Raw genomic sequence first — 72,089 nt, forward strand, 5'->3', positions numbered from 1 at the left:
CTTGCAAAATCTCGTCCCAACGTGATCTTGCGAGCCCACGCTCCACGGGGAGAATGTTGGCAAGAGTGGAGGAAGGCTGGCAGAGCGCCAGACAGGTCGAGCTGGAGAGCGCTGCTCCTGATAAGGAGCCCAGTTACATGAGGCTCACATGAGCCTACACAGACACCTTCCAGGGCATAAATCCAATGCCATAGGAGGCCTCATGGGGGCCCTTGAAGTTTACAGCATGCAGTCCAACTGCACACCTTGCCCCAGTGAAGTAACTGGGAGGCCCAGCCTGACACTGTGAGTAGATGCCACTGCTCAGCCCATGGACCATTGAACACACCTGATGATATATAATAAAGGCAGTTAGAATCACTCCAGGCGTAGTACGAGATAGCCACCCTTTACTGTCAAAGTTATACCAATGTACTTATGTTGAGCATAAGAAAGTGCACACGTCAGTGCTCTTCTGCCACCTTCGTTTGAATGTAACCACTTGTATACTTTTGCACCTTGCCGGCCTGTTTCGCCATTGTGTGTGATATGCCCCATAAAGCCTGTACTATATAATTGTCCTGTTTGCACGACCCGCACCTCTTTTTAACCAGTGCCCGTCCCGGTTTCCATGCACCAGCCCTAAGCCACTCTGCCTCTGCCAACGACCACTCGCTGTAAACACTTGTGTACAAGCGCGATAGAAACAAAATATCAATCAATCAATCAATTCCTACCAAGGCTACCGTGAGCATCCTTGGCTGCGCTACATTGCTGTGTTTTTTAGCGTCTGAAAAGTAGAAGCAGCTGTTCTGTCAATGCGCATATCCTAGCCTACACTACATGGTGTCGCACCAGCCTCACTCAGTTAACTCGAAAAAGCCCAGTTGTTTAATGCATTACCTTAATCTGCCCTGTCATTTCGAAACATCCCATTTTAACAATGTACTCATCAGATCTGCTGTTTAGCTGAAATAGTGTACTCTATTAAAGGGTTTACTGGTCCTGTTCTGCTAAGTCGAAATAGCCTAGTTCTTCAATACATTTATCAGATCTGTTCTGCAAATTCGTAACAGCTCACTCTACCTACTTGGCTTCCAGTCCTTGCATTGAAAAGCCGAACTAGCCCAAACTGCCATTGCACACTCTGGCTATGCCAGCACAGCTGCTCACTCTGAATCAGCCCATTACTGTAATGCCAGTCTACGCTATGGATAGAACTGCTAGAATTGTCCTACTGTCCAAACTCTAGAGCTCCTGTGCTTTAGCGCTCTCAATTCCTATTTAGCTATTGCCTCCCAGCATTCACTCCTAGCAGATTAATTCTGTTCTTGCTTACCTGGACCATCACCTAACAATACATGACTGGAGTCATTGTCTTATTATATAACCAGTTAATTCCTGTATCCATTCAGGCTAAACCAACCCTTCCTCTTCCCATTCACAACTACTTCTAAATCATGCTAGTATGGTCAACCGTCATCATGTTCCCTTTTTGCCTTATCTGACACTACACTCCTTGCAGTGGAAGTCCCTATAATGTACACATAAATGGCTCGTGCCTCACCAAAACAGCCTGCCCAAGGCACCATCCCATCCCTTGTCCTACTCCGTTCTTGCCTTGTACAGCACCATTCCCACCTACTACTAATATCAGTATACTCGAAAAATCTAAAGCGAACACACAGACCCCCATATTCATGACACTTCCGACACATAACACCCTAAGTTAAGGTGGAACTACAGTAACCCTGCAAACAGCCAGTCAATACCTGCCAATATCATCCCACCATCTAAACCTCTAACTAATGTTTCCCAAAGGACTCTCCATAATACATCCCAAACTAACCCCAAACCAAGCACTAACGCTAGACCAACGACTGCTAACACAGCAAACTCTACACCAAAACCGCCTTCCACCCTCAAATATGCCCTCATAAATGCCCGCTCCATAGGAGCCCATGCTACAGAAATACATGACCTCATCACAGAATCCCAACTCGACATCTTAGTTGTTACAGAATCTTGGCTACACCAAGCATCTGGCCCTATCAATCTTTGTCATTTGCAGATTCCCAAACCCAAATAACTAGTGAGAGATTGATATACTACTACTATTAGCGCCCCTCATCAAACCTAACACAAAATATATCCTCCTGGGAGACATGAACATAGGTTTTAACGACAGCCACAACCATAAAGCAGAAGCTTTGCACTCCTCCCTGAAAGACATGAGCTTTACTCAGCTAGTGAACTCCCCCACCCACACTAAAGGTCAAATTATTGACTGGGTCCTCACGCTCAACATGGATGTCTCTATTAACGCCATAAACCCACTTGACTGGTCACACCATCACAGCATCATGTTCACCATTAATACTTTTGAATCCCCGGCACCCACACCCAAAATCCCAATCTCGTTTGAAACTAGAAACCTGCACAAACTCACACCAGAAAATGTAGAACCTCTCCTGTCCAAGGTGTTAAACACACTGTCGATCAATAATGACAGTCCTAACATAATAGCAGATGCCTACCACAACTGTCTTATGGCCACCATAAATGCAGTAGCCCCAATCATCACAAAAACTAAACGCTCAGAAAAATGTTTGTGCTTCTGGTTCAGTGAGGAACTCGTTGCACTTAGGAGATCTAAACACGCCTGTAAACATACCCATAAGAAACACCCCTCAACAGAAACTGAGACAGCCTACCAGATAGCCAATCGATCGTACAAGAAAGCTATCATTACCCACAAAGCTAATGCCTTTAATGCTCGAATCAGTAGCGCCACATCCGATTCTAAAGAACTTTTCTCAATCCTAAAAGAACTGGAAAATCCAACAACAATTACCAACTGTACCAATTCCAGTAAAGAATGGTGTAATACCATCAATGATGCCCTTGCTGCTAAGTTGAATCTTCTACAAAATAAAATTGTAGCTAAAAAACAACTTCTAGGGGACAAACGGGCCACAAATAATCATATACCTACCCTCAATCAAAATGCCAATCTACTTTCCAGTTCACCCCAGTCTCACAAGAACTAGTGTTCAATACTATATCCAAACTCAAAGCTTCAAACTATAAGGGAGACTCAGTCCATGCAAAAGTTGTGAAATCCTGCGCACATACTCTAACACCAATCATAACCAAATTCATAAATGCCTCCTTCGACAAAAACATGGTGCCAGCTAGTATTAAGGAAGCTTGGGTCACCACGTTACTAAAAAAACCTAACCTTGACCCCCACTGTGCCCACTAACTACAGACCCATACCTTCGGTCCAATTCCTATTGAAAATTCTTGACAAAATAGCATTTAACCAAGTCCAAGCACACCTGGAACAGAGTCAACTCCTTGGCACCAGACAATCGGGTTCCCCCCCAACCATAGCACGGAAACAGCCCTACTGGATCTTAAAATCCAAATGGACACTATCAGACATTCTGGAAAACTATGCATTCTACTCATACTAGACCTGTCTGCAGCGTTCGACTTGGTGGACCATGATAAACTCTGTGGAACACTAGCCAAAGATTTCAATTTTTCCAAAAATGCCACCTTGTGGATCAAATCTTTCCCGGCTGATCGTACCTCAAGAGTGTCCATAGTCAAAGAAGCTGCTGATCCCATACCGGTCCCCATACGCATCCCACAAGGATCCTGTCTATCACCCACTCTCTATAACACCTACACTTAGCATTGTACAATATGGGTGTCATCTACACTAACTTTGCCGATGACACCAGATCCTCATACCACTCTAAGGGAACTACGTCCAAGATACATTGACTATAAACAAAATCTACTCCATAATCCAAAACTGGATGGCTCTAAACAGTCTTTGCCTTAACGACGACAAGAGAGATAAACTCATTGTGGGCTCTCAGTCTAAAATAAACGCTCTTCATCCTAACTACTCTGCCATCATTATAGACGGCAACACCATTCCAGTACTCAAACACGTTAAAATGTTAGGAGTATACCTGGATTCTAACCTCTCCCTAACCAAACACATCAGCACACTCTCCTCATACACCTCCTACACATCAAAACTCATCTCCCTTAGCCGCCAATTCTTGACACCCACCAACTGCAACACACTAGCCAGGGCCTTGATTCCATCAAGACTTGACTATTCCAATGTATTACTCCTAGGCACCGCCACCACTAACCTCAACAAATTGCAGCTGATACAAAAAAAAGCATTGAGGGCTGCCTTGGAATAAGAAAATCAGATCACATATCCAAAACCATAAGAGAACACCACTGGCTACCCATCAAAGCCAGAGTCATATTTAAATCATTATGCATCACCTTTAAATGCCTCCATGAAAATGCTAATATCTACTTTAACCAGGTAATATCCAGAAAAGCGAATACCAGACTCCTAAGATCCAATAACCAATCACTACTAGTCCTGCCACGATTCAACAAGACTGGAGCAGGGGGCTCTAGTTTCCAACACTTAGCCCCTAAACATTGGAATATTCTCCCACTCACAATCAAAAATCAGGAAACCTTATTGGGCTTCAAAAAGTTGTGAAAACGTTGTGAAAACGTTATTTAACCAATACCAATAACAAAACTAGTGCAACACCTTGAAACTTGTATCATTATTTTGCTTTGCTTTTTTTGCCATTGTACTTTTATTCTTTTTATTGTTACACATGCCACTGTGTTTTATATCATGTATCTATTGTCAATATAACCGCGCCACACGGGCCCAATCATATTATGCATTCTTTAAGCTGTCTGTAACCTCGACGTGATACCTAAGGGTCTGGGCGAGTAACAAATGTAATAAATAAATAAATAAATACACCCATCATGGGAAATGACCACACAATTCAAAACAAATCATCTTAATTGGGACACACAAACAATTGAACAATGAATTTTCCAGAAGCACCAGGTTTAGCACTGTACATGAATAGACACGTGTATGTTGTATTTCTACAGCTAAGACTCATATAGCATACATTTTGATTCCATTTGAAAAGCAGACACAACTTTTTTACACTGGATACCCGTTTATGTTATATTATGCAATATTGCCACCTGCGAAGTAACGACTTTAGATGCCTTTCTAATGCAAGCAATTAATGTGTCAAGTGCAGGGGAAGAGGTGGTATATTCTCATCTTTTAGCTACGTAGTATTTTTCTAAAATCTTTTAAAAATACATGCCACGTCACTTTTTTGTCTTAATTTGCATATGCGTCTTGTTTTTTCATCTACGCTAACGAGCTATTGTTTCCTCTAGAGTTTACTTTTAACAGTAGCATGTTTATACAGGAAGGTGTATTCCAAATGCAATCAAGCGATAGTTACTGTGACATTAATATTTCATTCGCCCCATGGTGCAGATTACACGCTGCTTGCCTGATCTTGAATTGACTCCTCCCTATTAGAGTAGTTTTCTTTATAAACAGTGTCAAACTTAGTTCTCTAGGGCAGACATGATTATCAGACACTTCAATGTGATGACATTTTTTCCGTACACTTGAATATTTGGATGCTCAAAGCCACCCATTTATAATACATTATACAATCTGCATGGCACCAGTACATTGCTGCTTTCGTCAGTTTGTACAGATGAATGCTTTTCAACAGTATTACTTGAATGTCTGAAACTATTGCGTATCCATGTATGTCGTTTGTTTACACTACAAACATGGGCCCGATTGATGGAATTATCTGTGCAAAAAACAGGGTACTTGTGTGGTACTTTTCCTGGACTTGCGTGAAATTTGCACTGGCTCGGGACGTCTGTGCGAGCCGTCGAGGGCCTTGCGCTAGACTCCAAGCAGAGCATGGGCGTAGCATGCGCAGAGGGCTGGGAAGGGGGTGGAACACCAAAAATGGAGAAGAACTTGCATAAAAGTGGGCGTTCCAAGGGACGGCCTGCAGGCAGGCCCTCGCACACCCACTATTGCATGGTACGAGACGTATACATGGATTCTAGTGTGCAACGTCCACGGCTGGGAAATGGTGACGCAAGTCCTTCATACGATCCGCCACCCAAAGACAGCCATAAGTATACTTGCCCGTAAGATTTGCAGATCAGTTGGGGTTCCAATGTAACTTAGGCGTGCACATAAGCAGTGAAGATGAAAAGGGGTGTAGGAAAGTTTTAGGGGGTTCGCTTGCAGATTTCCCAAGTTATTGCAGAGTTATGACTTTTTATACGCATGTTGTCGTGGTGCCGGATAGTTACGGAGGACCGTGTTCAGGGTCCCTGAGTCGCAGGCCTGCTTACGGGGGAGCCTACGCACTGTTTGAAATGTGCGTGTTTTCACTCATGGGGTAGTGCGCAAAGGTAGCTGTTCTGGCTGTTCATGATTTGCGTATGGGTTTGTCGGGGACATTGAGGGTATGACTTGCGAATACGGTTACTTTGAGCAGTGAATTCCATGAATACGCGGGGCATATATTTCTTTCTGTGCACAGGCTCGCGCAGTGTCATTCTCAACATTCAGTGTACCAATGTACCGTGTTCAGCTAGCACAATTTACTGGTGACTCAATTTAGCCGTATAGATAGAGGGGGATCATTATTTCTGGATAATGAAAACCCTTCTTCCCACAAGTTAATTTCTGGCATTGAGTTGGTGAAGGAGCATTGACTCAAGTGTTAATGACCGCTCCTGAGGCATATGTGGCTGCTAGTACATATTCCTAATAGCAACACAGTTTTTCGGGATATGGGAATTAAACAACGTGTTTTAATAGTGAGTAGTGCAAATAAGAATATGTGTTATTAAATCAAATGGGGTTTTATTTAATAATACATACATAACAATGGTTTCTATATAATGTTAGTATTTCAAATGGAACAGTTTTAGCATGTACAACTGAAGGTTTTCTCCATTTGAAATAGAAAACGTTGTTCTTATTAAGAGTTCACTTTGATGCATACATTGGAGGATATCTGCCACGTTGAAGGTTCATTGAAAAAAGATCCTCACAGTGGGTGAGCGTTTTGTTGAAAGAAAGCATGCTGTTACATGTCCTTGCTGTTTCCTAATGCATACAAATGCACTTTGTTTCCTTGTCTGCTTTTGAAGTATGAATCTTTGGAATATAGTCAATACCAGTAGTTGTTGACTGCATCCTTATTGTTCTCATTGGATGGGAGGAGGTCAGTAATGGCCTCCATATACTTCCATATCCTACTACCCTTGGCACAGTGTGTATGTCTTTTAAAAAACAAAAGGTGTTCGTTCATCATCATAGAAAAATATTTGTAAACTGTTCCCGTAAAGGCAAATACAACTATGGTGCCACGTGCCTTCATTTATGAATCACTAGCCTTTCACACAACATGTATTATTGAGCGAAGCATGGAAATCACAAAAATATGTCATAGAGATTTGGGACACTCATTCTATTGAGAGAGTGTGAACAATGTACACATAATGGGCCTCATTATGACCCTGGCTCCCACGTAATGAAGGGTGCCCGTACGGGACCGGCATCCTTCATTACGTGAGCGCCGATTACGAGGTTCCCTTTGCGGGACCCAGACCAGACATCTGGTAAAACCAGACGTCCATTCCGGGTCCCGCGAGGGGAAGAGGGAGGTAATAACGGGCCATTCGTAATGTGACCATCTGCCCCCAGGGGGGTGGCAAAATCAAAATGTACTGCCCCAGGGTTGGGGGCGGGGTGGCTCTGCCAATATTTGCAGTGGCCTCTCCCCTTACTGCAAATAGAAATAGAAATCTGCCACCAGGGAGGGCTACATAAGGTGCCCCCATCCACTTAGGGTGGGGAGATGGCCACTCCACTTTCAAACACAAAAAATCCTGGTAGTCTAGTGGCCCCACGACCCCCACCCCAAACAAGTTATAATATATATATATTTCTTTTGCCCTTCCCTAGGGGCAGATGGGCACATATGTGTGGCCATCTGCCCCGGGGGGGTCAAAACATACTGCCCCAGGCTTGGGAGGGGGTGGCTCTGCCAATATTTGCAGTGGCCTCTCCCCCCACCCCAAATGGATGGAGGGCATCTCATGTACCCCTTCCTAGGGGCAGAAATCTGCCCCCAGGGAGGGCTACATAAGGTGCCCCCCATCCACTTAGGGTGCATCCACAATGTGGGGGCCGGTGAAGCAGGGCACTTTCCAACGTCTGACAAAATTTCGTAGGAGCACCCTGTTGCCCACTCAAATAGGTGCTTCTTTCTCTGTGTCCGCATTGCTGGTGTCCTCTGGCATGTCGCCTTCTCGCTTTCCTTTTTTCTGTTGTATCTGGTGAGAGATGAAAGAAATGCTAGAAACAAGTGGTTACGTATTCAGATAGTTCTTGTCCCAACACCTCTGCTGGGTTTTGGCAATGCCTCAGAGTCTTTGTGGATGGAGCTAGCAGGAGATGCATTCTACGTCCTGTGGAGTGTTAATTGGTTGTCGGACCCTGGCTTTTTTCATAATTCGAACAAGGCAAGAGGTAGACAGTAAAGCCAGTTCTTATTTGTGCTCTGCTGAGGTTTTACAATACACTCTTTCAGGAGACCATTGAGGCGTCCCCCCCGGCCCCCATTTGCTTGCGGGTGGTACGCACAGGCGAATGTGTGTTTTATTCCTAGCAGGGGTAGTAATATGTTGGAACAGATCATTGGGGAAGTGAGGTACGTTGTCAGACCGTAGGACCTCACAAACACCCCATCTTGGGAATACTTCTCAGACTAGGAATTTTTGCTGCTCTGAGGGCTTCAGCATGGAACAGAGGCCAGTCTCTACCCACCTGGAGAAGGGAAAGACCATCACAATCCTGTAGCGGTATCCTTGACATACCTCGATCATGTCCACATAGTCAACATGGAGGTGCAGGAACGGGCCTTTGGGTCTGGTTATGGTTCTTGTTATTACTCTCATTGTGTGGCCACCAGTAAATTGCTGGAAAGTCAGGCAATCACAAATAAAGTTTTCTACATGGCTGTTTAGATCAGGGTAGAACCATGATTCTCTGATGCGTGCTGCAATTAACTCTTTCCCTGTGTGTGCAGGATAATGCAATTGCTTTAATGCTGTTTGTCACAGTGCAAGTGACATGACCACTTTCCGAGTGGTGTTTTGCCACCATAGGGCATTGAGCACCATCTATTTACCTTAAGTTCCTTCTGATCTCTTGATGCCTGCAATTCCATTATCTGTTTTTCTGGAAAGTGGGTGTATCCATCCTTCAATAACATCTGTCTCACCCCTTCTCTTTGCTTTTGCTCCTCCTTCAAGTCCCGTAATTCTCTGAAATATGATGCATGTTTTGCCTGATATTCTGCTGCGTCATTTTCTCTTGATATTGGATCTTCTCCATTTGTGTGTGCTTGGCACTTCACTATTGCTACTTCCTCTGGGTATGTTATAACATTTATCAATTCTCCTAGGAGCAGGGCATGCTGAACCGGAGTCCCATCTGCCCTTCTGAATCCCCTTCTAAGCCACCTTTCGAAACCAGAATGTACTGTGGAGGTGACATATGCACTATCTGAATAAATTGTCACTCTTTTCCCTACACTATTTTGTAATGGCAAAATTAATGCCACTAATTCTGCAACTTGTGCTGAGTAATTAGGGGGTAACTGAACACTATCTACTACTTCACTTGTCCAGTCTCCCGTCAGCTTTACCACTGCATCCCCAGTTCTCCAGATCCCGTCTGTTTGGTCAATTGTTGAGGATCCATCAATGTACAGCACCTCTCCCCCCTCAAGTGCATCTTCCTCTACGTGTTTCAGTGAAGAACTCAATATTTGGTGTATAATCATGAGCCCAATCATTATTTTGTACCCTGTTGCTCTTTGGGTTGTTAGTGTGCACTTTGGTTTAGGCAGTATTGCAAAGAGGGCATGCTCCACGTAAAGCGCTGTTGCACATCACATAGTTATTGATGAAGCCTTTTCTACTGTGAATGCTGCAGCAGCCAAATGTTTTTCGCACAGGAAGTGTCCTTTCATCACTGGGTCCAATTGTGAACTGTAATATGCAAACGGCTTTTGGGCCATACTTGTCTTCCTGGTCAGCACTGCTTTCATAACCAAGCCATCAGTGTGTGAAAACAGGAAAAAATATTTTGTGTAATCTGGGGTTGCTAACACCAATGCTATGCTTATTTCTTCCTTCAATTTGTTTAAGGCATCTGTCATTTCTCTTGTCCATCTCAGTGGCATTGCCTATCACTGTGCTTCCTTGAGGGTCGTTAGAAGTGGACATGTATAAGAGCTGTAGCTAAAGACTCATGCTCTACAGTAGTTACATAATCTGAGGAACTGCTGCAGCTCCCTTACTGTTTTAGGTTGAGGAGTGTCCCCCAGTGTCAACAAGAAACGGAAATGTTTTGTCACCTATCGTCACCCTTATGCAAGGTTCCTCCACATGATTAGGTGTGACTGACAGGATGGCACACAGCAAGTTCGTCTGTGGGCTGTCCTATTGGGGAAATAGGGATAGTCCTTTCTCTGTGTAGGGGTTGTTTCCGACTATAGTGACCCCTCACATTTTCTGTATTGGCACCATTGCTGTTGTATTCATGGGCTCCGGGGAGCTATTGTGCTGCCGGTAGATATTGTGGCTGCGGTACTGTCACCTGAGGCATTGTCATCTGGGGTGGGGGTGCTTGTTGGTGTTGTACCTGTGGGGGCAACGGTATCTGCTGCTGAGGAGCCTATATCTGTCCATGTGGTTGTACATCTGGGACGTAGTAGTCATTCTGTACTCCTTGGTAACCCTGTTCCCCCCCTCCCTGGTTGTGCCCCCCCTGTTCCTGCAAGCTCAGGAAATGTGCCCTAGCTGTCCACAGGACCAGCAGTGGGGTGGCTCCCTTGCCTGCCATGTGAATCCTCCCTCTCTCTTTTCTTGTCCCTGTGACATTTGCTGTGTTTAGCCAAGAACCCCCCTGTATGTTGGTTTGATAGTGGCCCAAAACCCACCCTCTCTGGAAGACTCCCCTTCCTCTGAAGCTCTGTGGCTTGACGCTTCTCCCCATGTATCCTCCTCCCATGGGTAGTGCGTATGGTGCTAGGGTGTTATATGGCTGTTGTGGTTGGTGCTGAGGTTGTAGTTGAGGGATCGCTGTTTGTGCTTGGGGGCAGGGCTCATTATTAATGCTGCCTCTAATGCATGCTTTGACATTTCTTTCTGTACTAACTTTGTTTCATCTACCTTCCTCTCTTCTGCTGTTTGCTTCATCTTTTGTTGCCACAGCCTACAAAGATGCACTATGGTGAGTTGTATTTCTGGCCAGGCCTTTGCCTCCATCCTTACTCATTTTTATAAATGTTTCTGTACTGGCTCTGGTAACCCTTGCACCAAGATATGATAGAATATAGCTATCATTTTGTCCCACGGCTCTCGAGTTTCGAGGTGCCAAAATTGTAGAATCTCTTGAATGTAATTAACAGGATCTTCATCGTCACCCATCTTGCGTGATGTGATTACCCCTATGTCTAACGTGTTGGGGAATTGTGTTTGCAGTGCCTACCATACCACTGCTCTACAGTTTGCAAAAGGTTCTCAGTTGTGTGCTGTGTTCTGAATGGTCACCCCGGGAAACCCGCCCTCATCCAGATGTCATCAGCCGCGTCAATCAGTATGGAAACCAGCAGCCCCTTAACATCACCCACTGCTAGCCTGTGTCCTGCCATTCATTTTTCCATTTCATAAATCCATTTCCCCGCCCTTCCCCTTAGTAAGTGTAATCTGGACTTGATGTTCTCCTTGTCTGTATGCTTCCAGGGCACGTACTGTTGTTTTGTACATCCCCTCTCTAATAGCGGCATCTGTGAATATGTGGTCCTCTCCTCCAGTGTTCGTCTATACTGCCTTTCCTTCAAGTTCTGCACCCGTGTCTACGGGTTCTATGGCATGTTTCTGTGGTGGGATAATGTGCACCCCTGACGCTTGGCCTCTGGGACATGGAAGTCCCCTTGATTGCGTGATTATTGCCTCTTCTTTTCTGCACCCTGGGAGGTCCTAGATTATGCTGCTGTACAGTGCCTGGGGGGCTCCATCGTCTGCTGTGTCTTGTGTATGCCTGTCATGATGTTTGCCCCTCTGCTCATGTGTCCTACACTCCCAAGAGGTTCCTCCACTAGTCCTTGTGAGGTAGAGTTTGTTAGGCCCCTCCCTCTTCTTATCACTGTGGTCATCGTCGTTGTCAGATTTGTCATCCATGTTACTACAAAAGTTGGTTGAGAAGTTCAGTTTTTGTGTTACTAGGTTAGGGTTGTGCGGTACATTAAGATTGATGTCTGATAATTTACATATGTTCTCCTCCTCCCGCACTCCCAAACATGCCGTGCCGTGTCCACTTTGCTCTCTGTTGTTATCACTTGTCTTCTCATCTTTCCTTTGTTTGTTCTCCTCTTATCTTATCCTCACTAGTTCTATTTTAATTTGGTCACTTACCTTCTGTAATACCCATACATCTTCTTTCTTCCTACTTTGTCCCCTTGCCCACCTTTTTATCCTCAACTGCTTCAGTCGCTTCTCCTCGTACTTATATGGTTTCTGTAATAATATTTTCTTCCTACACAACTCCATCTCTATCTCCTTTTCCTCCTCCAATATTTTCTCTACTTCTTTGCTCTTCCTTTCCATATCCTCCTATTGTCTTTCTTCCTTCACCTCCCTCTCCACTATGTCCTTTTCTTCCTTTTCTAATAGTGCCAAATATGCTCTCCGACTTTGCTCCCGCAACTCCAGCTCCTTTGCCAATTCTAGCTTCTGCACTTTATCTTCCCTTCCTAGTCTTGCTTCTTCACCTTCTTGAGATTGTTCATTTCCCTCCTCCCCTGACCTATCTACCTTTCCGTGGCACCCGTGTCCCAGTTTGAAACTTTCTATTGCACCCTCAACTTCCCCCATGGTGGCCCCCTTTAATTTTAATAGTATCTGTACAGCTATCCACTCTTCTGGTCCTACACCTGCATACTTGTTTTTTGTTATCTCAGCCCCTTCTCGTCCGGGTCGCGCCGGGTCTGTTGGCCTCCTGCCCTATCCCTCTTGGTTGCTCAGTTTGGGCTTATGGGGGCGGTTTATACGTGGGATTTGAGTAACCCTCTGCTGCGTTTAGTTCTCTTAATGGATATAAAGCTCAGCGGATTGAGCGCTCGCTGCTGCGATCTGTGCGTGATCTTGAGGTCACAGGTTCAATTCCCGGCAAGGCCAACTCAGCCTTTCATCCTTCCGAGGTCTATAAATGAGTACCAATTTCGGTTGGGTGATAATGTATGTAACCATGTCCTCTGTAAAGTGCTTTGGATTAAGGCACTATATAAATAACACATCATTATCATATAAGGCCTGTTCCTGCTCCGCGTCATCAGATATTACACTCGGCGGTGCGGGAGGTGGAGCGGATGGAACCAATCCCTCCTCTTTCATCTCCCGTAAACTGATCATCCATGGACTGTCCTCAGACAGCAACATACGCCACAGTACAAATATTTCTATGTGTTCAGCTAACTTTTTCCCTTTATGCGTACCGTGTAAATGGGTCAAAAGTGATTGCAGCACGTCTTTGGAGAAACTGCCATGGCCTTTCTAATTTTCCTTCTGTGCGTTTAGACCACCGTATACTGTATATGACTATCTTATCTTTATATGGGGGCTAGGGTCTTACAGAGATGCTGTATGAGGACTACTGCTTTGCTATACATGGTCCCCGTCCCACCATATGATTACATAGCAACCCTTTTAACTGACCTCTAGTCGAGGTTTTCAATGTCCATTGTCACAAGAGGAACAAAGATTATAGTAAATAGCTTTTCACTACTTTTCACTACAACCCTCTGCGGCTCTGCACCTTATCCAGTGGGCTCCGAAAGTCAGCCCCACCTTCACCAGCACTGCCGCTGTCCAGCACACCACCTCAACCGTGCACAGGTACCTTCCATGCACTGCCACTTGCGCTTGTTCACCTGTCCTCCAATTCCAATTTCACAACACCAGCTCCCCTCCTTCCCAACACACCGACCTAACACCTACCTATGGGTGACGTCACCAAGCTAAATTTCATACAATTGAAGAGACAATTGTGTGCACAAAATAAATGCCAGTTTTCCCCACTCCCCGCAAATATGCTCCAACCCCAAAATAACCCTACAGCTGTCCTCTCACCTCTCCGGCGGTGGAGTATTCTCTTTATTTTGCACGTTTTTCTGCAACTGACGCATCCTCTGACAGCTGAAACACCTCTCTCTGGGAGGCTTCACCAGATAAAGCACCTTCCGCAATCTAGGATGGCCCCAACTAGACCTTACGAGGATCCGTCATCTATGCCCCGAACTAAAATGTCCAACACATAGGAATACCATGTATATACATGTTTTCACAGTCCGAGCCTACTAAGTCTACAACCCTTGCTCATCACCAGCCCTTCGCCACGGTACTCGAACAAACACAGACAAGGGACTTCTAAGACCGCTCAGGTCCCTATCACCATGCATGTGTCAAAACCACTCCAGCGCCAACATTAATCGCAAATCACACCTTCCTGCTCTCGCATATATGAACCCCACCCACACAACACGTTTCCTGTTGTGTAACCACACTTATGTTCTTTTGAGTTCTTCGACGCTGCTCGGCCGCTGGCTCCCTGTTAACTGCTCATCTCGTCTCTCTGAACTGTGTGGACAGCTCGCCGACTGCGGGCGGGCTAGATTTCTCAAGGAGGCTCCTAACGGCCTATCTCCGGTTGTGCTGTCCAGCTATCTTGCAATTCCTGTGAGGGTCCTGCAGCCTTCTGGGTCCGACGGCTATGGAGGCAGCTTCCGGCCGGGCTGGCACCACACCTGATCTTGCTGAGACCTCAAACTTGTTAGGGGCAGGCCCCCTGGTCCGGCCTAGTGACACTGGGGGACCGCAGGTGTGAGTCCATGGTAGGCCTAACTCCTTCCCTTTGTCCTAATCAAGAATGCCAGGTCCACACAAGAGGCAAGAAATTACTGCATTTTATTATAATGAACACACCACAGGGATCACATACATGGAAGAAATTCCACGCATCTCTCAATGACCCGTGGCTCGCAGGCCAGTTTTGATACTATCTGACATCACGGCTGTCATAATTTTTGGGAACATCTCAAAAACCTACCTTCACTCAGGATAGGTCATTGACTAGTAGGTCCCATATAAGAGCCTATAGGTGCGTGGTGTTATTGGATGTAACAAGTTGTTACTTGAAATGTGCTACAGTAAGCCAGCCAAGTGATTGGTCAGTGACCCCCACTGTCCACCCCTAGAGGCCATGGGTATGATTCGAGGAGCCACGAGCCCCGTAGCCAGGACTATGTTCCCAGCCCGCGGATCACCTGTGAATACTGCCTTGTGCAATTATTTATCTGCAAGGTGTAACTATGTGTCAGTGTCATAACAGTGTGTAGCCCACAGCTGCAATGAGCACACCCTGGTTCCCAGCGCAGAACTGTAATGTGATTGTAAAAACTTTGTTGCAGCTATTGTCTGAGCGGCGAGACAGGTTGCTCTTCCCAGACACCAATCTTGGCAGACCCTCAGCTCAGCCAGATCACGTGCTTGGAGACATGGTCTGTGAGCGCAGAAGCTTGAATTATTCTGTATTTTGTCAGAGAACGCACCTCTCCTGCTGCCAGTGTTACTTTGGTTCATGGTGAGGAATGTCATTTGCCGTGTGTGTGTGTCCAGGGTTTGCGCATAGCACCCTGTGCTTCATGTCTAACGTAGCCAAAACGTCATGGTGTCTCTAACCACAAATGGCTTGGTTTCTTAGTGCTTAGTCAAGTCTATCCATGTAACCGTTTATAGCTCTGTCTTGTATCTACTCGTTCACTCGGGGTAAGATTCACACTACTGCTGGAATGTAGGGTCTGCTTGGAGGGTATCTCTCTTGATACATATCCATCGTGGGAGCAGTGGGAATGGGTGTAAGATCATACGAACGGTGGCCATATTGTCGCAGGTGCTTCTTCCTGTTAGAGGATCTATCTTCCCTCCTCTGATCTTCCCTCCTCACACTACCACCCCAGGAAATTAGCTGGTACCTACAGGGGTTCCTTCAAATCCAATTAACAAGTTTTGGTTTAAGTGCAGACAGTGCTAAGACCTTGGTCCATGAGCAGTCACCCCCACTTCTAATTTGGGAAAGTTAGGGGATAGAGCTCTCCTCTGCCATCTTTCTTCACCTTTTAGGCAAAGGACTTTGGAACAGATTGCACTTCCAAAAGAGGTCCAAACATGTATCCTTCTTTTTCTCTTGATGTCCCAAAAATGAATCCAGGAAGGAGTGGGTTAGCCCTTCCTTTTAAAGGGAAAATGTCATTGGGGCATCGACAAAAACAAGCTTGATGTAAGCGTCCAATCCCTGTTGCCGTAAAAAGTGATCCTTGTCTTCTTGCATCATACCCACAGTTCCTTGTTCCGCAGGAAATGGAGGGTACATGAAGAAAAGATCCACACAGAAAAGCAGGATGGGGAGCACTTCCAAGATCTACTTTTCTCTGACTGGCTTTTATAACTCTGCCCCTTTTCCCAGAGGCCCTTTAGTGTGCAACACCGTGTTGCAAGGCTGGCCTTTGTGTTATGTGAGTGCAACATTGAAGCAGGGCTCGGAGGAGATTTCCTGCTGAGAGCTTCTGTGGCCTGAGTGGAGGTGTTCCCTTCCTCCTGGAGAGTGAAAAGGAATGCAGCGTCCTGGCTATAGTCTTACTGGGGGCAGTGGAGACAGCCAGGATACCCATGAACACACACTGCCCTCACGTGACTGGCCTAAGCTAACAGAGCTGCTACTTGTATAACATAATAATTGTGTGGTTTTAATAACTGTGTGCTCTTATCAGTCACCATACCATAACCAGGTATGGCTTCTTTTTTCATAGATGAACCTACCACTTGACTGGTAAAACAACTATCAGTTAATTTTGAATCAGCGGAGTGAAAGCTAAAATGTTATCTCTTGCAGCCATCAGGAATGCACTTGTGATCATTGAACACATCTTGTGCCACTGCAGAGCAGGTGCTGCAGTTGTCAGACAACTGGTGTATCAAGTGCACATGTTTGCACCCAGAGTGCTGCTGTTAAAAACTGCAACCCCCATGGGATGATGTGCAATCCTCCAAACATGTCAACTCTGTATACAGAACATGTCACTTCTGCATCATAAAACACATCTTTTCCTACCTCTCCTACCCCCAAAAAGTCTCTGCAATACTGTCCATCATCATCTCTCACCTAAACTACGCCAACTCCCTCTATCTCTGTATGCTCAGAAACTTCAACAAATCCAAAACGCAGCAGCCAGCCTGCCCTTTGCCCTCTCACCCAGAGAACACATCACCCCCGCACTGGCTCCCTGTTAGCCTAAGAGCAACCTTCAAAGCCATGTGCAACACACACCAAGCCCTTCATAATACAGGACCAGAGTTCCTTCAGAACAAAATTCTCCACCACCAACACCCCTCAGCTCTCAGGCTCAGCTCTCCTCTTGGCTATTCCCCTTTCCTCCCTAGCAGAGTTGGTGGCTCGGATTTCTCTATCTTAGCTCCCACCATCTGGAACACTCTTCCTCTACACATCTGCTGCATCGAAAACTACCCTTCCCTCAAAAAAGTCATCTAAACATGGCTATTTGCCACCCTATCCTGACACCCCCCCTTAAAACTTCCAATTCCAATATGAACTTAGAAACAATCAACGGCAGGTGGCTCAGGCTGCATTCGCGATGACCCCGACCTCTCAGCTCCTGGTGGTGCCGGCTGCATTCGCAGAGGCCTGGACCACACACACTATCATACACCAATCATTACCCTGGTTTCCCATAAGCACCACTAGCTAAATCACAGCCCACATACATGAAATGTTACAGGATTGATGAATCCCTGCACCTGGCATGTACGGGAAAACAGGAAAATCACACTCAAATTAGTAGAATCTCAGTCTTGTGATAGAATCACTGCCATCGCAATCGAACAGATTTGGATGCACTATTGCTGATTGTCATGGGAGGATGTACCGCCATGGCCATGTCTCGAGCAAGTAGGCCAGGTATGGGGTCCTCCATGCAATACTGCAGGAGGGTAATAACGAATCAGCCACAGAGTCGCTCTAAAGGGAATAGGATGATGGCCAGGTATTGCGTAAGTATGAACTATAGGATGGGCTGCCCATGGGAAAGGTGATAACTGTAAAGGTTCTGTAAGCGCTCGATATCTAGGTAGACTTGCCACACCATCTGACTAGAAGACCCTGGAAGTGCAACCTGTGCTCCGATTGTTGCAAGTAGTTGGAGCATAGAATGCTGCTGTCGGTAGCTGTTTTATTCCAGCTGCAAGAATCGACAGAGGAAGCCAACACCTGAGGTACGCCCAGGCAACAAATTACCAATGAATTAATGTGCCCTTGGAAAGAGCTTTACTCACATTTAATATGGTGCAATATCCTCAGCTGTGGATGCCCAAATCTGACATGGCCATTGACCTCAAGTAGTGAAATGAGTACTGGGTACAAATTGTCAGTGATGTTATTGCAGTGCTTTTTCATGAAACAACATAATCACTCTCCATGGGATGAAGTCACAACAACGTACACAAATACATATTACATTAAGGTAAATCAAGAACACCATATACAAACTTGAAAGCATGGAGAAACACAATTCAATAACCATAAATACAATTAATAATGTATCACAGTAGAAATAAGATAACAAAAAACCCTTATCAATTATTTCTAGCATGAATATTATATTACAAAGATAGACAGTGTGCAAAGATTGTTGAAAGTGCTTGTACATAAAACTAACATTACAGATGCTCCAAACACAATGGTGTGTGCAAAGAAACCGGATTGCATGACTACTGATTGCCATTCTGCCCATGGCTTTTTAACAATCACCGGCATAACTTGCTGCTAGTCTTTGCCCACTCTATCCTAAATACCTCATGGCTCAATTGCTGCTTGCCAGTAGGCTCAATTGTTGCTCGTCAGTAGGCCCAATATGAATTAAGCGCAACATAGTCACATCTCATAAACTTGGGGTTACGAGACCTACAGAATTTTGACCCCTGACATTTTTAACTGACTCCGCTTTAAGCGTACCTCAGTACCTTGTTGATTGCCTCTCTGATTCTAAGTATTCCACTGCTTCAGCGCCAATCACCCTTCCGCTCAGAGCAACCGCTATACTATCGCACACTAAACCATGATCTTCCTCCAGATCATTAACACCTTCCTCCACATTGGCTAATAGAGAGACTAAGGGCCCACATGTACTTCCTTCTGACAACATGAGGACCATGCTTAACATGTCCACTAGTATGCTAACTACACAGACGAGGCTACCTACTCTGACAGACATACATCCAACCCCTTTCCTACCTCAGTGCCTACTAACAGCATCAAAGCCTACATCTATTGCATCAGAGGGCCTCATCAATCCTTACCTAAATGCAATTTACCTTTGGATTCAACACTGCGCGAAAAAATCAACACCTAACCAACCATGTGCTCCCAAAATAAGAAATGAAAGATTAGGTTCAAGACTTTTGCCTTCTGTTCCCTCACTTAAAACAAGAAATGAAAGATCAGGCTCAGGACATTCGGCATCACCGTCTTCACTGAAAAACCACAACTCCTTGCCCGGACCTTGCAGCATCTCCGCAGCCAATTGTATCTCTAGTCTTCCCACAACATCAATTAAGGGCGCTTTGATCAATGCTAGATCCTTGCCAGCCCATGCCACTGACATCGCCGACACCATAACCTCGCTCGACCTTGACTTCCTAGCAGTCACTGAGACTTAGCTCCATGCTGCTGCAGGGCCTTCACTCTCACTTGCCATCTCAGACAAATACTCTATCAGTAGAATTGATAGAGACACTAACCAAACCAAAGGTGGAGGTATCGCCTTCATTTATAAAAGTGTGCTAGGTCTCAGTCCCATTACCAACCAAACACTCCCCTCAGCCGAACTGCTATCCGTCAAACTAAACACCTCAGCCTCCCACACCACCACCATTCACCTGGTCTACGGACCACCAGGGCCCATATCTTCTTTAAAAGAAGATATCCCTCTTCTTTTGTCCAACAACACCAAACTATTCTACTAGGTGATCTTAACGTGGGTTCCAAGATCCCAAAGACACCAAAGCCTCTTCTTTCGCGAGTTCTTTCTCTGAATTAGGTTTCACGCACCGAATCCCCAAGCCTACCCACAGCCAAGGCAAGATCTTAGACTGGCTAGTCAACCTCAATTGCAACATAGACATCCTGGCCAACACACCATGCGCCTGGACGGACCATCACCTGATAGCCTTCATTATCAAGGACGCAGGCATCCAGCACAACTCCTCCAACCTCACCCAACCTATTCAAAGTAGGAACCCCTGCAACATACCAATGGTAAAGCTTCTTCCCTCACTGCAACCAATTATTAATGCTACAAACACAAAACACTCAGACCCTATGGTATTAGTAGACCTTTTTAACCAAACAGTACTTAACGCCATAAACACTGTTGCCCCTCTCAAACTGTACAAAGCCAAACAACTTGCCCATCTAAACTTGTCATTCACCCAACACCTTAGAGCTCTGCGCAAAGCCAAAAAAAATGCGGAAACACTCTGGAAGAGGCTTTCCACAGCCTCCAATAAAGAGAACCTCCTTTTGGCCTCTCTTACCTACAAGGAAGCTATTTTACAAGCTAAAAAAGAAACCTACAAGACCTGCATTATGCAAGCTAAATCAAATACAAAGGACTCTTTAACGTATGCAGGGAATTTGAATCACTGGCACCTCCTCCAGTTACATGTATCAAAGATGCCTCATGGTGTGCCAACATTCAGGCAGCACTACTAAATAAAATCACTGTGCTGCAAAATAAAATAGATTCCAAAAAATTTCTAATCCTAGACTCCACTCTCAAACCTGTGACATTGACACCCATTACTAGATCCTGTAATCCCTTTAACTTCTCCCCTCTCACCACTAGAAAGGTAGAGGATATGATCTCCAAGCTAAAACCCTCTAGATACCAGGGGGATATCTGCCAGGCACCCATCATCAAGGAGGCTGCTAAAGAACTTGCGCCCTTCATCACAGCCCTCATCAACATGTCCTCCGAATCAGGCATAGTGCCTAATAATCTCAAAAACGAATGGGTCCCCCCGTTACTCAAAAAAACAACACTAGACCCAGCTATAGCCACGAACTACAGACCTGGAACAAGGCTAGAAACCATCAAGCACATCTATTCAAGAAAATTGTTTTGGTTGATTAAAAGATGTTCTTCAATCCTTTTAGTTGTTGAATTTAATGTTATTCGAGGTGCAGGGGGGAAGTACTCAGCCTTGGTACCTAGGCTGGCAATATAACAAGAGAAAAAAAGTTTTCCTAAATCCGGAAACCCACGTCCCCTGCACACTATCTGAAGGGCTAATGTCTGTATATATATTTTTTACTGTTGGAGGCAGGGTCTGTTGTTCTAAACTCCATCAGCGGAGTAGAAGTCAAGACCTTCCCTCTTGATTTAGAGACAATTTGCTGAACAGTTATTATATATTTTTGACGCTATTGTACTAAGGTGATTTTCAAAAAGAAACACAGTTAGTAGTTGAAAATTCAAATTTGATCTAAAACGAACATTGAAAGTAATACAATTTGAAATATGGAATTAATATTGGATTATTTTTCTTCGTTCATAGAACTTTGTAAGAAAAGAAAATGTTTTCCCCTGATGAAGAGTATAACTAAACTCAAAACGTGTTGGGCCAGTCACACAACATGTTTTATGAGAATAAAAGTTAATTTTAGATCTAAAACCTTTAAAAAAAAGTCCTTCCACAGATAATATAAGGTAACATTCATGACCACGTTATCTCCTTTATACACATAAGACCAACATTGGTCTGCATGAATAAAGTGCAGTGCATGGACCTTAGTCCCAAAGCTTTTTCATATAGCTCAAGCAATTAATAACAATTAGTAAGCAGGTGTCGTGGGGTTTCGACCTCTGAATCGCATAATCTACATCTGCATTCCCTCAATGGTATATTCTTCCAAGCACCCATAATTGCAAAGGTAGAAGTTGATTGAAACTTAACAGCATAATAAAGTGTCTAACATCCTGATTTTGCAGATTTGTTATATATGTTTGTGGTGTGTTAACGGGGAAGGCCTGTTTTGTGTATTCCGCAGATACATTTTTTTAAAACGTAAAACCATCTTTAGTTGCTATCCTAAGTGGCTGCTTTACTTTTTAGTTCTTTACATTTGCTTGCCAGATTATCTTCACTTTCACGCATGCATCCTATATTCGTGAGGAAGCTGTTAACATCCTTCTTTCAGGGCTATCTTACATATGATAGTGCCTTGGTAATTTAGGATGCTGGAATATAAGGATTTTGCTTTATCTTGGCTCATCAAGATTCTGACCCATATCTTACTCGTTAATATAATTTTCCTGGTAGTTAATGACAAAGTACCCAATTCACTATACATAGCTTCTACAGGAACACATTGTGCCAGAACTAATACCTTGCACCTGTAACGCTCACCTGGTTCCCACGGAGGCGCGGCGTCAAAGGCGCAGAACTCTGAAGATGGACAGGAAGGGCCCCTCTATTCTGGCTTCCCTGGCTCGTTGGATACCCTCCTGTGCGTGAAAAGGGAGTATTACCAACTGTGGAACAAAGCTCAAGCCTCCCACTCCCTTCCAACCCTCCACGATACCTCCTCCACGATTCCCCGTGAAGCCTCACCTTAGGGTTTGGAAGGATGAGCTCTCCATCCTGCTTCTGATGCAGGGGCGCGTTGAAACCCAGTTACTTCACTGGATTGAGGATTGATGGGAGTTCAGGTAAGCTTGACTGTTCAGGTAAGGCGCTGTAAAAGTTCTGTTCAAAAGTTCAAGCTTAATAATAATGTTCGTTGTCTAATTGCAGCAAGCGCTAATGCTTATGTCTTTTTCCCCTTAGGGGCCGGGGTTCGGAGTGCCGGAGATATGGCGCCGACCCGAAGTGAAACAGTTCTGGATGAGCGCTCAGGTAATGTCTTTGCATTCGCTCATTCAATGTCTTTGTCTTTTTTCCCCATAGGGGCCGGGGTCCGGAGATGCCAGGAAGCGGCAGGACCCGAAATGCAGTGGGAATAATCCAACAGGTAAGACTTAAAAGGAAACTGAGCTTTCCTTATTCCTTTTCTCCCTCTCACCTTTGTTCTTGTCTTTTTTCCTCTAGGCGCCGGGGCGTAGCTGAATCCGGAAGATCGCTGCTGAAGATGGAAGCGCCTTGCAAAGGTGAGCAAAATGCAGCGCTGCAGCGATCGAAACGAAATGCCTTTAAAATGATGTCTTCCTTTTCAGGGCCGTTGGAGAAATGACTCCGGGATGCAGATTTAGCAGGTAAGGGCTTTTCTTCTCCTATTCTCTTCCTTTCTCCCCTTGCAGGTGTTCCAGGGTGCTGGCAGGCGTGGCTGAAGTCAGGATGCAGGAGCTGACACGGTGAGCGTCCAGCTGCTAGGTGCAGAACAACGCGAAGCATGTGTGGCTGTTCGGGTGGGGTTTAAATAGCCTTGGAAGAAGTTCCTGGTATGTATCCTTCCACCAATCAGGTATGTATCCTTCCCCGACCACACCCGGGTGGTGAAGTAGTCCTACAGGTTAAGTAGTCCCATTCAGGCCTCAAGAGGGCCTGGATGAAGCAGCAAGGTCTGCATCAGGTAAGTGTGCACCCAAGCACTCAAACACATATCCTCTTCTATGAGCCTGGCGCCTAAGGCGCCCCGACTTGGGCCCGTTGAGACTTCCCTGGGGAAAATGATGTCTGCCTCTGGGGTTGCTGGGCCCGGCCTGGCTCCTTAGAGGTAGACATCATGACAGTACCCCCCCTCAAGGCCCCTCCCAAGGTCTTTTCCTCCGGGGGTTTTGGTTTGTGCGGGAATCTTCGATGGAATCTTTGAATTAATCGTGGTGCGTGAACATAGTTACTGGGTTCCCAAGATCTTTCCTGAGGTCCATATCCTTTCCAATCAACAAGATAGAAGAGTTTCGACTTAACTATCTTGGAATCTAAAATGTCTTTCACTTCGAATTCTAATTCTCCATCAATTTGGACAGGGCCTGGGGGCTCAGACAGTCTGGTTCAAGGTTGTACTGGTTTTAGAAGAGATGCGTGAAAAACGGGATGAATCCGCATGTTGGATGGTAAATCGAGTTTAAAGGCCACTGGGTTGATAATAGCTTTGATGGGGTAAGGCCCAATGAATCTGGGATTAAAAGTTCGCTGACCCTTGAGGGGTAGATGTTTAGTTGCTGGCCATACCTGATCTCCTACTTGGTAAGGAGGAGTTTTACTTCGGTGCAAATCAGCGTTTTCTTTATACTTTTTCTTGGCTTGCTGTAAGTGGGTTGTAGCTTCTTTGAAGGCTTGGGTTATTGTGGAATGTAGGTGATTTACTGCAGGCATCTCCAGGGTCAGAGGTGGATCTAGGTCAGAGGTCCGAGGATGGTGACCATACAGGGTATAAAAAGGAGTCTGTCCGGTTCCAGAATGCACTGAATTGTTGTATGCATATTCTGCAATCCAAAGGATGTCCTTCCAATTCAACTCGGATTGGTGTAACATGCACCACAGATATTGCTCGAGAGTCTGATTGGTTCTCTCGGTTTGTCCGTCGGTCTGGGGGTGGTGGCTGGTGGATAACCGCACGTCTATTTGTGCTAGTTGGCAACATTTCTTCCAAAAGTGGGAGATAAATTGACTTCCACGGTCTGAGACTAATATGAAAGGGAAACCATGTAACCGCACTATATTTTCCATAAATTCCTTGGCCAAGGTGGAAGCTGACGGCAATCCTTTTAAAGGGATAAAATGGGCCATTTTGGAGAATAGATCCACTATTACGAGAATCGTGTTGTAACCACTACAAGGAGGCAGGTCAGTTATAAAGTCCATGACAAGGCGTGCCAAGGTGCTGGTGGAATGTCCAAAGGTTGAAGTAGGCCGGCTGCCCTTTTCTTTTGACTCTTATTTTGGGCACAGATTCCGCAAGACAACACAAATGACTTTATGTCTTTTCTCCAAGAAGGCCACCAGAAGTGGCGTTTGATCTTTTCTTCTGTTTTCGCGATACCGGGGTGTCCTTCCATTAATGATTCATGATGACGGGTAATGACAAGTTCCTGCAATTCTTTACTTGGCAGAAATAACCGCTCTTGGAAGTAGGGTAAATCATCCTTAACGGTGTAGTGAGGACCCTTTTGACTCCATTCCAGTAAGGCAGAAGAGTCAAAAAGCTGTTTTACTTGAGCTTGGATGTCCTCAATGGTTTGCAATGAAGTCAAGCCCAGAATTCTTTGTTCCGGTATGATTGGCACAGGTTCTAAACTCGAATTGGGTTCTTCCATGCCTATCCGGGATAAGGCATCTGCCTTACCATTCTTGCAGCCAGGGCGATAGGTAATTACAAAATCAAATTCTGCAAAGAATAAAGCCCATCGGAGTTGTCGCGAAGATTGAGCTTTGGCCGTCTTTAAATACTGCAAATTTCTGTGGTCCGTAATTACGGTGATGGTGTGTCTTGCACCGAGAAGATAGTGACGCCAAGCCTTGAAAGCTGATTTAATAGCCAGTAGTTCTTTGTCGGTAATTGTGTAATTGAGTTCAGGTGGAGAGAATTTTCTGGACCAAAAGGCTACAGGGTGTAGTTGGTTAGTTTCTGGGTCTCTTTGCGACAGGACGGCTCCCATGGCCGAACTGGATGCATCGGTTTCCACGATGTAAGGGAGATCTGGGCGTGGGTGCTTCAATACAGGTGCAGAGGTGAATTTGGTTTTCAGGTCCTGAAAGGCTTGTTCAGCCTCAAGAGTCCATTCAAGGCGTTTGTTTTTCTTTAGGAGAGCTGTGATGGGTTGAACAGTTCGAGAAAATTCCGGGATGAACCTTCGATAGAAATTGGCAAAGCCAAGCATGCTTTGCACTCCCTTCACAGAGCTAGGAGATGGCCATTTGAGAATGGCGTCCACTTTCCGCGAGTCCATTTGGATTCCTTGAGATGTCAGGATGAATCCGAGAAACTCCACTTCTGTGGTATGAAAAACACATTTTTCGAGCTTGGCAAATAATTTATGCTGGCGCAATTTCTCAAGAACTGCCCTAACATGGTTTCTGTGATCAGATTCTGAGGAGGAATACACCAGGATGTCGTCAATATAAACGATGACACAAACATCGATAGGTTCCCGAAGAACATCATTCATGAAGTACTGAAAGGCGGTAGGTGCGTTGCACAAACCGAAGGGCATTACTTGATATTCGAAGAGCCCAAATTTGGTGCGGAATGCAATCTTCCACTCGTCGCCCTCTTTTATACGTACCAGGTGGTAAGCTCCTCGGAGATCTAGCTTGGTGTACACACGAGCATCTTTTACTTGGTCGATAAGCTCAGGTATCAGGGGCAAAGGGTAACGATTCTTAATCGTTATCTGATTTAGGGCGCGGTAGTCAATACAGGCCCTAAGGTCTCCTTCCTTTTTAGGTACGAAGAACAAAGCGGAAGAGACTGGTGACTTTGATGGGCGAATGAAAACATTGGCCAGGTATTGATCCAAATACTGGCGCAAATGCAGGTTCTCAGGTTCAGTAAGAGCATAAATCCTACTACAAGGTAGTTGTGCATTGGGTACCAAGTCGATTTGGCAATCGTAAGATCGATGGGGAGGTAAGGTGTTAGCCTGCTCTTCCTGAAAAACGTCTTGGAATTCTTGGTATTCAGATGGTAGCTGTACAGGGGTGGAAGTTACAGAGGCTAGACCCATAGCTGGATTCCTTGGGTAACAGGTTGGTTCACAATCAGGAAAAGTTATCTTCTTTGCTCGCCAGTCTATTCCCGGATTATGTGTTTCTAACCAAGGGATTCCAAGAAGTACTTGAAATTGTGGGGCCTTGATCACATCAAACACGATTGCTTCCCGATGTCCGTCCTGACCCACCAGAGTGATTTCAACTGCGGAATGCGTTACAGGCCCTGAGGCTATTTCGGTTCCATCAACTGTAGTAATTACATCTTGGGCTACTTTCGGGCGGAGAGGAAGCTTAATCCTGGAAGCCAATTCACGGTCTATGTAATTTCCAATAGCTCCACTGTCTATGTATGCTTTTATAGCATGCAACTGCTGAGGCTGTTTTGGGTTCACAAGCACCATTGGCATGACAAAATGCGAGGTCAAAGAGTTTGTTTTCAAGCTCGGCAAGCGGACCCCTACGCTTGTCGGGCTAGGTCGTTTCCCGAAACAGGTGTCAATAACTCGTTATCAGTGGCTCCAACCACCTTCTTGGGTGGTTTAACTGGACAACTTTGAAGAAAGTGACCGTAAGTTCCGCAATACAGACAAAGTTGCATTTGTCGCCTTCTCTCTCGTTCCTTCTGCGTTAATGGTCCTTTAACACTGCCAATTTGCATAGGTTCGGAAACGTCAGTACTCTTGGAGTTAAAGTGGGTCTTGATAGGTACTCTGGTTTCATACTTGAGCCGATCTGCTTTTCTATTTTGAAGTCTGTGATCAAGTTGAACCACTAAGTCTATGTAGTCTGCGCAGGCCTGGGGTGGATCTACTATCTGAGCTATAACATCTTTAAGCTCTCCGCGCAGGCCTCGATGAAACAATGTGATCCTTTTATTTTCAGGCCATCCGGTTTCCACAACTAGTCTATTAAAGGTGGCGATATAGGACAAAAGATCCTGATTACCTTGTCGTAAGGATAGCAGTTCGTTGTCAAGGGCCTGTCCCTGCGAGTGTCGAGCGAACAATCTTTCCATGCTGGCCTGGAAGCCCTGGAAATCCCGGAGAATGGGATCATCCTGATTTACCAATGGAATAGACCAATCGGCAGCACAGCCACTGAGGTAAGATAGTACAAAGGCTACTTTGGTCTGGTCGTTGGGGAACGCCCCGGGCCTGCATAAAAAGTGTAAACGGCATTGGTTCATAAAAACGGCATATTTCTTGGGATCCCCCGCAAAACGTTCCGGCGGGGCCAAAGGCATGTGTCCAGGTAGATTGATTTGTACCGGGTTATTCGAACCCATTGTTGTAGAAATATCTCCGGAAACAGGTAAAGGAGTGTGCTCTGCCTGGCCCTGCAATAACCTTTTGGCCAGATCATCAGTTCTTTCCTTGGATAGGATTAGTTCCCTTCTGAGAGCATTAGTCTCCTGGCGGGCTGAGTGCACTTCTGCCCGTAATTCCCCTAAAAGATGGGCCCGCTGATCTGTCTCGGAAGTCTCCATAGCGCCCAGGTGGGAAATTGTGGTAAGGCTTTGCGTTCTGTAACGCTCACCTGGTTCCCACGGAGGCGCGGCGTCGAAGGCGCAGAACTCTGAAGATGGACAGGAAGGGCCCCTCTATTCTGGCTTCCCTGGCTCGTTGGATACCCTCCTGTGCGTGAAAAGGGAGTATTACCAACTGTGGAACAAAGCTCAAGCCTCCCACTCCCTTCCAACCCTCCACGATACCTCCTCCACGATTCCCCGTGAAGCCTCACCTTAGGGTTTGGAAGGATGAGCTCTCTATCCTGCTTCTGATGCAGGGGCGCGTTGAAACCCAGTTACTTCACTGGATTGAGGATTGATGGGAGTTCAGGTAAGCTTGACTGTTCAGGTAAGGCGCTGTAAAAGTTCTGTTCAAAAGTTCAAGCTTAATAATAATGTTTGTTGTCTAATTGCAGCAAGCGCTAATGCTTATGTCTTTTTCCCCTTAGGGGCCGGGGTTCGGAGTGCCGGAGATATGGCGCCGACCCGAAGTGAAACAGTTCTGGATGAGCGCTCAGGTAATGTCTTTGCATTCGCTCATTCAATGTCTTTGTCTTTTTTCCCCATAGGGGCCGGGGTCCGGAGATGCCAGGAAGCGGCAGGACCCGAAATGCAGTGGGAATAATCCAACAGGTAAGACTTAAAAGGAAACTGAGCTTTCCTTATTCCTTTTCTCCCTCTCACCTTTGTTCTTGTCTTTTTTCCTCTAGGCGCCGGGGCGTAGCTGAATCCGGAAGATCGCTGCTGAAGATGGAAGCGCCTTGCAAAGGTGAGTAAAATGCAGCGCTGCAGCGATCGAAACAAAATGCCTTTAAAATGATGTCTTCCTTTTCAGGGCCGTTGGAGAAATGACTCTGGGATGCAGATTTAGCAGGTAAGGGCTTTTCTTCTCCTATTCTCTTCCTTTCTCCCCTTGCAGGTGTTCCAGGGTGCTGGCAGGCATGGCTGAAGTCAGGATGCAGGAGCTGACACGGTGAGCGTCCAGCTGCTAGGTGCAGAACAACGGAAAGCATGTGTGGCTGTTCGGGTGGGGTTTAAATAGCCTTGGAAGAAGTTCCTGGTATGTATCCTTCCACCAATCAGGTATGTATCCTTCCCCGACAACACCCGGGTGGTGAAGTAGTCCTACAGGTTAAGTAGTCCCATTCAGGCCTCAAGAGGGCCTGGATGAAGCAGCAAGGTCTGCATCAGGTAAGTGTGCACCCAAGCACTTAAACACATATCCTCTTCTATGAGCCTGGCGCCTAAGGCGCCAGGACTGGGGTCCGCTATGAGCCGGGCACCTAAGGCGCCAGGACTGAGTCCAAAGGGCCCCGACTTGGGCCCGCTGAGACTTCCCTGAGGAAAATGATGTCTGCCTCTGGGGTTGCTGGGCCCGGCCTGGCTCCTTAGAGGTAGGCATCATGACAGTACCATACATTCCCCCATACGGTTCTAAGCCAAGCTGTTTCTTTAGAGATATTTATTTCTAAACCATAGAGTATAGTTGGGACTACACAAGTGTTATAAAGCTCCACCAGTCCCTCAGTTGATTGACCTCCACATCTTGATAAATATGATCTAATTGTTTTGAAATTAGTTGTAGCCATATCAATGATGGATTTAGAGAAAGTATCCTTGTTCATATTATTAGTCACTTGTACACCAAGGTATACATAACTTGAGTCCTCCTGAATGTATTAGCCTTGTATAGACGAATCATACTTTTTAAAAATATTTCTTCTATTTGTACTGACCATAATAATTTTGGTTTTCCCCAAATTAATGATCAAGCCATTTCCAGGGAAAACCTTTCAAGGGCCTTTAAACTATTCTTAAGGCCCATGGCAGTTTGATCAAAAATGACTATATCGTCTGCATATGTAGCCAAGTCACCAGGCACTTCCCAATTAGTGGTGGGTTATTATTGCAGTTCAACATATGAGTTCCCAAATCGCCCAGATAAATATTGAAAAAACGTAGGCGTCAAGGTACATTCTTGTTTCAAATCATGGTTAACCCCGAAATCCTCACTCAAGTCCCCATCCTGGTTAATTCTGATTTTCACTTTGTTATTCAGGTAAAGTTCTTTGGCAAAGAAAATAATCTGATCATGTAGTTTACCCAACCTCATTTTTCCCCATGAAATATGATGATTGACAGTATCAAACGCTTTCGTAAAATCAATAAAACAGATATAAGGAACCTTCTATCAGTCAAAGCACTACGAATGAAATACATTAAGATCCATACATTTGTGATAGTACTAAAGCCCTTTCTAATACCAGAACCTTCTCCAAGGGGCTCAATGCTTGGGAGCACAGGGTGGGTGATGTGAGGTTATCTTCCCACTCCGTGACAATGTCTAATATGATATGAGGTGAAAACCTATTCCTGGCATAAACCTGGTCATCAGGTATCCCAAAAAGACTGGTCCTGGGTAAATCAATGCATGCCCTGGCTATCCTCTACCTCCTGCAGTGTCCCACGATCACTGTTGCGAAAAATGGTACATTCATCGTAGCTGTATACGCGCGTTGCTTTTTGCGCATACTTTTTATGCATTGTTTTTAGTGCGCACGAACACCAGCTTTTGCGTGGCAGACGTGTTTCCCGATTAGCGTGTCTTTTTGTGCGCACCAGAGAGCCCCGTTCGATTTCATGAATACGTGTTGTTAGCACACGTGTGGGCATTGACAGTATTCTACTTTGGGACTTCCCATGTAACACCCACATTTATGCTAGTTGTTCCCCATTCCACGTGTTCCGCCCCCTTTTTAGGTGACTGCGCTAGATGGTATGCTCCTTCGCTGGGCGTCTCGCGCAAGGCGTTCCTGGTGTCGCAGTGATGTGTTGGACCCGTGCAGATTCACCGCAAGTCTCCACTAAGCCATGTGCAATGTGTGCCATGAATCGACAAATGTGCATTTGTGCGCGTTTTCGCGTGCATGTCCCCTATTTTCAGTGCAATTAATTCCATGAATCGGGCCCTAAAAGCAGCATGTCCCATTCATAATAAACTACACTCAAACCATATGAAATTACAACATTGGGCCCAGTTCACTGTCACCCTCAGTCATCAATATATCACATGCAACATGAATCCCTCCTGCTCGTGGGGACCCTTCCTCACCACCCCAACATTCTCCCCTTTAGTTAATACTTTAACTAACAAATCATAATCATCTTCTTGGGGAACTACCCTACAATCATTCGTCAGACCAGTACCAATTTGAGCATACTCCTCCACCGAACAACCCCAACTCGTCCCCCACCATATCCACAATCTACCCGCTGCCCCAGACAATCATGCCAATTTGGTGGAGGACATCAGACAGCTTCAGTTTGAGTACCCATATGGGAAAAAGTGGTAGTGGCTCTAGTTTTGGTCAGGATCACAGTCATTGCTAGGCAGAATCATATGCAGTACCCTTTGGGAACACCACACACAATTAAGACTACAAGTGACAGTACAAATTCACCTTTGGTACAAGCCTGCACTACACAGTAAAGTGGTAGCGATGGCTGAGCAGCCAGACTTATCTCAAGAGTAAAGTGAGCAGTATCAATAGTTACACAAAGGACAGCATTTACTATGGTTCAAACAAATACTGACTCCAGTTTTCTGAATAAAAGAATATACATTTATTTACACATCAGTTGTAAAACAATTCACTAAAGAAAAGCAGTAGAAAAATCACACTCTTAATATACTACACACCACCCAATAGATTCTGATCAAGTAAAGCTCAAAATTAAGTGTGAGCAAAATGGCACTTCAGCAATTTAAAGGGAGGGAAAGACAAGATAGACAAAAATTAAGCAGCACCAACAAGTAAGTGGCAGGGAAATCTAGAAAAGGCTACTACGGTGAGGAAATCAAATCAAGAGGCCTGAGCCAAAGTCAATGGACCAGAGTCTTTACAGAGGATCACACAGTTCATGGTAGTTTGCGGTTAAGTCTTTGCCAAGATTTTGGAACGAAGTTGGTCAGAAGAAAAGTTACTTTAAAGAATAGAGAAGGACAAGCCTTCAGATTGGCGAAAGATTTCAAAAACTTTCACCGCGGTCGGACGGAACCAACAACCGGGTTAGAACAGTACCTTAAATGAAGAAGAAGGCTGTAGCTGAGGCAGAAGTTCCTGGCAGGTCCTGCAGGCTCACGGTTCCTGAAGAGTGGAGGTTCCTGCACAGCCCAGGGAAGAAACCAGCAGAAGAGCAAAGCAACAAATAAAAGGTGCGCTCCAACCCAAGCAGGGTCCGGTCCTCCTGGCTATCCAGTTCATTTTAGCTGTGCACAGCAAATTCAACCAGAGGAGGGAGGCCTGGCTTGCAGTTTGGCTAACTGGTTGGTCCCACCAGCTCAAGGGGAGAAGATTGCTTGCAGATCTTCCCTGTGGTCGAAGTTTGGAGATTCAGACCTGTAGCAGGGCTTCACCGGGAGTTCAGTCGTGGTAGAGTTCCTCTTCTGTCAGCTTCTCTTCGGTTCTCTCGATCCAGTGGCGACTTTGCTTTCTGAGTCCCAGAGACCTGCTTTTTTATGCAGTTTTCCCCATTCATACAGCCTCGCTGTCAATCACACAGCAGTGTGGCTGTCCTGGCGGGACAGTCACCGCAACCAATCATACAGAGTGTGACATGGGTCTCCAAGGAGAAACTGTGCAGGGAGTCTCAAACCCCTCCCTCACATCCTGTCCCCCCTCAGACATTCAGGCACCTAAAGAAGGCTTCTGTGCAGAAGCCCGCCAAAGGATGGTGAACAAAGGAACCAAACCTGGTTTGCCGCGCAGTGTAAAACATGAGAAATACCTTTACAAAAAGAAATGGCGATTAAACCCAGCAGGAACCAAATAAAAGTAAATGGGGTCCAGCAGATTTAAGTTTGAGGCTACTAACTTAGCCTAAAACAGTACTAGGGCTATTTAAATAGACTGCGGTAGGAAAAATAGGGTAGATACCACTGCCACCAGCCAAAACTTAAAGAAAGGGGAACTAAATAATGTTCCATGAGAGAGAGACAAACTGGGATAACTATTAACCCTTTCCAGAACTCTATGTAAGATAGTTTGAACTGGGTCTGTGAATTTAAAAAGACTAATAAAGTCAGTGGCAACTTTATATGTTCTGGAAGACAGTATTCAGTCCCAGAAAATGAAGTTTAAAGTGGGAAGTCTGAAAAAGACACCCCTGTGTCACTGCACTAAACACACAGTAATAAGTTGATGCCTATGGAGTACGTGAAGCTTCACAGTCTATAAGCACAAAAAGTGTTAAACACAGACAGCAAAACACATGTAAGAGTGGGAAAAAAGGCTCACAATCTTACCAGGTGAAAAAAAAAAGTCCTAGAAATCCAGCAAAGCTGCTGAGGGACTCAGTAGGTAAGGGAAATTAGCCATTCTGGAGAATTGTCCCTAACAGTCATCATGGCAGCAGCCGTCGGTACCTGGGCAGATCAACATCATAAGATTAATTGACAGAGAAGAAAAGAATAAGGAAAATGACAAAAATAGGTGATTTGATCTTCACACAGAGGCTCAATCAAGAAAGTACCCAAGAGAACAGAGAGTCGAACCACAAATCATTGGTAATTCCTGCTTAATTTTCCATTATCACTTGGCGTTAATACAAGGCAGTGATGGCTCGTGTTAGGGTACCATTCTCTGTGTCATTGGGAGGCACAAATGTGCAGCAGGCACTCTCAATTTTTGGGAATTCTCCACCCTCTATTGCTTTATGCACCGGTTCTACAAAGTCATTAACCTTAGTGCCCTCAAATCTTCCCTAAAGGCACTAAATGCTAAATCAGAAGTGTTCACAAAGTGTAAACCTTTGAATCTGGCTACCGAACGCCATTTGGCATTCTCTGTAGCTTAAACACCAGGTGCCATAAGAGAAGAAAAGGAGGTCTCAGTATGACTAAAACAAAGATATTGATCATTAAAGCTTTTGACGATACTGTTGAAAGATAATTAGACTGTCTACTACGTTGCAATTGTTCCTTATTTTCATCATCAAACATAGTCTTTGGTTAAGATGATGAAAGGGACGCAAGGGGCACAGGGAACAAAGGGGGCACAGATGTAACTACAGACATTGAACATTGGACAGGCCAAAACTAAATGTCCCTATGAAAACCGGTAAGTGAATGATGGAGAAACTGCACACACCTAAACTGGATGGAGGAAACTGCCTCTATGTATTGGGTTCACAGGTCCAGGCGCTATCTAGAAAGGCAGCTATACCTACAGCCAGATAAGTGCTGTGAAGCATGGGTCTGCAGTTCCTATCTGTGCCATAACTCTACCTTTGCCCTTAAAACACAGAGAAAATGGGTAAGTGTCTGTATCTTAACAGGTTTTTCTGGCTCTGTAAGTCATGTCAGATGTTGCAAGTAACTTATCCATCCATTCCCGGATTCTTGATTTATTTGTGCCACCCCTACTTCTGAGAATCCCCACATTGAACCAGATCTGCAACTCTTCACACTTTGCTCTAATACATTTTTAGAAAAAATAGCCCCTTCCAGAGTCAATTGTGGTCTTGGAGCACCCTGTATGTTTTTCTGCTCCTTACGATCGGCAACTGAACAGTCTTCATTGATTAGTACGATAGATACCATAATTGACTGACCTTTAAACTGCCCTTTGACTGTACACAAGGTCAGGTGCACGAGATATAGCGCATCTGTAACCTCTACCTCACTCGGGATAAACACCCTAGGGATGCCAGAAGCATGGGGGATGCGAGAGCAGATGTAGAAACATCCTACAGATCTCTCTCTTCCCACCTTTCTCATATGGCTATACCATATTTTAGTCACTGTAAAACCATGTACGTTTATTGTGGGATCTAGTTCATTATACCTATTTTCAATAAAACATTATCAACATTTATCTTTTATCTCCTTGAATTTCACAAATTAGACACATATAAACATTCTGTATTTACACTGGTTGCCATCTTCAGCCATAATGACACAAAGACCATAAAAACACAATATACAGATGTAGACATTTCTTTTCCTAAACAAAATGATTCAAATTTTGGATCTTTGCTCATGCACCCATTGCACTGAAGCAAGCAATGCATTCTTAGGGTGTACTTAACTTCATGCCTGCTTTTGTGCTGGTGGAGGGTTGCCGGTATCTCTTCAGGTATCACTGAAATTAATCAATTTCTTGCTGCCCTCCACCTTCATGGCAGTCGAAGTTGAGCACATCACTTGGTGAGGCCCATGGAAATGGTGTTCATTCCAGCGATGCACAAAGGTGCGGGGGAACATGATGCGATCTATTGGGAGCAGGTGTGTCTTGCTTTGATCGTCAGTAGTCTTACTATTTTCTTCTGTTGTCTGTTTGTGAGAAGAAACAACCCGTGAAGATATAAACTTAACACTTTTCATTGAAGCCCAAAGATTCTTCCTAGACCCTGTTGTGTGCCCCAGGTCCCCCACTCCCAACATCCACCTAGAGGGGTGAGGGCAGGAGCCCTCCCAGCCCCCCAGCCCAGCAGAGGACCCGAGGAGGAGCCGAGGAGGAAAGAGGATCCAGGAAGCGAGCGTGCCATCGGGCCTGCCTGACCCTGTCCCCACAAGTGCCTGACTTGCCCATGCCGGGCGCATCGCGGCACGAAATCGAGGCTGAACCTCGATTTCACTCGAAGGAACCGCCGGCAGGCGGATCGCCGGCCAATCCAAAGGCCATTCTAAGGCCTGTTGTGTGCCCCAGGTCCCCCACTCCCAACATCCACCTAGAGGGGTGAGGGCAGGAGCCCTCCCAGCCCCCCAGCCCAGCAGAGGACCCGAGGAGGATCCGAGGAGGAAAGAGGATCCAGGAAGCGAGCGTGCCATCGGAACAGGGCCTGCCTGACCCTGTCCCCACAAGTGCCTGACTTGCCCATGCCGGGCGCATCGCGGCATGAAATCGAGGCTAAACCTCGATTTCACTCGAAGGAACCGCCGGCAGGCGGATCGCCGGCCAATCCAAAGGCCATTCTAAGGCCTGTTGTGTGCCCCAGGTGCCCCACTCCCAACATCCACCTAGAGGGGTGAGGGCAGGAGCCCTCCCAGCCCCCCAGCCCAGCAGAGGACCCGAGGAGGATCCGAGGAGGAAAGAGGATCCAGGAAGCGAGCGTGCCATCGGAACAGGGCCTGCCTGACCCTGTCAACACAAGTGCCTGACTTGCCCATGCCGGGCGCATCGCGGCATGAAATCGAGGCTAAACCTCGATTTCACTCGAAGGAACCGCCGGCAGGCGGATCGCCGGCCAATCCAAAGGCCATTCTAAGGCCTGTTGTGTGCCTGTTTGGAGCCACAGGAGCCAGGGGCCACAAACTCTGCCCGTGCTGCTCCAGGTAAGCCACCTGCTGCCTAGAAGCGTCTAATTTACAAAGCATTACTTTTGCTCTTGTCTAACTAATTGCTGCCACCCCACATGGCCGCACATGTATTTGCTGTCCTTGCCAATAATGTGCCACTTGGATACGTCCCATCCCATCTCCTGTCACAGACTGCAATGCCTGCCCAATTGCCATTTTGTACCTAGAAAACTTTATACTGTGCCCAGTAAATTGCGATGCACTGCTGTTGGCTGCCTAATTGTGCCATTTCCCATCTAGATGCCCCTGTACTGCACCTACCCTCTTGATAAACTTGATATAGGTACCCATGAACCTATGCATTTAAATTTGCCCCCCATTGCGCTGCTAATGAATCGTCTCATGCTTGTATAATCTGATCCACACCCGTACCCACTATAACTACCATTGCTGTGTCCACGTACTTAGACCCTAGTTTTCTTGGTACTACTTATACCTAGGTGCTCATGGTCTCTCTCAGTGTGTCGTGCCTCATGGTCGCCAACGGACCACTTGAACTGTGTTGTGCCCTATAGTCGCCAACGGACCACTTTAACTGTGTTGTGCCCTATGGTCGCCAACGGACCACTTTAACTGTGTTGTGCCTTATGGTCGCCAACGGACCACTTTAACTGTGTTGTGCCCTATGGTCGCCAACGGACCACTTGAACTGTGTTGTGCCTTATGGTCGCCAACGGACCACTTTAACTGTGTTGTGCCCTATGGTCGCCAACGGACCACTTGAACTGTGTTGTGCCTTATGGTCGCCAACGGACCACTTTAACTGTGTTGTGCCCTATGGTCGCCAACGGACCACTTGAACTGTGTTGTGCCTTATGGTCGCTAACGGACCACTTTAACTGTGTTGTGCCCTATGGTCGCCAACGGACCACTTTAACTGTGTTGCGCCTTATGGTCGCTAACGGACCACTTTAACTGTGTTGTGCCCTATGGTCGCTAACGGGCCACCTTGATTGTGTTGTGCCCCATCATCATTAACAGACCATGCACTCTAGCCCACACTGTGCTTCGTGAATATCACGCCCTCTATCACTAGGCACAGCCCCAGCTTCAACCAGCCACCTGCACTATACTTTTGTGCCACCCTAGCCAGACATCTCAACCAAACAAGGAAAGTAAAGTGCATCTGCGGACCACACCAACTACCATGTGCAGAAACTTGACCTCCTCGACCCTCCTAGCTACAATCATGACCTTTGCTACCCTCAGCTCTCGCCCCCCCCCATTGATAGAAACCTGAGACCCAGGGCAAGGCTACCTTGCATTTACGAACCTAAAAGAAACAGTACGAACAATACTGCTAGACTCCCATCTTTACAGACACACATGGATAAGCAAACTCTAGCTACGACACCTTTAACTCCAACCCTAACTCCTACTCACACCTACCAAAAGATACGCCAGAGTCAAAATAAGCACACAAAAAGACTGGTAAGTCATCCCATTCCCAACAACACCCTAACTCTTACTGGATCCCTTATCAATGCCAGATCCATGGTAGCACATGCAATTGAAATTGCTGACATACTGAACAACAGTAGCATTGACTTCCTTGCCGTAACAGAAACCTGGCTCCATGAGGCAGCAGGACCCTCACTGATGTTAGCCATACCTGACAACTACCAGATCCACAGAGTAGGCAGACCTAATGCTAAAGGCGGTGGCCTAGCAATCATCGCGAAAACCACCTTGCCTATCCGACTCACCACCTAACACCCCTGCGCTTCCTGCGAAGTACTTTCAGCAAAAATGCAACTCTCGAATAACCGCACGCTAGCCTTTCACCAGGTCCCCTGGGAACCTTTGAAGATGACCTTACTACCCTCATAGCGAACAATACCCAAAAACACTCGCAAATGCTGCTGATGGGCGACTTCAACATCGGCTTCAATGAACCAGGCAATAAAAATGCCCTTTCTATAACAGCTATCCTAAACGACCAAGGCCCTACCCAAAAAATTCTCTCCCCCACACATGCTAAAGGCAGAACCCTTGACTGGGTCTCAGAACTCAACTGTAACATAGTCATCACCTCCATCACCCCTCAACTATGGACCGACCACTTTCTAATAAATTTCACTGCCACACTTGACCTCCCCAGCCCCAAGACTATCAAAATGATACCACCACTCCCCACCAGAAATAAAAAAGATATTACTACAGAAAAACTTATCCCCCTCCTCCTCCCCACTATTAACGGTCTGAAGGACAACACTGACCCAGATACACTAGTAGACACCTTTAACAAAGCTATGTCTCACGCACTAGACACCATTGCACCTGCAAAATTATGCAAAGCTAAGCAAGAAGCCCACCTCAACGCCTGGTTCACCCCCCACCTTAAGGACCTTAGAAAGCAGAAACGAAAACTCCAAACCATCTGGCGTAATTCGCCCACTAACGACAACAAAGCAAAGTTAACCCAAGCTACAAAACACTACAAGTCTGAAATCATCAACACCAAAAGAAATGTATTCAATGACAGAATTACCAATGCCAAATCGAATACCAAGGAACTATTTGCCATCCTCCGGGAAATGGAATCCCCTATCCAACCATCTGACACGGTCCCAAAGGACAAGATATGGTGCACTAATATACAGAATGCCCTATCTAACAAAATCTCAACCCTCCAACTTAAAATAACGAACAAAAAAGACGCCCTCTCTCTTACTGATCAACAACTGCCTCCAGTAACTGAACCTACCACTATCCCCCCTTTTAGCTTTAAACCGATCTCCATCATCGACACTGAAAAGGCCATCCTCTCACTGAAGCCCTCTAACTGTAAGGGCGACAGCTGCCCAGCTCAAATAATAAAGGACGCTGCCAGAGACTTAGCCCCTTTCATCTCAAAGCTCATTAACTCATCCTTCAAATCTAACACAGTGCCAGCCAACTTAAAAGAATCCTGGGTCCTCCCCTTCTCAAAAAACAAACCCTCGATCCTTCTATCCCGACTAACTATAGGCCCATTACCACAGTGCCCTTCCTACTAAAAATTATCGACAGAGTAGCCTATCTCCAAATTCAAGAGTACCTAGAAGCTTATCATCTACTAGGCTCGCGCCAATCGGGCTTCCGCCCGCTCCATGGCACGGAAACTGCCCTGATAAACCTCAAAACCAAAATTGAGGAATTTAAGGATAATGGGAAAACAGCGTTGCTACTCTTACTGGACTTGTCAGCAGCTTTTGATTTGGTGGACCATGCAGTCTTATGCAACCACCTCAAGCTGGCTGCCAACTTCACAGGAGACGCTATAGCTTGGGTCCATTCCTTTCTAGCCAACCGGACTATGAGAGTGTTCTCCTCCACTACCTGTGCTGACCCCATCCAAATCACATGTGGAGTCCCACAGGGTTCCTGTGTCTCACCCACTATGTACAATATCTTCACCAAGCCATTGTTCGACAAGTTGGACAGTCTGGGCGTCACCTACACTAATTACGCAGATGACACCCAGATCCTCATACCCCTTTCGGGCAACTACGAAGTGGACCTGGCTCTGGTGAACAAAATTTACATCCTCATTCAAGCATGGATGGCCACACATGGCCTCTGCCTGAACGACGATAACACTGAAATCCTGCTCCTCGGTTCAGACCACAAACTATCCAAACTCACCCCGGACTACACCTCATTTAACATTGATAACAATACTATTAAGGTTATGCGCAAGGTCAAAACGTTGGGTTTTTACCTTGACTCAGCTCTCACCCTCAAAAAGCAAGTGAATTCCCTCGCCTCCTCAACCACCTACACGTGTAAACTCATCCGTGCCGCCAGACCCTTCCTGTCCAGTGCCAGCTGCCTCACCTTGGCCAATGCCCTTGTCATGTCTAGACTCGACTATTGCAATGCCTTATACTCAGGTGCCAACAAGTCGGTCACTGACAAACTCCAGAGATTGCAAAATAACGCTCTTAGAGCAGCTCTGAACATCCCACGCAGAGAACATATCTCCAAACATCGGATTGAAGCCCATTGGCTAAAGATAAAGGACAGAATCCTTCTTAAAACTATCTCCCTCACTTCTAAATGCCTCAACAATCAAGCACCCCCCCTACCTAGCGGAAAGAATCAACTGGAGACCCTCTAACCGACTGACGAGATCTGCCAATACCTTCCTACTGGAAGTCCCCAGATTCAAACTTACCACAGCGGGCGGTGCAAGTTTCCCAGTTAGAGCTGCACAATCATGGAACACACTCCCACCCGACCTTAGATGCCCTTTACCCTACACAAGATTCAGATCCTACGCTCTCAAATGGCTGCACAACAACGACATGCAACGTCCCTCACCCTAGTGGTAACGGCACAACCTGTTATAATGCTGCTCTCTTTGCGTTTAAACTTGATATTCTATATGCATTGTATCACCTACTGTAACCAACCACTGTTTTTCTGTAACAGCCTGTGTCAGGCTTTGTAACTAAGTTTCGAGTCCTCTTGTACTGCTGCGCCCAGATGCCCACAGGCTCGGAGCGCATTACCAAATAAATAAACAAACAAACAAACAAACCCCTTTCCTAGAACCTCTGCAGTCCCTGTGTGTGTCTGATATTGTGCATGTAGGTGAAAGAGGTGTGTGTAACCTATGCCTCTTCCAGATTTCAGGAGGGCTTAGATGGTTGTCCTTTCCTGGTTGGTTTCTCAAATAAAATAATGCAAGCAGAAAGCAATAATGGCAGGATTTTTTCAATGCCTTACAAAACTTGATTAAATGGGCCTTTAGGACCCCATGGAGCCTCTCCACCATCCTGTTGGCCTGCAGGTGGTAAACAGAGCACAACCTTTTCTTGATCCCTAAAAGGAAAGTCATTTCTGTGAACAAGGCATCAAGAAGTGGGTTCCAGTGTTGGATTTTAGGACCTCACAAATTCTGCACCGCGGAAACACCTCTCTCACTAGAAATGTTGCTGAGGATTTAGCATCAGGATGTACACAGGGACCAACCTCAAGCCACTGGGAGAATGACCAAGCCACCACAATCAAATATCTGAAATTACTGCAACTCGTAATCATGTCCGTAAAGTTAATGTGGAGCTTCTTGAATGGTCCAGAGGGCCTAGGCAGGACCCCCCACCCCCTTACATACCACATTGTTTTCCAGGATTGAATTCCTTGCACACTATGCAGTTACCTGTTCTTGTAGGTTAGTATTAAAACATTCTTCCTGGTGCTCTGCTGTGATGTGTTGCCGAGATGTATTCAACGGGTTGTGCAGTTGCTCTAGAGACAAGAGAAGCATCTCTATGGGCATTACTACATTCTCGTCACCTCCTGCCTCCACAGCAAATCTGTCTGTGGGAGAACACACCCTCTCTTCTTCCAGAGCCCCTGTTCTTCTCTAGGGGCTTGATTTATCTTGCATTTCTATGATCTGAAGCATCATGACTGCAGTGTATGGGACTGGTAACTGTACCTTTTGGGATACGGTTTCCATTTTCTGGGAATCTGTAAAGGGTAAATATGCTGCGTCCTTCATCGCCTTGTCTTTGGCATCATGTACGAGAGCTATTGGATTAGTACAGTGAGTATGCGCACTGCATTTAACTAAACATATCTCTGCTGGCAAAGTTCAAGCTTCAATTAGTCAGGATAGCAGCAGAGCATGCTGAACAGGGATATGGTCAAATCTCCTAAACCCGATACTCTGCCATCTTGATAACTCAGAATGTACTTTGCAGGTGACTTACGCAGAGTCAGAATAAACAGTGACGGTTTTCCAAATACTAATTTCTAGCACCTCTGTAAGTGCCAATAGTTCTGCTGCTTGCACAGAGTAATGCAAAGGCAATCGTCATTTCAGTCTGACACGGTATTCCCCATTCACAAAGCCCACGACAGCTGCATCTGTATGTCTTTCAACAGTGTCCTGATCTATGGTTGAAGGCCCATCAACAAAAAGTACCACACCTCCCCAGGACATCCTCTTTCACATCCACCCTCTCTTCCTCCTTCCTATTCCCCCTCATAAGTGTCTCAATTGTGGACAATGTCCTCAGGTTTCCCTGGTTTGGCTACAAATGTTGCAGGATTGACTAGGTGTAACCGCATGGGATGTATTGACGTATTTAGTAACATTACCTCATACCCCGAAAATCTTTGGGTCATTGATGCCGATTTGAACTTTTCCAAAATTGCAAAGACGGTATGCTCTATGTACAGTGTTACCAGGCAACCAATAGTGATGGAGGAAGACTTTTGAATCAGCTGCTGCTAGAACTTGCTCACAAGGGAACTGTCCCTGCATTACTGGGTCTAGTAGTCCACTGTAATATGCTAAAGGTTTGTGTCCTAGTGATGTTTGCTGTGAAAACAGAAAAAATGGCTTGATGGCTTGTAATTCCGGGTCACCAGGACGGGAGCATTGCTGACTGCAGCCTTAAATTTCTTAAAGCAAGTCCCCATTTCCTCAGACCACTCAATCAGACCTTTTACCTTCTGTGCTCCCTTGAGTGCCATCAGTAAGGGTCAAACGTAACCTGAGTAATGAAAAATCCAGGATCTACAATAGTTACAGTATCCCAAAAACTGCGGCATCGGTTTCACTGTGACTGGCTGAGATGTATTCTGAACTGGGGTGGCTCTCTCTGGGATTACCTTTCTTCCTGCACATGATGTTACTTTCCCCAAATACACTACTTTTTTTCTGGAAGTACCAACATTTTTCTTTGTCCACTTTGTACCCCTTCACTGCGAGCAGGGTGAGGAGCGTTATTGAGTCTCCTCGACACTGCTCCTCGGAAGTGCTACAGGCTAATAGAACATCCACATCCTGAATTACAGTAGTGACACATGTGAGTTTAACAAATCCATTTGAACCACCCTGTTGAAGACACTCAATGTTCAGAATACCTTTGGGATAACTTTGTGTGCTCTATTCTATGACCACAATGCGTAAACGCTGTGAGGTACTGAGAATCAGGATGTAAGGGAACTGAGAAAAATGGATTTTGAAATTTGTATTTATTTATTTATTTATTAGGATTTGTATAGTGCACATCTGCCCACGGGCATTGTGGCACTTGTCAGGTAGTCTTACTTAGTACATGTCAATTCAAGATGCATAATATACAACAGGTAGGTGGTTTAAAGCCCAAAAAAAGAACTGGAAATACTACTCTGTTACCACTTTCAGTCCACTAAGCAACTTGCCACAGAAGACCATCAAGAAGAATCGGCATCTAGTCAAACAAGCAGGGACATTGAGCAAAGTACCCTGTTTCACTTTCAAAAAGAACATGAATTTAGAAGACTCTCTTATACACACTTTTTTAGAACCACCCCCACGAGTCAACAACACCTTGCAGAATCTTCTTCCCATCGTGGGTCACTACAAATGTGGAAAATGCATTGCTTGTGCACTTACACTACAGAACAAAACTTTTGAACACAGAAACATCAAGTGGGCAATGAAGGAACACACTAATTGCAAAACTAAAGGTGTTAGTTACATCATACAATGCCCTTATGGACTACTGTATATATGTAAAACCATCCGCCCAATCAAAATGCGCCTATCAGAACATCGATCATGCAAGATCGCTGATAAACCTCTGGTAGATCACTTTAGTGAGAAGAATCATAACGATACAGATTTAAGATGGTTTATCATTCAAAAAGTAACATCCACCATAAGGGGGGGGGGAGATCTCAACAAGACCCTAACCTTATTAGAACAGGGGTGGGTCCACAAACTGGATACTGTAGTGTCAGTGCTCAATGTCTCTTTCGAGTGGAAATCTTTCCTTTAATGAACGATGTTGATCCCTTCATACATGTGTTTTCAATTTCTGCATCCTACCAGTCCAGAATGACAATGTAAGACTATGGAATTTTGCTGTGCACTGTGTGCCCCTAGAGCAGGCATCTACAAATAGACTCCATAGCTGTGCACAATGTACTGAGATACCCGGTCTGGCCGGAATGAGATATGACGTTATGTTTTAAAGTGATTGCACATTCAGATCTTACATTTATGTACCTTTCACCTTTGCTCCTTCCTAACACTACTGATTAGATATGTGGCAGTTTTTCTCACAGAACGATGATATAGAAATTAACACATGTACCAAAGCTTTATAGACAAAACACAGCTCCCACATACACACTGTTATCCCTGCTACTGACGACCACACCAGCGTTTTCTCTGCAAATGCTGGCAGCTTAATAAATCGCCAAACCTCCACTCGAGTGGATTTTTGTATAAAACATGACGTGCCGTTACTATGGCAAAGGCGGTATACATTTGTTTTAATTTTACTACATTTATGCACCCCTCTATGGCACCCAGTATAATTGCCTTATTAGATTTTTAATGGACATTTCAGGTAGTTATGGATTGTTATTGATGCATCAATAATGCATACCATTCCAATATGGCCGCCGGTACATATTGCCATGTGACCTAGCAACATCATTAGCAACGCTGCAGTGCCGGGTCTGCCACGAAAGAAGGAGCCCGCTTCTACGATCGTGACAAACTAAAGGATTCCGGGCGCATTAATCAATCCCGCACCTATATTGAGACAAATGCCACTAGAGGTAATCCTGCCTGTAAAAAAGATTGCTTCTATGCGGTGGATTATTCAATCATAGCCACCAGTCCTACTAATCGTGTGCCTTTCCCTAGGACATGCTCTCCTAGAATCCATCCCAACCACACATATAGTGCAAGAGAAAGTCAACAGCCACCTATGTCCAGGTAAGCGTACGTCTGTCTGACTTCCTAATTTTTGCACAACTTAGCTGTGCCCCATGTTTATCACTGAGTAGGAGACAATACTTAGTTCTCCTATCCTTCATTTTCTCTTTACCAACAGGAGTCCACTGTGACATTGATCGATGAGATACTGTTTACCCATTATTACATCTGTGGCACAGGTAAACCGTGTCCTTGAGTCACATATGAGACACAGAGTGATTTTATCACTTTTTGAAACATGTTTGCTCAGCACTCCCCTAACTGAATCTCATTCGTCTGATCGATGCAAGCACTATGCACCATTCTCCGCCTTCCTTATCTGTGCTTGAGAAAACCACCCTGCTCTTCTTAATCACTGCAGCCTCTAAGAGAATCAATGGTGTCTGGTGTTACCTCCTCCAGCACATCAGGCCGAAATAAAAACTCAATCAGTAAGTGTCAAGTCTGATTTCTGATCCCTGGACCCAACTCAAAAAACCCATAAACCCATAAAGAAACAATGCTGAATGTACTATGTCCCTCCCTGGTCGTGCTGTCGCTACACTAGGTATGCAAGTGGGCTGCTTCTCTTACCAGATTCAAGCCTGGGGTTGAGCATAATATACCTTCCTCTGTGAAAGCAATCAACATCTGTAATTTGCTCAGGAGGTCTCTTCCGAAAAGATTTGCTGGGATATATTGATAATGCAACATAAGGACAGATACATTTTTAGTACCTACCTTAATATGAAGATCTTCAGTATAGGGACTGGCAGGATATACTGAGAGAATCCTTGTCTGGCCATCCTTCTGCGTGACACGGGGAACTCACCTTCCTTAATGCAAAATTTGATAGCACCTGTGTCAACCATAAATGAGAACATTCGGTAACCTACCTGCACACTTATCCGGGGTTCCTCTATTGGATCCGTGGTAACGGACAGGAGTGGATGGACACATCAAACACCGCTGTGGGCTTTCCTACTTGTACTATGTATTAGCACCAGGGAGCAGAAAATGATTCCCTCCAAAAACACTTGCTCCGGTATAAAGAGCATGCTTTCCTTGGTGTAAAGGATTTTTGGGCCATGTCTGCACTGATGCTTGTCAGTGGGATCCCATAGAGCTGTGCAGCCCCAGTCACTGGGTTTTGTTCAATCCATGCTTGCTGCGATTGCACAGAGCCTAGTATGGCACGGTCAGGGCTTGCATCTGCAGAGCTTCCATTTTGAAATATTGCAGCCTTTCATGACAGTCTCGTGACCTGTGCCCCAACCTTCTACATGACCAACACTGCCCACCATAGAATCCTCCATAATTATTTCTCATTTGCCCATTAAACTGAGGACTCATTCCTCAAAACCTGCCAAAAGACCCACTTTCTCATGGAAATCCTTCCCTGTCCCTCGGACACCCTCTCATTGCCTTGGACAGGGAACATACCTGTCCAACCACCCCTGTGTCATACCCAATTCACTGTATCCCTGTTGTCCGATTTCCCCTGCTGTCCCTCCGTAGAATTTGTAATTACTGCCCCTTCCAGACAAATCTTTATTTTGAACAAGCTTAGCCTCTCCCTCTTGTGCCTGCTCTATACTTTACTTTTTTCTCTTTTCTTCTTTTACAAAAATGCACAATGTGTGCTTGAAGCTCCTGCCAACTCTTGGTCTCCTTTCCTACCACCTTATCTAAATCATGCTGAAACTCTTTAGGGAGTCCTTTCTTTAACATATGTTAATACATTGCCAGCTTTGATCCCACCCTTCTCCTGCCTCAGCTCTCCAAATCTCCTGAATTAACTTGATGTGCGGCAGTATCATCCTCCGATTTCATGTTTTTGTTAAGATTGAATTTATTTCCATCATATCCGGATACATAATTAGCATGGCCCCCCAAACCAGTGACCTATAATTATTAAACGCTGCTTCGTCATGAGTATTTGTGTCTAACAGAACTCACGATTATCCGACTTTTTTCCAAAGCTCGTCTGACCACTCCCCCATCATAGCACTAAATAGGCTTTTCATATCCTCTATGGCCAATGTGAGACCAGTGGTATGTTTCTCCAATGTATAAATCCACTTACCAGCTCCAGCAGTGAGCAAAGGGAGTGCCTTCATTAGGTTATTCTAGTCCATGTGTGACCACAGGACATAAAAGCCCTTTTTTGACACTTGAGTAGCGTTAACTGAGTTATACCCATTTTAACTGGGGCTTTCCCTACTTGCTACTGCCATGCGAGTACCACATTGTGTCCTATAATTCCATGGTGTATTACCTATTACCACTACTGGAGTGGGAGGAAGGGGAACTACACCATGATCTCCCTGCTCTCGCTGCTCAACATCCAATTCCCTTCCCACTTCATCTTGTACACCGGCTGTCACATTACCTGACCATTTTACAGGCACAGAAGCATACTGAACACTACCATAGCGTGTTGTCTCTCATCCTCCTTGCTCGGCCCCTGTACTTGTCGCAGTATCCCCATCCTCCATGCCCACCTCAACCGCTTTGATAAGTGATTATCAAAGCTCACAATAACCTGTCCATGCTTCCACCTTCTTTCTTCTACATCCCTTACCTGTCTTTTTCCTGCTCTTATTCTCTTTGCTGCTGTAGTGCACCATCTCTTCCTCTGCTAGCCTCAGCGCGTATTTCATATTTTCCCGCTCATGTGTGTCTATCAATTCTTGCAACCTATCCTCTATCCTAGCAGGAAAAGTCCTGACTTCTTCCTTTTCCCTCATTCTCGATCCTCTATCCGCGCGTCTAGCTGCTGGTCCCACTTTCTCTCGTTCCTCTCCCCATAATCTGTCTGCTAATCTAGCCGTCGGGGGAGTTATTCCCCTTCAGCATTCCATTCAGAACCTCTTGGTAGCATTACCTATTGATGGAGTTACCCTTTTACTCCCTTCACAATCCCAATTCTCAGAAACTGTAACTGATGGAGGTGTTACTTGTACCTGTCTCGTAACTGCTGGCGTAACCGCTGGGGAAAATGGAGGCACAAACTCAGGGTCTGTGTACCCCTCTGGGAGCAATACAGGATAGCACTGATATGGGGGTGGTGAAAAAGAAATTCCTGCGCCTTCCTTGTTTGGCCCCTTTTCCACAATTTGACCACTATGGCCCTTTCCACATGTTTTGTTTATCCTCCAGAGTTCTAAGACATTTAACCGCTTTTCTAGGTGTGAGCCCTTGTGCTATGTAGTCAAACGGTATGCAGATTTTCCAATATCCCTGTATCATAAGTTTTCTCGACAGGCCAAGAATTGATCATTTTACCCTTACTTTCCTCCAGCCATTGCCTATGGTATTTTAGAATGTTCACCTGACGCTAATGATTCTATGCAGTCTCCATACTCCAAGCCAAGTTATCAAATAAAATAATTTCACAAAAACCTGATATTGAGTCGAACCCAAGGGACAAAAATTGTTTTCACCCAAAGATCTCCCAGTTTCTTATTCGGTCCCTACACTCACTCACCATTCTCGTTTATACTTCAATTTACCTCGATCAGCTATTTGCTTCAATTCTACTTCTCACTCGTACACAAAAGACAGCATCTTAAAAAAAACCTCTGCAGGCCAATATCTGTGAGATATTCCCACCACTAGAACATGGGAGGGCCGCAATGCTTTCCACTATAGCATTGCTTCCCTCGCTCTATCTTGTATTACTAGTACAGATCTTTCTACTACAAAACAGGCTTTTCCTGTCTACAGGATGTTTCTCCTTCCCTAACCAAGAAAATCGAGGTGAGGGCTCCACCCGCACAGTAGATACACCATAAGGACTGCCAAGGGTATACTTCAGAAAGGTATCTATGGTTGGACTTACCATAAGATGCCCCCTGACCTTCAGGTGAGGCCTCCAGCCAACGAGACAAGCAAACTAAGGGTATCAAAATAACCCCCATGGTTGGGCGTGCCAGGTAGGATACCACCTCACACCACTAAAATAATAAACTAGGTAAAAAATATATAGAAGGGACTTACAACACAGAACAGTTCAATTACTCCATTAAAATATGAACATTTCCAATTCCTGCAATCTCTACTAATTCTGTATCCCTGTATTCCAATTTCACCCTTGCAAAAACAAAACCTTTTAAATCAAAAAGAAACAACACTCTTTCCCTTCTTGCTTTAACTCCAAAAGTACACTCACATGACTCAAAGTGCTCAGATATGGTGCTCTGTCAAATTGACCTGCACAGATGGACCACAGAACCATGCCTCTGGGGAGCAGGCGGGCCTTTAACCAATGATACAACGCTCTTTCATCGCGGGATGTTTTTTCGCTGGGTTTTTTACCGCAAATTATTTAACGAAAAAAACCCATTGAATTTTTTTTTGGGAGGGTTAGAATAGACAGAAGATGCCCAACATTTCGGAAGGTCTGGGGTCCTTTCATGGTCGTCAAACATTTCAGGGTGGACCCCTAATTACCGCAGCCAAAACCGGGTCCACCACCTGAGGAATAAGGGCACATTTCTGCTACTTAAAGCAATGCTTATTGTACACTCGTCTGGGGAGCAGTTAGATGGTGCAGTAGGACAAAACTAACCCAAGTCTCAATTAACCCCATCAATTGATACATTATATACATTTTAGCAACAGTTGAAACACTCCCAGATACCTTATTACAACCCACCCCTCAAACATGATTGGACAAAACATTCACAAAGAAGTTCCATCTTTTTCCAATACATCCTTTCCCACTGGTCATCCAATATCTTTACTATCATCTTCAGATTGTGTTTGAAGTCCGCCTTTACTGGGGATTGGTCCGTGGTAGGTTGTGACATCATAACATTATAAAATATTCACATACAACATAATTCATTATTTAGTAACAACTGGCATAGCGCCCTTTAACCTTAAGTGTGATTGCACATGGTCTGTTAGGATATCTTAGCAACATGAGGAAGGGCTGAGCAAATATGTTCTCTTTCAACTATTGATTGCAATCTCATCTGCTCCAGTTACTGGCCCCTCGTAAAACATAATAATGTATGCAACTGCCAGCCCAGCATGTATGGCCTCTAGTTCCACCCTCGGCCCTAACTTTATTGCCTGCTTAAGAAAATGGCCAAACCCCTCTGCACAATTTCAATGCAATGGCCAAAATTGCATCTGTTCCCTGCGGAGCTGTTAAACCATAAACATGCGTCCTGTTTCATGGCTGATCTTATACTGGATGACTCATTCTCTCTGTCAACCCCCAAGCACAAAAAAACGGAATTTCCCTGTTATATGAAGTTCATCATGCAACTGCTAACCCCAAAGTCTGAATACATTCAAAAAATCCTACTACATGTAGATTTAAATAAACTCCTTATAAAACTCCTTTCGTATGTTCCCCGTGTGCATCACTTATAAATATTGTTCCTTATTTACGGTGAGATTTCAGGACAGCCTCCCCCCTGCATGTGCATTAAAACCCTCTCTGTCTCCCAGTTTCTATGCACTTCAGAGCACCCAGTGAGTAGATCACGTTCATGTTACATTTGCAGTTTTAACATTGTATTTTCATATGCATATGCAAACCTAATATGTATCAGTTCTAACCAAAAATTCACACTAAAAGTAACATATCCCATTCATAATTAACTACACTCGATACTTATGAAATTGCAACATTACGCCCAGTTCAAAGCCACCCCCAGTCATCAATATGAACCCCTTGTGCTCATGGGGACCCTTCCTGACTACGCCAACTGCATGAAACTGGATCCTTTTTATTGCAATCATTTTCCACCCATTATGGGGTATATCAAGGCTCTGTTCTCTCATCACTACTCTTTAATTGTTATATGAAGCCTCTTGCTGACTTGTTGAATGCTTTCAATACCCTTCCCTTTTTCATCGATATGCTAATTACACCAAGATAGCCTTCATGCAGCAAAACTCTGCCTGCTCTCTGCAAGTCATCACAAAATAACTAGTCTACTTTCTGGATTGGAGAATTGACAACCACCTGTTTCTGAATGCAGCAAAACAGAGAATCTGTTCTTTGGCATGGGTATCCCTGATTTGCCTCCATTCATGTGGCAGTCTTCCATAGGCACTCTCCCGCGTCCAGCTTCTAGATATTTTCTTCAACAGGAATCTCTCCTTTAGCAGGAAGATATTCAAGCTGTCCAATGCCTCCCACTTCCACCCGATCTTGCTGAAGTGGATCCTGCCATTTGTAACCATGCACTACAAAGTAGATATAAGTAAAGTAATGGTTATAGCTAGACCTGTCTATTTCAAAACCCTTTAACTCAGCTTCCCACAATATTTCTTCCACATCTTGCAACCTATCAAAAATAAAAGCTGTCATGATATCATATATCATATACAACCGGATACCCCTTTTATAGTTCACAAGGCTTTTTACAGCAAGGCCCCAGAATGTATGACTGATCTCTTCAAAGGTCATATCCCTTCAATAATGCTAACGTCTTCTGCTACCAAAAAATCTAACTTCATCTTCTTTCAGCAAGAAGCACATCAGGGAATGCATCACCAATGCTGGAAGTTCCTGCTTGCTTCACTCCCTCATTCCCGACTCCCAACATGAAAACATCCTCCCAAACATTTGCAAAAAGCACAAAAAACGTTCCCATTTAACAAGATTGTTCTCCGGTCTTACACCCTTCCCCACCAGGGCTTCCAGGAATCCTTCTGCAGCACTGCCTCTCACTAAGCTGTTCAAATTTCAGGGCTCCCCAGTTGTATCAACCGAGCTAGATCACACACCTGACTTCATGTGTAATGAATAAGGAACAAGACTCGGACACAGAGCCATTGTGATGATTGCTATAGATGTTTAGTAAAGTAAAAGTAGGGTTGGAGAAAGACCTATCTCACTCTATCACTATGAGGGGCCCTGCCTCAAAGAAACTAAAGGATGTCAGTGTCAGAATGTCCAAAAATAAAGAGTTCTCCGTACTGTGTCCAAAATCATACCCTGACCCTTACAAGCTCAACTAAAAAAACTTGCACTTTGCCCTCTGTAGGTTTTCCAACTTCAAACACAATGTTCAAATGGTGCACAAATAAATGAATAATCCAAGTTCCACAAGGTTTCACAATCCTCGGGGGGGGGGGGTACAGGGGGGACGGGTTGCCATTTCCCCTGAGTATTTCAACTTCTTCACAACTTTTAACCACAATTCTCTTTCCCAGAAATGTGCAATTATCCAATCCAGGGGGTATTTTTCCCTTCCCCTAGACCTCCCCTTGACTTGCTTGGCTCTACTCAGTTTAATCATCTTTCCAGCCCAAGGGGGTTTGGTTCCGTCCCCTGGGCTTCACACACTTTCAATAGGTTGCCTTTCCTCCTCTGGCACCCCTTATTTTTAAGCCTCTTAATTGTAATTGGGGGCGGGTCCAGACTTACAACTGTCTGGTATCATCTCTTGCCAGGGCTTTCCCAATGTTCTCTTTCTCTTTGAGTGCATGTCTCCTGACTCACAATCACATTTCCTGGTATACCCTCCTTCCTGGGCTTTCTTAATGTAATGTTCTCTTTCTCTTTGGGTGCAGGTTTCGTGACTTGCAGTCACATTGCCTGGTAACCGCTCCTACCAGGGCTTTTTTAATGTTCTCTTTGTCTTTGGGTGTGGGTCTCCAAACTCGCAGTCACATCGCCTGGTATACTCTCCTGCCAGGGTTTTCCTAATGTTCTCTTTCTCTTTAGGTTCAAGTCGTCTGACTCGCAGTTGCATTGTCTGGTATACTCTCCTGCAAGGGCTTATTTGCTTTGTACATTGGTGCCTGGTTCACTTTCCTGCCAGGATTTCTTCCATATGTTAACATTCAGTTCTTTCAGGTACGGGGTCTGTGACCCCCTTCCATTTGTCTTCCTTCTAAATGTACTCACCGTCCCAGCTCCGTAACCTGGGTTCACCCTGTGAGTGTCTCTGCCTTCCCTAAGCGTTTTGGTATATGCCTTGAAGTGCCCCAGTATCCCACTTCCCCTCTCTGGGATCACTGGTGTTCTCTGGCGGTTTCGGCATTCTCCTCTTGTTAGCCTTACTTCTTGCAGGTCTGTGTGCATTGAACTCTTCCCCTCTGGACCTCTCATGATGGCAGCAATAGCAGCTGTTTTGCTCCCTGCCATAGCTGGTCTGCTTCTCTCTTCCTGACCTGTGTCAGGCACTGTGTATCTGATTCTTCCTTGCAGTGCCAGGGTTTTGAATGTCCCGGCACCTATTCGATGCTTTCAACCACTAGAGCATGTCTCTAGTTTCAAGGCTTTTTGCTCTCTGCATTGCTCTTGGGCTCTTTCTAGTCTCAGTCTTCTGGCGGAAGTTGTGAAAAGGAGGCCTATCCTCAGTATAGAGGGGTTGGACTGGATCTCTACTGCAATAGGCCATTAAGGTTTGTGAACTATGGGGGATGTAATAACCTGAGTGGAAAGGGGGATACCAAGTTTATACAGTGAGTCACCTTTCCTCCCACAATGGTCCCCTCGTCCCATTTGGGCCTGCCCCAAGCAGCCACCATCAAGGTCGGGATCAGGTAGTGGCTGCCCTTCACCGGCCACATGGAACGAGAATTTCCCCAGAGAGGAAGTCATGACATCACTGGATTCATCACACTTCCTTTTGCCCTTGACCTACAGTGCTTGCATTGCTCTTTGCACTTTTTCTTCCCTAATCTCCACTTACTCATTGTCACCTCCATTTCCTTTCCCTTCTTGGAGCACTTTGTAGCTTGTTTTGAGCAAGCAATACATAATTTACAATTATTAAACACATATTTCCTTTAAATCTTGTGCTCAATATGGGCCTATTTGTATATAATTAACCAGAGGAAAGTCTGGTAACACTATCCTCACTAGCAATACAAATAAAAGCCAGTGGGCCTTTGGTAACCAGATAAATGGGCCTGATAAAATCCAGTGCTTAGAACTGACTTCAAATTATTTGTGTGTAATGAACATTTTCCAGAACCTTTCAAAAATTCCTAGTAGATCTTTTACAGTAACATAAAACACCATGCAAAAAGCAGGTGCTATGTAAAATAGGACATGACATGGTGTAGCCTGCCCTTTGTAAAAGGCCCCCTTGAGCTTTGAGCTCCTCTATAAACTCTGGTATGTGATAGCACTATTCAGTCAGGAAACATTGCAAGGAGCTAGAGGGCTATGGTGGCAGCCCCTCTTCATAACATGAATGACCAGGTGAATATTTCCTGTTATTGAGGTCACATATGGCCTTATGGTCACACAAACTCTCAAAGATATTTCAAGGCTTTCTATTGAAATATTGGTCCGGGGCTCCCTCCTCTCATTTCTCCTGGACATTCCATTCATAGACCTTTTGTCCTCATACCCCAGAATGGTTACTAAAAATATATAACCCTTGCTACCTAAAATCTGGCTTGCTGGTTAAGTTGACCCTAAGCGTTAACGCACTCTGTCTCAATCCCTCTAGGAACAATCTAGGTGAATCCTAATTTGAGACCCACAATAAGAATTGTATCAAGAAGAGGTGAATTCCACTCACCAAAGTTCACTTCGTCATCTTACTTTCATGCTCTTGTATTCTGTGTCCTGATATTTTATCCTTACTCTCCCTTCCTTCTACCCTTTGCCCTTCCTCCCACTCCCCTTTGTCTCTCAACCTCTCTCACGCTTAACTTTTGTCTGTACGATGTTCATTTCCTTTCTCCTACTCTCCTCTAGTCCTTACTACTACCCTCTCTTCACAGAAGTACTCTCCCCTCTCCACACTACTATTCGCAACACTCCACACTTCTACTCTCTCCACTCTGTAATATGTCTCGCCACTCTCTAGACAGTACTCTACCATACACTCCACCCACACTTTCTCCCTCAGTCACAATCCTTTCACTATTAGTATCCTTCTCAGTCACAATCATCCACCCACTCTCCCTCTATTAACCTCATTCAAACACCTTGCATGCACGTTCACACGCAACAACTTCTTTACCCCACCAACCAATAACTTGAACATGCTTTTATTTATCTTCCTCAATGCTCCTCTGCACCATCCTTCTTCCACTTGGTCTCCTGGTCCTCCTTCTTGACCTCACCAAACCAACCCATACCTTCCTGTTTCCCATGTCCCGTTTAACTCCATTGGTTCATTTTCTCAGCTGTTTCACCAAAACAGACTCTGGATTACTTCTATCCAGTACCCTAATTAAATGTAAGAAAGTCAGCCGGCATTTGAAATGTTGGTCGGCTCAAAATCCAGCTTAAGTCCAAGTTTGTATCAGGACCAAACTGTAATTTTCACCTCTTCAGCCACCATCCTCAGTGCAGCCTGACTCAACGGCCTTGCTGATGGACCCTGCCAAGGAGCCCTGACGACCAATATACTGTAGGTAATCCCAGCGAGGCTTACGCTCCAATATCACTGTGCCTGCAGACGCTAGCATTGCTTTCGAAATCTCCAGCAATTTAAATTAAATTATAACTTGAATAATTTTAATGATCTGAAATTCGCCTACTTCGAGTAGGAATCCACCCGATGTAAGTGCATCGCGATTTCCAAATTAACAACATCTTTTGTATGCCGTGCTAACGTTACAAGCACCATCGAGCAATACAAAATGGCTGTGTAGCCATTCAGCAGGGAAGTGCACTCTTTAGTTCCTCATCTCAGCACACAGCTTCTGTGATTGGGTGTACCGCCTGATTTGAACACCCAATTAGGAATCGGCAGGTGAATGCTGGCCTCCCACCGAAGGCCCACACTCTGTCCCTGACCACCATCTTCCTCACTCTTCAGCCGCCATCCGCACTGCAGCGTGACTTGATGCGAAGCTCATGGACCCTGCTGAGGAACCCTCATGACCAATCTACTGTAGGTAAGCCCAGCGAGGCTTACGCTCCAATATCACTGTGCCTGCAGACGCTCGCATTGCATTCTGAAATCTCCAGCAATTTAAATTAAATTATAACTTGAATAATTTTAATGATCTGAAATTCGCCTAATTCGAGTAGGAATCCACCCGATGTAAGTGCATCCCGATTTCCAAATTAACAACATCTTTTGTATGCCGTGCTAACGTTACAAGCACCATCGAGCAATACAAAATGGCCGTGTAGCCATCCAGCAGGGAAGTGCACTCTTTACTTCCTCATCTCAGCACACAGCTTCTGTGATTGGGTGTACCGCCTGATTTGAACACCCACTTAGGAATCGGCAGGTGAATGCTGGCCTCCCACCAAAGGCCCACACTCTGGACCTGACCAACATCATCCTCACTCTTCAGCCACCATCCGCACTGCAGCGTGACTTGATGCCAAGCTCATGGACCCTGCTGAGGAACCCTCACGACCAATCTACTGTAGGTAAGCCCAGGGAGGCTTACCCTCCAATATCACTGTGCCTGCAGAGGCCTGCATTGCTTTCTGAAATCTCCAGCAACTCAGATCATTTTAATTATCTGAAATTCGCCTACTTCGAGTAGGATTCCACCCGATGTAAGTGCATCCAGATTTTCAAATTAACAACATCTTTTGCCGTGCTAGCGTTACAAGCACCATCAGGCATTACAAAATGGCCATGGAGCCATCCAGCAGGGAAGTGCTCTCTTTACTTCCTCATCTCAGCACACAGCTGCTCTGATTGGGTGTATTGCCTGATTTGAACACCCAGTCAGGAGCCGGCAGGTGAATGGCGGCCTCCCATGAAGGCCCACACTCTGGCCCTGTCTGTACTGTCCGTGAGGGCTGTGGTGTACGTGGGCCACATCCCTTTCTACCTCAGTATATAGTAAGTAAATTGATGCTACGCGCTCCATACACCCACCCACCTATACTTGCGCACAGTCCTGACCGCGTACTGAAAACTGTATGTGCACTGCAGCATAACCTGCTACCTGTCCCGGTGTGTACACATGCCTTTCCCTAGTCTCTCCCTCGAGACACAGCGCCATTTCTACACCCTCTTGAACTTAAAGTTGCATGAATCCATCTTAAGAGTCAACAAAACTCTAGAACTGCTTGCCACTCGACAAATGAAGTGCGGTTCTTACATGCTACTCGAATGCATCCAGTTCTCTGTATGTGCCCAGCGCCAGCATGAGTCTCACATAACATTTGTATTGCATTCTGCATGCTCACTTTCGATCTTAACGTCTGATCATGGAAGTAACCGTGTTCGGCCTCTGCCCTATACATGGCACTTGCGGCCTATTACATCAGTATTCTTTTGTCCCTCTTGACACGTACCATTCCATAGCTTGTTATTAACTATTTCATCTAGTCCTAATTAATTACTGTATGTATTGAACTTGCTGCCACGTACGTTCCACAGCCTGTTGTACACTATTGCATCTAGTCCTAATGAGTCACAGTATGTAGTGAACTTCTTTGCCATGTACCTTTCTACAATTGTAGTAAACTACTGCATCTAGACCTATCTCAACATAGTATTTACGGATCTTACAACATGTTATTGTGCTGTAGTTGTCATGCCTCAAAACCGGTAATTTGCCACTCTGGTAGCAGTTGCAGTCTATTGCATTCTGACTAAATCTCATCATTGTTGGACCACTTTTACCATGTTCATGAGTGACCAGCATTTCAATTTTTAGTCACCTTATTCTGCCTACTATCCGGCTTAAACAGTTCTGCACCAACTGTCTGGCCATCTGCATCTAGGAAGTGACTAGGCATGCAACTATCACATGCACATTACCTCAGTGCTCAGCCATGCCCTTGTGTCCAATCTTATCATTCCTCTCAACGCTACTCCTTTGCGCACACACGTTCACATCCTCCTACATGCCTCCCATCCCCACCATCATGGCCAAGAATAACCCCACACCCTCTAACAGCCTACATAAAACTCACAGCATCTGCCTAACCATGCCCAGGAGACTACTTGTACATGATTGCATACCGCCCACCAAATTCCTACAATCCTGCCTATCAGCACCTATACTCACGCATGACATTCCACCTGATCTCAGTAACTCCAATCACCTCTCACCTGCCCAATGGATTCAACAATTTGCCTGCAGACCTAAACCCAACCAACCCTGCTCACTAATATAGAGGATCCTAAGAATAGGCTCCAGAGTTTTACGTATTCAGCCCTTCACAAAAGAAAACACCATAGCTGCAGATTCCTCTGAACGGATTATCTTCTTCACCTAGGGACAATCCCACTCTCATAAAATGCAATACTAATATTAATACCGCCTGTATCAAGGGTACACACATCAATGCAAGGTCCTTGCCAGCCCATGCCCTAGATATTGCATACTGCATTATCTCTAACACCATCAACTTCCTGGCAATTACCAAGACCTGGGTCCATGCAGCAGCAGGACCATCTTTTTCCCTGGCCATTCCAGATGGTTATTCATCATCCGCATGGACAGAGACCATAATCAAACCAAAGGTGGAGGCATCAAATGTATTGCTCAAACCTCCCTAGGCATCAAATACCTAGCCACTCTACCAAGTCAGCAGAACTATTGTCTATTAAACTACCTAGCTCAGCGTCACGCACAATCACACTTCATCTCATCTATAGACCACTGGGACCAATCCGCAGATTCAAAGAGGATATCCCACTTATCCTTACCTCCAATACAAAGCCAGGATCTCAAATTATCTGGATGGGGGATCTAAATCTAGGCTTCCAAGACCCTAAAGACTGCAAGGCACAAAACCTTGCAAACTCAATCACAGATTTACACTTAAAACACTGCATCACCGAACCAACACATATCAAATGCCGAACACTAGATTGGCTAGTTGATATAAACTGTAACATAAACATTCTTGACTACACGCCATGCGCATGGTCGGATCATCACCTTCTCACATTCACCGTAAATGAAAGCAAGCAACCCAGCCTTCAGACCCTAGCCACACCTTTACACAGAAGAAATAATCGCAATATAACAGTTGTCAAACTACTACCCTTGCTGCAGCCCATCCTCAATGCCACCAGCAACTATTTTGATCCCGTTGCCCTAGTAGACATCTACAATCACACCTTCGATAAGGCCATTAACACTCTAGCTCGTCTCAAACTACGTAAAGCCAAACCTGTGGCACACCTGAACTCGTGGTTCACTCCACACCTCAGATCCTTACGCAAGATAAAAAGAAATGCAGACACTCTTTAGAAGAGCCATCTGTCAGCCACCAACAAAAACAACCTACTTCTAACTTCCCTTAACTACAAAAGAATCCATCTTTCAGGCAAAAAAGACACCTACAACAACTGCATCATTAATGCCAAATATAGCACAAAAGAACTATTTAATATTCTCAAAGAGTTAGAATCCTCAGTCCCACCACCAGACTCATGCTTGAAAGACGTTACCTGATGCACTAGCATCCAGAATGCTCTACTAGGGAAAATCACAATGCCCCTAGAGAAAATAGAAACAAAAAAACTCAGCCTCTCACCCGACAACTCCCATCCGACCCCACCCACATCACACTTAAACAACATAAAACCTTTCAAATTCTCCCCTCTTACCATCAAAGAGGTTGAGGTCATAATCTCCAAACTAAAACCTTCAAGATGTCAGGGCAACATCTGCCCTGCGCCAATCATTAAAGAGGCAGCCAAAGAACTGGCTCCATTCATCATGTTCTTCATTAACACGTCTTTTGAATCTAGCTCAGTCCATAATAACCTAAAAGATGCCTGGGTCCTCCCACTCTTAAGAAAACAACCATTGACCCTAATGTCCCCACAAACTATAGACCCGTCACAACGGTACCGTTCCTTTTGTATATCTTGGACAGAGTAGCCTACCTGCAGATCCAAGAACACTTAGAAGCAAACAACCTCCTGGGCCTCAGACGATCTGGATTCAGACCCAAATATAGAACTGAAACGGCCTTTCTCGACCTCAAGGCACACATTGAAAACTTAAAGGACAAACGCAAACTTGCCCTCCTTCTTCTATTAGACTTGTCAGCTCCATTTGACTTAGTAAACCACAAAGTCCTCTGCAATCACCTCACCTCAGCAGCACACGCCTTGATCCAGTCCTTCCTCAACAGTAGATCAATGAGGGTATTCTCACCGTCAATCTGCGCTAAACCTGCGCCAGTCTCCTGTGGAGTCCTTCAAGGCTCATGTGTCTCCCCTACCTTATATAATGTGTTCACAAAACCATTATTTGATGTTCTTGACTACTTGGGTGTCACCTACACTAACTATGCTGATGACACCCAAATACTCATCCCACTGACTGGAGACTATACCACTGACTCTAATGCACTGAATGACATATACACCACTATCCAAGCCTGGATGGCTAAGCGTGGACTTTGTCTAAACGACAATAAGACGGAGCTACTCCTATTAGGCTCCCAATCCAAACTTGACAATCTTGATGAACAATTTTAATCCTTTAACATTGATGGCAATAACATCAAGGTCTCAAAGGAAGTGAAAACATTAGGCTTATACATTGACTCGAAACTTAACCTAGCTAGACAAACTAACACATTAGGCTCATCTACAGCCTATACATGCAAACTTATCACAGCCTGTAGGTCATTCCTCACAACACCCAACTCCATAACCTAGAAGCTAAAGCTAAAGCTTTATTGTTATCAAAACTTGATTACTGTAATGCGCTTTACCGGGGAATCAACCTTCATAAGAAAAAAAGAATTAGGTTTTACAAAACAATTCCATTAGATCGGCCTTAAACATTCCCAGATCACTACGCATTTCGAAATATAGAGGCAACCAAGTACCTAGCTACCTGACTAACAATTTCACTTGCAACTCCTCAGATCGTCCCACTAGATCTGCACAGTCACACTGCCTCATGATACCAAGATTCAAATTGCAGAAAGCTGGAGGCAACAGCTTCACAGTTCTGGCAGCTAAGGAGTATTCCCTACCCTTAACACTAAGATCTGAACCATCCTTTCATATCTTCAGAAAAAAAGCGAAATCTTTGCTCGCCACACAAGAAAACTAGAAAGGCGCTCTCCCTCCTTTGCTTGTCTGTAACTCCTTGCACTAATTGTATGTAATCTTGTCCTGTAATCATTTGTTTATGTAACCCATGTAATTTATTGTAACTATGTGCTGCAACATCGCATTGTATTCACTTGTAAGTAAAGCGCCCATTTGCCTCAGGGCCCGGTGCACTCTACAAATAAATAAAATACAAATACAGAATACCTGCCCATTTGATATAAAGATCGCTCTGTGTTCTGGCTGAAAATAGGAATAATGTTCCAGACTTTGTTGCATAGACGGTCATCGGTTTAATGCATGGTTTTGTCTGCAGTTAGCAGGCCCTATCCCCGTTGGATTGCTCACTCAATTTTCCGCTGCCAGGCCTTTTGAATGATGTAGTCCTACAGGGAATATGGATAGAAATTGGTCAGCATTGTGCATAAAAGGTATGGGGAAAGAAAAAGTGGTAATTAGCTCAGTCATGCAATCACAGGTAGAAAGGACAGAGACTGGGGCCCACACAACTCCTGGGTAGCTCTTCTAAGCTCTAGGTTAAGGTGTCCCATTGAAGATTATTAGAGTTTTTCATCACATCTGATTGCTTGATAGACTTACAGATGGGGATTAACAGGGTTGTAAACACTGAATTACGTATGTAATGCGACCCAGGCGTGAGATCCTTTTAGTATTTATGGATCTGTCATTGGCATCCCATTTTGTCAATAGAGACCTGCTTTGGTGACATCTGGAAACAGAGTGTCTTTCACATGATGTGTGGTGCGTTGTGATGGAGCTTTACAAAGATACTACTGGTAAAGGCAGATATAAGAAGAACATCCAAGTGACAAGTCAATTAACATTTAACGTTGAATGCCTTGATAATGGGTCTTAGCTCATCATCTTGGTTTTACTTATATGCATTTTTACTTAAAGGAAGTAACGCCACATGCCCTGTTTATTGGAGGCAGGCATACTTAGTTTAATGAACAGCAATGATACAGTCCAAATATGCTGAATGTACTTAAGGAGTTAATGGGACTGTGCACCCTCCATTTATATTGCTATGTTGTACTTATTTATTTAGACAGTCCAAATGCTTTCATACACAGAAATAATGTACACAAGATAAAGTGTTAGATTACAGAGGCAGTCTGGAGGTATAGATGCTTTTCTAATCTACAACAAGGGCCGTAGACCAGGAACATGAATAAAGGGACAGATATGAGTACAATGAAAATGCAGGGCCTAGGGCAATTATCTATGTATAAGAAATATAAACACACTCAATCTACTTTCCTGAGAGATATAATGCTAGGAATTTAATGTCTCTCGGTTAAGAAGCAGTAGGTAGGGGGTAAAAGACACCCCATGTTTGAAACAGTTCTTCGTTGGTTTTCATGACTAAATGAAGTGCATTCCAGTCAAGGGGACACGTAGTGAGAAAGAATGGAAGCCTGAAGGGCCACAGCAAAGGCAGGGAACAAAAAGGTTGAGGAGAGCAGAGCATCTCAGAAAACTAGAAAGAGTGAAAAAATAGGGATGCAGTCTGTGAGCTATTGGGGGGCAAGTACATCAATAGATTTGAGGACAATGAGATGGAATTCGTATATGGAGTGATTAGGCATGGAGAGACATCCAGCAAGGTGCCTTTGGGGGGCTGGGTCCGAGTGGTTCTGGGCAGTTTAAACATGGTGTGAGTGGCAACACTGAGGACATAGTTGTCACTTGTGAAGAGGACCCAGAGTATGTGAGCCTTGCTTGATAGAGAGAGGAAGTCAGGGGGGAAAAGTGAATGAGGGTTTAGAAAATGGGTTTGACATTGAAAGCTTGGAGAAGCTAACTTTAATTTTGGAGGATTTTATCATCAGACAGCATAGAGCCATCCAGTGTATGATAGCTGTGAGGGAACTGGTGTTGTGTTCCAAGATGACTGGGATGAAAAAGGGACAGAATAAAAAGGTTTGAGTGTCATTAGCAAAGACATGGTATTGAAAAATAAAGTATTGGATGTTTTCAGGCAAATCACAAAGCTTCACTTGGCAATCACAATTCCACAGGTAATCTACATACGTCTCCATAGCAGGACATGAGTAATGATTTCATTTTCCAGAAATCATTCACAGAAATATAAAGGTCTAAAATAGGAAGATGTATTATGGGTTTGCAAAAACAAACATAGCGGACAGGGAATGTATTTATTTATTTAATCCACATTTAACAACAAGCTTTGTATATACAACAAAACAACAATATAATACAATTTTCAATTTAAAATACATACATAATACATCATATAATTAATTTCATTTTTGCCCATCTTGCAGTGATCTCCTTCTAATCAATACCCAATTATTTAAGTTAATTCTAGGTTTTGAAAATGTGCTATGGTCAGTGAGACACATATGACAGACTCATTTTATACTAGAAATAACTTGAGAAATGAACATTTAAATATGTTAGAAAGATCCAATAAACAATGTTGGTACAATTCAATTATTTACTATTAAAAAGCACCTTTTGAAGAGAATGTATAGGAATATTGTCTTAAGAATGGTCCCTTCCATTTGGAAAGGATCCCACTCAGATTAAAATGTGTGATCTGTTGCTTGTGAGACCACAAAAGCAATGTTTCATGTTACACTTGGCTAGTAATTAGTGGGTTGTGCTGCTGACCATGCGCATTTGTTACAGTAGGTACATCAAAGAATAATTAACTACAACATTGAAAATAGTAGACACACTTATGGACCCTGCACCCTGGTCCACTGGTAATGTATAAGGTATGTTATAACCCAGTGCCCTCCCTGTATGACCTTTCTGCATCCCAGCAAAGACCAACAAATGGAAAATATGCTCTCATTGTGATTAGAAAATGGTGGACAGAAAGAGAGACAGACAGATAGAAAGAGAGATAGGGTAGAACTACGGATAGATTCATAGGGCACAACACAGAGCGATGGAGAGAGAAACAGGGAGACATAGAAAAGAAGAGAGAAATTGAAGGAAAGAAGGCGAACGAGAGCGAGAGCGGGAAAGAGAGAGAGAGATAGCTTGCTGTATGATATCCTGCAAACAGCTATCCATATACTTACATATGTACAGTCGTTATAATGGTTCGAACCCGCGTTAGGCATTACCTCGTGCTCATCCATATCATTCATTTATATTGGATGTTCACAAACATGTCAGGAAACACTTAATCAGCACTTGGATGCCTCCCTTAGAAAAGAGTCTAATTGTTTGAGTCATTAAATATCTGCTCGTAGGTGTTCAGGGTATTCAATGTGGCGGAGACCCTTGCGCCGTCATTACATCTTTGACTGAGGATAATTATTTAGATCAGGATCATAGGAAATGGTACACTCTGGAAACTTAATTGTACACATGGGCAGGGGTCTTTCTTTGGTGCTGCTATTGAGCAACAGATGTCTGAGAGGCCAGCATACAGAGAGTCAAGATGTTGGGACCCAAATTCAATTCCACTTGAAGAAGAACAGCCAAGAGGGTTTGACTTGGCATTCCATTACTTTTCTTGTTCTTTCTTCATTGCTTTCAATCATGGCTTTGTAAAATGTATGCAAGAAAAAGCATGATGAAAATTATCACTGTTACAACGTACCCATATGTGGATGTGTCATTTCCCAGAAAAAGGCCAGGAACATCATTACCCTTATGATGATCCCTACTTCCATGCCTACAAGAAAAGAAAATCTGGAAGCAGAGATCACACATCTTCAGCCATCTCTTCATCTTACATTTCTCCTTTTCTGGTAAAAAAGAAAAAGGTAGCAGAGCCTACAGACAGTGGGGACAGGACATGCCCAGGAGAATGAGTGGAAATATCATTAACAGTGCCTTCGCAAGACAAGAAATGCCTTTATTTCCAGTCCCTGATGCACAATTCTATGCCAAGTTTCACAACCATATACACACCACACACCCCCATGTCTCACAGTGTTGAAACCATTTTCACAGCGGAGGTGCTGGCAAACGGCTCTACCTCACCAAAATTCTAGCTAACTGTTCTTAGTAAACACAGGTATTTTTTTGCATTTGCCTCAAAACCTGTTTCAAATAATGTGTACTAGAGGTGCACAGAAATCTATTTTACCAATTGTATGGTGGCATGTTTTAGTGGTTTATAGTAAACATTGGGCCGCATTCCGAGTTTGGAGGTAACCACGCTGCTATTTGCGGCATGGCTGCCTCAAAACTCGTTTCGATTGCACCCTGGGAAATGGAGTAATTACCGGTCCATTCCAAGGTTGGCGGGACTGGTAATTCCCCATTCACCAGGGCCCTTCCCCATTCCCATTTGAGCCCTCACACGCGATACTCCAGGCGAGTGTGGGGTACATGTATTTCGGGGGTAAACTGGAAATTTCACACACGATGGGCCCTGTGCGAGCCGGGTATGTGTATTTGGGGGGTACGCAGGGAGTTTCACACGTGATAGGGTCTGTGCGAGCGGGGTAGGTGTATTTGGGGGTATACAGGGAGTTTCACACGTGGCCTTGGGTGAGTGCGGTATGTGTATTTCAGGGGTGCGTGGAAGTTTCACACGCGATACTCCAGGTGAGAGCGGAGTACGTGTATTTGGGCTGTACGCGGGGAGTTTCAAACATGATTTTGCATCGTGGGCCCTCCCAGGTGTGCGGTTTCCCCCCTCCCCATGCCCTGCAGGTAGCCCACACCAAAGGGGACTACCCTACAACCCTCACCATGCCCTGCAGGCAGCCCACATGGCACCATGCACTTGTGAGCACACTTGTGAGCCCCGACTCATGTCCCCCACCCATCCACCCACCCCCAGTGATGGACACCTGCCAGCAGGCCCCAACTCATGTCCCCCTGCACACCCACCCACCCAGCAGTGACAGTCACCTGCCAGCAGGCCCCAACTCATGTCCCCCTGTAACCCCACCCACCCAGCAGTGACGGGCACCTGCCAGCAGGCCCTGACCTATTTCGCCCCACCCACTCACCCACCCACCATTGACGGGCACCTGCCAGCAGGCCACGACTCATGTCCCCTACCCATCCACACACCCCCAGTGGCGGGCACCTGCCAGCATGCCCCGACTCATGTCTCCCACCCATCCACCCACCCCCAGTGATGGGCACCTGCCAGCAGGCCCTGGCTCATGTCCCCCTACACCTCCACCCACCCAGCAGTGACGGACACCCGCCAGCAGGCCCCGACTAATGTCCCCCCACCCAACACGTCATCACACTCCAGACCCATGGGCCTTATGGCCACCCAAATCCAACCCAAGGCCACCCCAGTCCAAACACCCCACATTGAATTCCGAAAGTCATGATAGAAAATGCATAACCAGCATGCCCATGAATACATGTCCCTCAGACCCACACAATGGTGACATATGACTGTGAAAAACAACACAAGTAAAGTAAAGAACAAAACTGTATTGAAGAATCAACAAAAATAATAAAACCAAATCACACAATAATGAAAAGAAATAATCCAAATACGGAACTCCAAAATTGATCCCAAAAAATAAATGCTGCAACCAATAAAATCCAAAGTAAAATGCCTCCTATGGGTCTGTCCATAAAAAAAATCACAGTTCAAAAAAAGCAAAGTATTCCACCATGGTTCCAAGAAAATGAAAATCCACATTGAGAACTATTTACAAAAGAACATCCAAGGGTCTATGAGCCCAATAATCCAATTCACTAATGAACTATATACAATGGCGGTGGGCAAGTCCTACGGCTCACTTGTTGATTTCCCGGGCCAGGGCATCATCAAACTATTGTTTAACCTCCTAGAGGCTGGCCTGTTCCCTGGCCCCGAGGTCTAGCAGGGATAAAGCCATGTCCACCTCTAACTCCCTGCAAATTTCCTCGAGGCACTCAGCCTGCCTCAACGCCCAGCACATGGAGTTCTCCCCCTGACCATAGTGAGCCGTGCCTCTTCTACACTCCGCCGCTCCAAATCTATTTGCTGGCACAACCGCTGCCACACGGAAGACCCTCCCAATCCAGGGTCCTCCTGCCCTCTGGCCAATGCCTGCCCCTCTGATGTTGATGGCTCCGAGCTATCATCGCTCCCACCATGAGCCTGCTGCTGCCGTGCATGTGCCCTGTCTGTTGATGCCTGCACGTCCTCCTCCTACGGGGGTCCAGTTGTTGGGGTGGCCAGCCCTGCTGGACCTCCTACTCCCGACTGTGGCAGGGATGTGTCCTCCACCAGCCTGGCCGCTGGGTCGGGGGCATCTCCACAGGGTGGCCAGGTGATACATGCTCCTACCTATAGTCCCCTTTACAGACATTAGAGTCTCACCTCCGGCTGAGAGGATTACGTAGAAACTAGCCGTTGTGGCTTGTGTCTTCTAAGTTACTAGACCTATGGAATTAATACACCCACAGCTCTGACATCATAAAGTACAGACCCCCTTCCTGACGAAGGCCGTACATCATACGTGGCACACTAACTCCACCTAGAAACGGCTGAAACACCGTGGTGTCGATGCATTTTTTCCAACTGCCGCTTAGAAATGCTGCTTTACGCAGAAAAAATGATTTAGGTTTTTTTGAAAATGTTTATGTGATGTTAAATATGCCCAAGTGTCTACATGTTTGCTACTTTTATGTGAACTCTATGATCAATGTTATTTAAATTGATATGATCTCACGCACACAAATGTGTTTGTTATACTAAGATATTCTTTGGTCTAGTGTGGTGAAAATATCTTCTGTACTCCGGAGTTACTCCTTTTTTCTTGTTGATGTCCATTCTGGAGATTCCATTTTATGTTAGAATTCAATGCCTCAGATATTTATAAAGAAACAAGATTGATTTCATACTGAGTCTGAATAATTTATTTAGGCATTTATTTAGGCAAAGGGGACTATAGGTATGAGCATCCTAAGAGCACTTGTGTTTTGTGGACCTATTCAATTGTAATTTTTGTTTTCCACGAACCCTCCTTGGTGTTTTGTGTTTTGTGGACCTATTCAATTGTAATTTTTGTTTTCCACGAACCCTCCTGGGTAGAATAGGCTCCCCTCCAGGAGCCCAATTTTTTGTGAATCCAGGTGACACATGGCCAGGAAGATGTCACGGAGGACGACTGGCACATAGGGGGTTCAGTTGAGGAGGCGGTCGGTAGAAGGTCCAGCACACGGAGGAACCCGGCACTGGTGACCCGTCCTAGTAGGCCGACGCAGTCAATGAGGCATCCGAATTAACGTGCTCACGAGAACCCTGCACGCCATCCCAGATGCCACGTTGACGCAACGCCACCCCAGCCAGGACAGGCTCAACATGGTCCCAGATTGCCACGTCTGCAGGGAGAGGAAGGCCAGTTGTTGTTTGCGCATCCCCTCGCTGAAAACGGGTCTGAACAAAGGCATCCCTGCTGGTGCGGGATGAAGCAGTCACAGGATCAGGGACAGGATTACACACAGGCACCTCCGCGGCTGCCTGTGCTGCCTCCTGTCCCTGCCCCTGGACTGCACTACTAGCACCAGTGGAATCCCCCTTCCAGACCCTGTGTGTGGCCCTTCCACGGCCTCTTCCTCAACCAAACCCTCCACCAACCTAGATGACTTAGTGCCATCTTCCTCCATAGGCCCCTGTGGGGTGTCAACTGCCCCTTCTTCTGCCGAGGAGTCCACCTCCGACCTCCACCTCTTGGACCTACCCTTGGCAGCTGCGGACGTGGACGCGGCACCAGACACCTCACTCCCTGACGAGATGACAACATGGGAGGGGAGCTGGGCCTTGAGTCTCCGGCTGGCAGTGGGATCCCTGCCACTGTGCTCCACAGCACCGTCTCTGTGGCAGTGTCAAACTTCACACATGGCATCACAATCCCCAACACACCTATCATTTGAACCCACACACACGCGCACACCATCCATACACATACAACAGCATGAGCATCCGAAGGTTAGCCTGACATCACATGCAACACGGGAAGTGCCAAACACATGCACCCACGCCACCAGACATACATGCATCTGTACATTCCACCACCTGTCACAGTTAAATCATCGGCATCCATGTCACATCTGCCAATCAGCCTCCTACATGTCGGTGTCACATGCATCCATGGTGTATCACAGTGGCACACATTTCAAATACACACACACGCACATGTACATTGTGCACATACATGAAGGTGGAACCAGCATCCATGTGTCACACCACAACCATGCCACAGTAGATACACATAATTTCAAACATGTGTGTACCGACACATGCATTTGGGCATCATGCATTCAAACACATACACCATTGAGGTGCCTCACACATGACTGGACTCACATGCAGCAGGCTCATGTCCCTGTACATACACATCCATACATGGACCTTCCAAGACATATGTCCAACCTGCACACTCCTGCCACACCTCGACATGCACAGCGTCCAATCAGTACGCATGGTCACTTACCGCTCGACTCGGACGGGTCTGCCTCTGAAGGATATGGAGGAGGAGTGCTGGGTTTGTGCGTTGCAGGACCCTCATCTGGATGTTGGTAAGGCAGACCCGGCACCCCTCTGCATGCCTTGCCTTCAAGAGGCACCGGGCCTTGCTCAGGGTCCTGGACCTGAAGTCCTCCCAGCGCTTCCGGACGTGTTGCATGTCGTGGGCTGCCACCCCCTCCATGTTGATGGCAGCCACAATGTCCTTCCAGATCCTCTTCTGTCCTTCATTGTCATTGTGTGAAACTCCCAGGACTTGCTCCACCAGGATGCCAACTTCATTGGCAGTGAATCTGGCAGCCCTCTGCCTTTCTGCTGGGGGATTGCCACTGGTGCCAGATGGTGTTGTGTTGGACATGGCAACCCCTAAGGCAGGTGTGGGTGGGCAACTGGGTCCTGGGGCTGGGCTGTGGATCGATGGAATACCAGTCAGGAGTCTTCTGTTCCAGCAAGGGGTGTTCACAGCAACTGGACCCCTGCAGATGGCTGACGTGCAGGCACCAAATAGCAGGGTACGTGGCCAGCAGGCAGACAGGCAGCAGCGGATGGCAGGTGGGAGCGTGCTCGGGGATCTGGGGGGTAGGAAAATGGCCTTCAGGGCAGGAGCGTGGTCTTCTGTGTGTTGTCGCGTGGCCAGCTTGATACGGAGTGATTTGGCACATGAAAAAACTGCACGTCAGCGTGTAATTCGAGGAAAGGTCCTTAGCATGTAAGCGCCTATGTGACGTGATACGCACAGGGGTTTCCCTCAGCACGGGTGCATCCGTATGTGGAAAAAAATCGCATACACGTGTTAATACATGTAATCTGAGGAAAGGGCCTAAGCACGTAAGTGTGTCTGTGACGTAACGCGCACGCGCATTTCCCTCAGCACGGGTTAAAGGTGAGCAGGGCCAGCAGTTCACTGTACGTGCCTTTCGTGGAGACTGACCTGTGTGTTGCTACTTTGTGTTGTTTCGTGCACCATCACAACTTCACAGTGGATCAAGGACGTATCTCTTCTTTTGGTGGGGGTATTGGCTACGTGTGTTTTTCATTATTATGCTAGTCTGACGGTGAGTCGCGCACACTATTTTTCCCACTGCGGGTGCCCCTGTGTATCGCGTACCCATTTTTGAGATCATATTAGCCTGCATGTCCCACGCTTACGTGTTTTTTTGTGTCCCTGGGTGCCACCGCGTACTGTGGGAGGTTAATTCCACACACCTGGGCTACCGAGGTTTGCGTGCACGGTTTTACTGCAGTTTTGGTGTGCCTGAGCGTTGCGTGACCGGTCACTTTATCACCGGGGTCACTTTCAGCCTTGCATGCTTAGGGGTGCTGTTAACATCTTGTATCCCACCCCCTTCACCCCAATTGCCCAGGACAATTGTCGTGTACACCTCCCATTGTCACAACTACATCTGTGCCGGCACTACTACATCTGTGCCATGGCTGGAAGCCCATGAAAGGCGAGCAGCACATCAGCTGGGCGTACTCCATATGGCGGGCATTGTCAGGGACGTGGCCGGGGTGACCAGGGAGTAGCGGGAATCCAGGGTGTCCAGGGTGGCTTCAGAGGGTGAAGAGGCAGGGGTGCACCACTTCAGCACAATGTCGTGCCACGTGTTGGTGCAGTCATGCCACCACCCCTGCGGCTCTGGGAGATGCAGTTCTTGCATATGGCACTGGTGCCCATGTGACCCGGCGGTCCGTTTCATCGACTGCCATGGGCCCAAGGGTAGTGGTAGCTGCAGGTGCAGCTGTGGACACCACCACCCAGGCTCAGGGTCTGCCAGCGCAGGCTGCGTTGACACCTGAAGAGTCCCTGGAAGATGTCCAGGAGGTCAGGAGGCACACCATAGGTGCACGCAGGGCTGCCCTGACCGAGGCACGTGTCCCTGGGACAGTAATGTCATCTGCTGCCCCGACCAGCCGTGTGTTGGCAAGTGCATGGCAGATGCAGCCGACACCACCCCAGTTGTGAGTCTACCATCCAGGACAGTCCCGGTCAATGACCCTGGCACAGCGGATGTTGCTGCGCAGGGTCCATTCCAGGGTACCCATTAGCCACTGATGCAAGTCAGGGCTTCCGTCTTTGTTCCACCTGCCACTCCCTCGGTTCAATCCACCAGCGCCACAGCCCATACTGATCAGGGCGGCATTTGCCAACCAGGGTCCGGACCACTGTCCAAGAGGAGGAAGGTTGCACCTGCAGTAGAGGCTGGGAACACAGACACAGCTCCGGCCTCCGGCACGTCGAGGAAGAGGCCTTTCTGCATGCAGGAACTGGACTTCCTTGTGGACTATGTGCGGGACCACAACTATGATAAGCTAGTGGGGCTAAATTGTCAAACTTCGGCTGCCCATTGTATGTGCCACTGGAAGCAAGTTGCGGATTGTGTGAG

The sequence above is a fragment of the Ambystoma mexicanum genome, chromosome 5p (genome assembly GCF_040938575.1).
Source record: "Ambystoma mexicanum isolate Mex_15411 chromosome 5p, UKY_AmexF1_1, whole genome shotgun sequence".
In the NCBI taxonomy this organism is placed as follows: Eukaryota; Metazoa; Chordata; class Amphibia; order Caudata; family Ambystomatidae; genus Ambystoma; species Ambystoma mexicanum.